Source organism: Camellia sinensis, chromosome 7 (genome assembly GCF_055761805.1).
Source record: "Camellia sinensis isolate YWXY chromosome 7, ASM5576180v1, whole genome shotgun sequence".
NCBI classification, from domain to species: Eukaryota; Viridiplantae; Streptophyta; class Magnoliopsida; order Ericales; family Theaceae; genus Camellia; species Camellia sinensis.
The window spans coordinates 97,612,513-97,684,601 of NC_138967.1; the positions used below are offsets into that span (position 1 = coordinate 97,612,513).

Sequence of the window (72,089 nt, forward strand, 5' to 3'; positions counted from 1 at the left end):
AAAATAAATGGCGTTCATCCCTAATCCATGAATCTAAAGATTCCGCAGCATTTGTGCATATTTCACCATACCTCTTGCCTTGAAAATAAGCGTTACACCAACACTCATTAGGCAAATCCTCAAGAAACTTCTCAACAGTACGACCACAACGACCCTTAAATTCTTCAAATAGCTCATTAAACAACTCAATAGTAGGAGCATATGCACATATACTAAAAAGAGTAAGCAAATACTCTTCAGATTCACGACTCTTCACTGACAAATAAGTCTTCAAGTTTGTCTTCAAATGCATTAGACAAAAAGAATGAGAAGAAAACGGAAAGACCTCAGCTAAAGCTTTCAGCAAACCTCCATGCCGATCAGTAACAAACGCAATATCCCTCCCCGGAGTCAAAATAACAAATAACTTTGACAAGAACCAATGCCAACTATCATAACTTTCACTATCAACAATGGCAAAACATAACGGATATAAACCTACAAACAAAATATATATACACGTTATCAATAATACTCAATAATCAACACTCTCCAGTAACAAAAATGATAGATTATCACTATTTTAATAACAATAACAAATAGACACAGAATATACCTTGGTTATCATCTTTTGCCGTAGCAGCTAATAAACAACTTTTGTGTCTTCCTTTCAAGAAAGTTCCATCAAGCATCAACACAGGCCGACAATACTTGAAACCATGAATACATGCCTCAAAAGCGAAAAACAAGCATTTGAAATATCTTCCTTTACTATCAACATCAAATTCCATATCAAAAACACTCCCCGGATTACAATCATTAGCGGCATCAACATACCAACGAAGATCGTCAAATGATGATGAATAGTCACCAAAAACAAGACCCCTTGCTTTTTCAACACCCATCCAAGCTCGCCGATAAGAAACTTCTGTTCCATAATAGTCCTTGAAATCACAAACCACCTCATTAACCGATGTCAAAGCCTTATTACGAATATCACTTGAAATTAGCCCACCAATCATACTTGAAGTCATCCTAGCATGTTTAACTGTACGAAAAAAAGATCCACAAGTATGAACATCATCAAATTGTTTAATAACAAAAGCTTTATTATAATTTTCCACTCTAGCATGCACACTCCATAAACATCCCAAATCAGCCCTTCTCTTACAATGAACAGTGACACGATCCTTATCATTCTTAACAAAATCAAAATCAAAACCGGAATGAATAGAATACTTTGACAACGCATCTCGAAATTCAACAACTCCTTGAGCAAACTTTTGTCCCACTCCTTTCATACAATTAACCCACCCATCGGAGAGCAAAGGTTTCCATTGATTTGAATAAAATGAAGGCAAAAAATTAGTTTCACAAACAACACTACTACTACCACTACTAGCTTCACCATCACAAATCATATAACCTTCACCCATAGAACAACACTTTACAAAAACATCAATACGATGAATATCACAAGAAAGTGCAAATCCAACCATAACCTCCAAATCCTCTTCACTTTGTAGACTACAACAAGAATGTCCAGGCATTGAATATGATATATTCAAAGAACTACCAACTAACTCACTCCACTTTGCACACAATTTATATACTAAATCATTGAAATTAAATCCATCAGTATACTTGATAACCAATGTCACACCTCTAAACTTGCACATAAGAAACAAACAATTCTTCATCACTATAAATCCTGCAACAAACAACAATTATATTTCAGCAAACAACTCAAACACCCTAAAACAAAATCAAATGCAGGGATAAAATCATCAACCAACTCAAGCACATCCAAAAACCAACACTAATAACTTTAACAGTTAATACCATCAAAGACCAAGAGCAGTGAATAAGGCTTACACTTATTAGACATCGTAACTCGATTTGAATCTTACCATTACATTATGCAACCTTTTCATCTCCTATTCCCATACTCACTAATAAATTTATCACTGTTGAAAAAGTTAATCCAACAACACCCCCAAAATACTCAGTGATAAAATTATCATTGTATAAAATAACAAACCAGCACCTGTGTTCAATCAAGACAATTTTGTAACCAAAAAAAAGAAAAATCTAAAATTCTTTACATATACATATCTCAAAGCTTTCAATATCATGATCAAAATACAAATTCAATCACAACAGAAACAACAAAGTAACAACAACATCACAACAAAATCAAAATCACCAACTCAAACTAAAAAGAACCAAAACATTGAAATTGAAATCAAAATCAAGCATATCAGTCGACCTAACTCCACAACATCGTAAATCAGAAAATGTAACTATACACTAAACGCGAAATCGCAAATAGGAAGATTCACCAAGCACGCAATCGCAAATCACAAATCGCGAAGATACACTAAGCGCGAAATCACAAATCACAAAGCTCCACAATAATACATTAGAAAATCGTGAAGTTCCACAGAAATCCAAATCACAAACCCATACTCACAACACAATATTTTGATGTAAATTCCAAACAGAAACGCGCCAAAACCGGGGAGGGGTAAAACGGTACCAAAATAAAAAAGCTCAAGACTTGTTGGTGCACAAGAGAAAAACTCAGGACTAAGACGGGAATAAGCATAAAAGGTAGGACCGGCCAGTAAAAAACCCAAACTAGATCTGCACATGAATTGAACAATTGAAGGTTTGTGTTGTGCGTTTGCTTGCGGTTTTAGTATTATTTACATTAGGGCTATCTACTTAAAACAAAGGCCCAATTAGGGTAGTTCTATTTTCACACACATTAAAAAAAAAAATTTCTTTCTTTTTTTACAATTTTACCATTAAACAAAATGAACAATATAGTTATCAATACCCATACCAAACCTTAAAACTAGATTTTCTCAGTAGACATCTTTTGAACATGAAAATTTTTAGTACATATCTTTTAAAAAAATAAACACATTATACCGAAAATATGTAAATAGAGAGTATGAAAAAAAAAATTAAAATCTCATTCGAAAAAATATAACCGAAAATATGTAAATAGTTCGAAACTATAGAACTGAAATATATAAATGATTTGAAAATACGAATTCAAAAACATAAATTTAATTCATAAGTATAATTACGAAAATTTTCTATGGTTCAATAGTTGTATGTTGAAAATTTATATTTATTCAGAAATACATAACCCAAATTTATTGTTTTATTTGGTTGTTGATTGCTGAATTTTTAAAATTTATTCGGACACTAGTACTAACAATTTTCCTTCTCTTCCTCAGTCAATACAAAATGAATAACAAAAATAGTAAAACAATGTCGAACTACTATCGGAAAGTGTCAAAAAATGCCATATGTGAAGGTACAATTTAAATTTACGTTTAGGGGTGTGGCGTGAGTTTATGTTTTGTGTGGTGTATGTACATAATGTGATGAGTTTTTGTGTTGATGTGTGCATACATTATGTCGTAGGGTATATTTGGAACATTTGGAGTGTAGAATGAGTAACACAAAAGGTAAACAAAGTTATAAGTATGTGTAGCGATGGCAATTTGAACCCGGCTCGACGGGAACTTGACCCCCCGACCCCGAATTGAGCGGTTTTTCCCCGAAAAATACACCCGACGGGCCGGGGATGGTATTTAAAAATAAATCCCCGATGATGTTCGGGTCGGAGACGGGGATACATTTTCCAACCCCGGCCCCGACCCCGACCCCAGCCCCCCCCCCCGCCCCGTTCAACCCCCCGATTTTGTTCATATATGTATAAATATATATGTGTGTGTGTGGTGTGTGTGTTTGGTACAAACATAACACAGGATATATATGTGTGTGGTGTGTGAGTTGGCACAACAAACAACACAGAGGCATCATCTGGTCTGGCCCCTCTCTCTCTTCTCTCTCTCTCACTCTCACTTTCTTAACACACAACCACAGAGCTCCCTCACCGCTGACTCGTCTCCCTCTCACGGTAGGTATCTCCGTCTCTCTCTCTCTCTCACGGATCTCCTTCTCTCTCTGTCTCTCACGGATTTCCTTCTTTCTCTCTCTCTCTTTTTTTTGCTTTTGTTCTTCAGATCTGGAAAATGGTGGAGATGAAGATGTTGATGAAGATCTGTTGGTGATGAAAATGATGAAAATGATGAAAATGTTTGTAACGCCCTCAAAATTAGCCCATTATATATCATTGACATGCATTATTTAAAGAAGACAATTTATTAATTCATTCATCAGAGTATTACTAAATAAAGCATTACATGTAACATCGAATAAAACGCCCTACAGGCTTACATCTTTCCAAGCCAACACTTGGATACAAAAATATGAGTTCTAACTCAATACAAGAAAAGCCCTAGGCTTGAATGTTTACATGTACTAATAATTAAAGACAATTAACTAAAGGTAGTCTTCTCCAATCCAGAAGCCAAACCCTCCCAAGCTAAGTCCTTGGAGGTAGTTTATCACCTGAACCTGAAAATGATGTTCCCATAAAGGGTGAGCCACAGCCCAGTAGAAATATACTAAACCACTTATAAGCAATGAATAAAGCAATAGCATTCAACAGATGGTTAACCAAGATAATCAATTACTTCATTTTACAGTCTCATGACACTATTGTCTAAGATACGTTTTACTTTCCAATTTTATCAACATGGCTCAGAACCTGGCCAAACTTACAACAGTGAATCACATATATAATATTCACATCCTTCCAATATCAACAAACAAATGAGACTCAAGCTCAAATCAAACACTTCATACTTCCAGATTGATACACATTTTAGTGCTGTATCAATAAAACACTTCTATATAAATAAGCACACATAAAAGTGATGCTAATGGAGTCCATCCCCTATCTCCTCCCAAACAAAATCCGGTTTAGAGGTCCATCCCCTATCTTCCCCTAAACCGTGGAGTACATCCCCTATCTCCTCCCACACACAAAACAATGTATGCAAATGCAATGCTCAATCAATACACGTATTTTCTGTATCAATGCCATAGTCAAAATTAATGACTTAACCAATGTGATTAGTTTCAGTTATTCCTAATCCACATGCAATGTCTACAACAATCACGACTATCCTCCACCGATAGCCCAAAACAGTTATTTCTAAACTGAAAATAACTATGTCAACAATTCAATAGACAAATGATACCAATTACCCAATTACGCCATTTAATCAATGAATTCCATGAATTTAACCCTCTTTTCCCAATTCCATGAATTACTTATACAAATTAATTCAATAATACAACTAGGGTTTTTCCCAAAATTTACCAAAGTATCCCCAATATGTTAAAATACCAAAACTTAGAACAAAACCTGTAAAATGGAGTAGGAAATCCCTACCTCGAAGAAAACAACACAATGGTGAAGACAAAGATGAGTGCCCAATTACCAAAGTGCTCCAATTCGCCAAATGTTCAGATTAAATGAAAGCCCTCGACTCCCTCTATCTTTTTAATGAAGGATCTAGGGTAGAAACACACCCTAAGTGGATCAAATCTAAGAAAGAAGGTGAGTAGGGAGAAGGAGAAGTCGGACCTAGGGTTTGAAATCAAAAGAAGATGAAAAAGACTGATCAAAACCCGCTGCTATGTATATAAATTGGACAGGCTCGCTCGAGCGAAGACTTGGTCGCTCGAGCGATCAGACACAAGAAACTACGCTCGAGCCAAGGAAGCCTTGCTCGAGCCAGCAACCCAAAAGCTCGCTTGAGCGAAAGAAAACTCGATCGAGCGAAGAACTCAAACCCTCAGGTCTGAACCTAGACACACGCTCGAGCGAAGGAACTATAGCTCGAGCGAAGGATGAACTAACTCGCTCGAGCGAAGAAAAGCTCGCTCGAGCCAAGAATGCAAAGCTACAGGTCCATACAGGATGCCAACTCTCGCTCGAGCGACCAAACCCCAGCTCGAGCGAAGAACCAAAACGACATCTCGCTCGAGCGACCAACTCCTCGCTCGAGCGAAACACCAAAAACCTGGACAGCAACACTTGGTTTCTAAACCCAATCAACCTGAAACAAACCTGCCCAACACATCCTATAATTCCAAAAGAGAACATAAAGGACAACAACAACAATTATACAATGACAGAATCTACGGAACCTAAGTCCAGATACAATAATCAAATGGGAAAAGACCGGGGTCGCTATAATGTTTTTTGATTTGTTAGATCTGTTGATGTTTTTGTTGTTGATGAATTTATTTTCTGGAGCTTTTTTTTTTTTTTTTTTTTTGGCCGGGGATTTTCGGGGTCAGGGAAACCCAATCCCCGTTAGGGAGCGTGGTTGGGGCGGTAGTGGGTTCCCCGTCGAGGATCGGGATTGGGGATTGGGGACGGGGAGGGTGATCCCCGGCCCCGCCCTGCCCCGCCCCATTGCCATTCTTAAGTATGTGCACTAAGAAATGATGTGCACAGAGAGTAAATGGTGTGTAGAAATAGAATTTCTTCACAATTATACTCTTGAAATTTGCTTCAAATATGAATTTTTCTTTACTCGGGAACCTTGTTGCCAACCATTGAATGTTGGGCGAACTGCATCTCCAAGTATAAAGATTTCCAACGCCTCCAATAGAGTCAACAACCCTTGTTGCCGATCTCGACATGTTGTAGAAATTACTCTCACCCTTTTAAATTTCTGATTGTATAATAGATGACATCCTTTATTTTTAAATTATTATTTAATTAATAATTTTTAATAATATCATAAATATATTTCAATTTTAATTTTATTACTACATAAAAAAATAATTAGAAAATTTATTTTTTCCATTAATTCTATTAATAAATAAAAAATTATGATAATAGAATATTTATAATTTTTAGAATCACAGATTGTATAATAGATGACATCTTTTATTTTTAAATCATTATTTAATTAATAGTTTTTAATAATATCATAAATATATTTCAATTATAATTTTATTATTGCATAAAAAAATAATTAGAAATTTTATTTTTTCCATTAATTCTGTTAAATAAAAAATTATGATAATAGAATATTTATAATTTTTAGAATCACATGAGACAATCTATATTTTAAGCAAATGTATTTATAATTTACCAAAAGGGTTTCCATCAAAGTCGTAAACCACAATTAATTATCGTTTCTTCTCAAATCACCATATTAGCTGTACTTGTCGAATGATAGGAATTGTATACTAATCAAAAAAATAAAAAATAAAAAAAAATGTGGACAAATCACATGGCCATGTGGTGTTTCAGACCCATATGATATGTTTTTGAAAAAATTACAATTGAGTAACATTTTTACAAAAGAATTAGAAATTTATGAAAAAATTTAAGACTTTAATTATTAATGCTCATAAAATTTACCATTGATCTAAAATTATTTTTAAAATCTTACATGAAATTTTAATTATTCCTAATTTTTTGCTAAGGCCACAGTACAAGGTTACAAAAAATTTCATTCTTTTTGTGATGTAAAATATGTGACCAAACGATAAAATTATAATTGATGTGAAAGAATAAAATTATAATTGTGACAAATGATTTTGGAATTGTTTTAAATTTAGTAGTCTTATAAACCTAAACCTCATCAAAAGTCCATGACCCATGGGCTGGCCCAAGTATAGACCGACCCATTGCCCAGCGCATGACCCAGTCCAATGGGCTTTTCAAGGCTTGATTCGTGGGCTCGGCTCATAAGTCCATGTCAATTGCCCATTTGAGTTTTGTTATCATTAAGAGTTTTGTTACTTTTCTTGATATTATTGTTTGGTTTCGTTTTTCTGAAAACAGTTTTTAAAAAATTTTACTTTCTTATTTTTCGTTTTTTTTTTTGTTTTTATTGATTTTTTTTAATATTTTAAGTAATTTTTTTAACTTTTAGATATACCTAACATAAATATACCTAAAAAGTAAAAAAATTGTGAAAAAAACCTTTTAAAAATTCACTAAATACCAAAAATACAAAAAAAAATACGAGAATTCAGTATAGTTTTTGTATTTTTATGTATTTATTAATTTTTTAAAATATTTTTTCACAATTTTTTTACTTTTTAGATGCATCTAAGTAAGGTGCATCTAGAAAAGTAAATAAAATACTTAAAATTTTAAAAATATTCACTAAAAACAAAAAAATACGAAAAACAAAAAATTCAATTTTCAAAAAACTTAATTCAGAAAACTCAAACCAAACACACTAAAGTTAAGAGTTTTGTTACGTTTCTTGATATTATTATTTTTTTCTAGAGTTAATTATCTAAAAGTCGTATTTACAAATGTTATGGTAGCTCAAATCCTATTTAATATTTTTTGAACCCATAAGTTCTATTTAGTAAAACTGATAATATTATTGATTTTTCTTAATTTTTAAAACTAAAAATATTATCAATTTTCTTAAGTAATGTTCCATGTAATTGTTTCACTAATTGATTAAAAAAAAAAAGAGAGAGAGCCTAAGATTAAACATTTTTGCCCTTCTACTTATTGGTTTGATTCAACTATCTAATAAATCTGAGAATATTATCAGTTTTTTTCAATTTTAAAACTGAAAACATTACAATTTTTTCATTTTTAAATTATTTTTTTTTTTAAGTTTTGCACATTGATGTTCCATCATCATGCTCTTTTATAAACACAAAAATTTCAGTTTTGTACAAAAAAAAATTCAATTTTTTCTTTTTTTTTAAAAAAAAAAACTTTTTTTTTGCACACATAAATTTTTTTTTTTTTTTTTAAATTTGAAAGTTGGTGTTTTAAAGTTTTGAAAATCAAAATAAATGTCAAATCATTATGTTCCTTTAGAGATAATCAAAAATGATGAACAAGCATTATTTGAAGGGCAATTTCAACTATTAAAAATTTAATGGGACTTGAAAATCTAAAAAATCTTAGTTAGGATTTAATGGAATATAAGTTCATAAATTAAGACTTGTGTGTAAATGTCCATTTTTTCTTATTAATTTCTAATGTATACATAGTTTGCTTGGGTTAAGATTACAAATGATTGATAAGTTTGTATGTACTAGCCTAGTTAAAATATATTTATCTTGTAGTGATGCAATCCATCTCGTTCTTATTTTCAATTTAGTAATACTATGAATGTCATTTTGTACTTCAATTAAATAAATAAAGTTCAATTTTAATTTTTTGATGATCAAATATGTAAATATAATTGTTAGGGTGCCTTTAAAAATATTATATTATAAATTTTGAATTCTTTTAATTACTTTTCAATTTAATAAAAAAAAACTCATATTAAGTCAAAATAGGCCAAGCCTGTCCCAAACCCATATTTGTAAGCCCATGAGTAGAGCTTGGGCTTTACAAATATAGAAGGGGTTGGCTTGAGCACAATCTGTTGACTAGTCAAAGCTTATGGGCCTAAGTTTGGACGGTCTAAGCCTAAAATTTTTCGATTGTGCTAGCCTGGCCTGGCCTGGCCCATTGCCGAGGCTTCTGTAAGCCGTTCAGGGAGCAAGTCACACTCATCTAATGTAATGACTAGTTTTTGGGCTATTTCAATCATTTGGATCTCCAAATTCATTTTTTCCATTTATGAAAATTTTAAAATTAGTCATAATTTTGTTTAGCAACAACAGAGTTATTGATTTGGCATGACTTTAAAATTATTCATCGTAACTATAGGTGTTAAAATATGACCTCACAATCAGATCGGTGCAAGAATAGAGAAACACAACACCTGTACACAAAAAGACAACAAGACCGGTTGCTTATTCACCTAATCAAAGGCATCGGCTAATCAAAGCGTAACTTAGATTCACGAGGTGCCTTCTTTATATAGTAATTAATTCTTAACCTTTTACGAATAACGCTTATCTTGAACTCTTCCAATTCAGATTAAGATCAACTCTTTCAAGAGTCCTCACTTATTCAAACAGAGTGTGTCATGATCTAAGACTCTTGTCCTCATCCGATTATCTTGGATACAGGTACGGTCCAACCACACCTCGGCAAACCAAAACCACCCATGTGGCACCTAAACTAATCACCTATGCCACGTGGACAACTTAAAATTATGTCCCCACAATAACTAAGGTTTTAAATAGTAGCGTCGAGAGACAAATCGGTATCGACCATGATGCAGTAATATCGAGTAATATATATCGAAATTCAAGTGTCACCACTGTAATTTTTTAAAAATCATCAGAAACAAATATATATATATATAAACTTTGTAACAGCCGAAGGACCATATGCATCAGTTGTGAATTGGTTCGTTAATTGCAACATATAAGAAACCAGTTGATGCAACTACCAAAATAAATCGATATTGATATCAAAAGAGTATGGTTTTTATTCCAACGGTGTACAAAGATAGATCAATATCCCAAGAAATAACTGTAAATAATTTCATAAAAGATATCCAAATAAAAAACAAAAAACAAAAGAGTTCAGCGAGGAAGAAAATGAACACCAACAATAGAGAGCTTCTACCTTTTTGCCAGTAATCTTGACTGAGTTGGAGAGGTCTTGATGAGGTGAATAAAAGATGGTCATTTTCTTCAATGATTTGGAATGTTTGATAACTCAACCTCATTCTCATCACCTGAGAACTCTATCTCTGCCACTTCCAGTCCATGAGCTGATTATGCATCAAAACCATGTACTTGTTTAGGCAACAAACTTCCACCCTGATTGTAGTATTGATACTTGGACAAAGAAAAATGTGATTAATGTCAAAATGATTGAAAAGATAGATAAAGATTCAACATAAAATCTGCACATGACCTATGCTCCTTAGAAATGGTGTTCTATGTCACTATCATCCTTTTTCTAGTTTTAATTTGATAATTTCGTCCTTAAAATTTTGAATTTGAGCCAAAATTAATCTAAGTTAATCCAATTTCAAATGGGCCATTAACTCTAAAATGAGGCATTTACACTCAAGTCCTAATTTATGAACTTATACTCCATTAAGTCCTAACTAAGATTTTTTGGACCTTCAAGTCCCATTAAATTTTTAATACTTGGAATTGCCCTTCAAATAATGATTGTTCATCATTTATGATTATCTATAAAGGAACATGATGATTTGACATTTATTTTGTTTTCAAAACTTTAAAACATCAACTTTCAAAAACTAAAAAAAAAAATTATGTGCAAAAAAAAAAAAAAAAAACTTTTTTTTTTGAAAAAATTGAAAAAACTAAATTATTTTTGTGCGCAAAACTAAAAATTTTGTGTCTATAAAGAAGCATGATGATGAAACATTGATGTGCAAAAATGAAAAAAAAAATATGAAAATGTTCTCAGTTTTAAAACTGAAAAAATTGTTAATATTCTCGATTTCATTGAATAGTTGAATCAAACCAATAAGTAGAAGGGTAAAAACAATCTCATGCTTTGTTTTTTTTTCATCGGTTAGTGAAACAATTATCTGGAACATTACTATACAAAATTGATAATGTTCTTAATTTTAAAAATTGGAAAAAACAGATAATATTCTCAGTTTTACTAAATAGGACTTATTGGTTAAAAAAATCTTAAATATGACCTAAGCTACCATGACATTTGTAAATAGGACTTTTAAATAATTAACTCTATGAAATGATAATTAAAGAAGATGAAGCATAACTTACAACGTTCTATAGATGAAATTAGTAACGCTGAAAAACTCTAAGAACTACATAGTGACACAGAACGCATCCTTTAGGATAATAGATATATTCCATTAATGATTTAGAGTCATTTGAAATTAAACCAATTTTACTCAAATTAAAAAAAAATTACAGATAAAATTAGCAAAATTAAATTTTTGATGACCTAAATGACACAAAATACAATATTATACCACCATAGTTATATTTTATACAAGATGCGAGTATATAACTTGTGATAAAATGCCATTTAGAGTCTCATATTATTGTTCAAAGACAAATGCTATTGAAAATAAAATGAAGTGAATTACTACAATGATCTACCCCCATAAGGGAACGAAATCACCAGCCCACTAACCCAACAATCAACGATGCATTTGGTAGTCCATTTTGAATTTTTTTTCTTTTGTATTTCATATATTTTTTTTGAGATCTATCCATTTGTAGACTATTTCACATGCTTATTTTCTCATCAAAATATATATATATATATATATATATATATATTGGCTCTCAATTTACACCTTTTTTACATAAATCATCAAACACAAGGCCAAAAAATCATGCTATTCAGTTCACGTAGTGAGACAAATTCTATTTTTATTGTACTGGACCATGGTTCACTACAAGGAAAAGCAGTTTTGGCGACTAAAAACCAAATTTTCGTCGCTGAAAGTAGCACAATTGGCGACTAAAATGGAATTAGTAGCCAAAAGTGAAGACTTTTGGTGACTAAAAGAGTTTAGTAGCCAAATGTATAGTTATTGGCGACTAAAAACAGATTTTGTCGCCGAATGTATGGGTTTTACCGACGAAAGGTTTTGTAGTAGCCAAAAGTGATGGTTTTTGGAGACTAAAATAATTTAGTAGCCAAAAGTATAGGTTTTGGCGACTAAAAAGCAGTTTGGTCGCCAATTCTACGTGTTTTGGCGACTAAAAATAGTTTGGTCGCTGAAAGTGAAGCTTTTTGGCTACTAAAAAACATTTAGTAGCTAAAAATAGGCAATTGGCGACTAAAATTCAATTTAGTAGCCAAAAGGGGACGTTTTTGGCGACTAAAAACAGGTTTAGTCGCCAAAAATGCTACTTTCAGCCGGAACTTATTTTTTTAGCGTCTAAAAAATATTTTAGTAGCCCAAAATTACATTATTGGCGACTAAATAATATATTTAGTCGCCAAAAGTGGCTTCAATTTTTTTTTAGTAAATAATTTATTTTTTACATAAATTATATTGCATAAAAATAATTATATTTATATATATATATAGTTTTATATTAATACGGGTCAATATAGTATATAAATAATATATATTGCATATATATTCATGTGATGTTGTAGTGGTATAGTGGAAGGAGTGTGTTGCTAAAGGTTTAGAAGGTAGAAGGTTGGTGGTTCGAATCTCAGAAAAAGCAAAAAAGTTAGCTTTTTTTTTTTCCCACCAAACAACCTTTGGCGACTAAACTATTGGTCGCCAAAAGTATTTGTTTTGGCGACTAAACAGTTTGGTCGGCGTTCCATCAACTATTGGCGACTAAAAGATTAGTCGCCAAATGTATAATTTTAAACAGTGGAATTGAGTATTGGCGACCAAAACTTTGGTCGCTAAAGACTTGTCTTTTTGCCGACTAAAACCTTTTTAGTCGCCAAAACCTTCTGTGATCGTTTATTCGCGAAAAAACCGGCGACTAAAAAATTTAGTCGGGGGAGGTAAAAAGGCGACTTTTGGCGACTAAAACTGGACCTTTGGCGACTAAAAATTTAGTCGCCAAAAGTGATTTTTCTTGTAGTGGTTGGATGCTACCAAATACATAGTGGCCTTACCGTGGGTTTTTTTCCCTTCACTTGCTTCAAAAATAATTCTATCTGTTGCTTTGTCATTATAAAAGACGAATCGAAAATTATGAAATTTATTAAAAATGAATTTATGTAGTTAAATAATAGCATTTTATAGTATTTTAATACAAAATATATATAACAAAGTAAATATGTTAAGAGGATCATCCTTGTCACTACATATTTGAACTTCCCAACAATTATGCAGCAGACATAGTATGTTTTAAGTTTCTTCTACAAATAAATTTGTGTTTCATAATATTGTATGTTTAAATTATTTGCTACTAGATAATATTTCAATACATGTATAATATTTTGGGCAATGCACCAGTAAATCCCAAATCCTCATCTTGTGATCCAGTTGGTCCTATTTTATATCTTATAAACTAATAGGTCCTAGTCTAATGTAAATGACCAAATTATGTGTGTGACCCCGCGTGTGGCAGCTTATAGTAAGGGTACATATGGGTTTTCACAATGGTGAATTTACTTATATACCCAAAAACATTAATGTAATGTTTTGTTGCTTTCCATCCAAACCCATTTGAATTGAAGAGTCGTAGATGGAAAGGATTGGAATTTCCGATGTTGATAGCGTAATGTTGGCAAGTTTTTGATTCATTGTTAAGTTGCAACAAGGATTCATTGTGGATTGGTATTGTAAAGCACCAATTTTTTTTGGCATCTTAAACCCTAGGAAATACGGATCCCCTTTTCTGGTAATACGTTTACGTCGGGGGGTTGGAGAGGCTGTACAGCTGTTGTGTTGTCGTACACCAGCCGGAAAAACCTCCATTCGTCGACGATGGTGATTGTGTTTGTTACAAATGGCGACAAGTACGTTGTTTCCGATTGATGTTTAATAGTAGTTTGGTGTTTGTGATATCTTATTAACAATATTATAGTCTGAAATTTGTGTCGCGTTGTTAGCCCGCATCAATGGTATGGTTGGGTTTTGTGAACTGCATGATTGCTACATGTTTTAATGTGGATGGTTGTTCATTTGTATGTGTGAACAACTGAGCATGTTTTTGTTGTTTCCGGTTGATGGTTTAGAGTAGTTTGATGTGTGTGATACATTATTAACAGCATGTTGTATTGAGATTTGTGTCACGTTGTTAGTCCTCTTGAATGGTGTTTGAAAGCTGTGGGTTTAGTGTAAAATGAGCTATGGGAGGTATGTTTAATTGTAATGTGCAAGTTGCAATGTGTTGGGGTGGTTGGTGGCATGCCATAATTGGTGGGCTGGAAGATTTTTGCTCTGTTGTTTTGTTGTTTGAAGATGTCATGTGTATGTAATTGGTTGTGGGAGGTGTTGTTTGGAAATTTTATGTTATTATAATGGTAGCGATGTGTGGGTTTGTAGGGGATAGTGTGTGGGTGGATAGTGGTTGGGATAATGGTCTAATAGTTTGGACGATTAAGCGTGGTGATTTCGATGTTGACGTGAAGGTATACGGTGTGGATATGGTCAAAGCAATGTAGGATGTGGTAATGTAAATAATTTGTTTCTAGTTATTGAACATACATATACATCATACAACACGTAATCAAATATTCTTTGTGAGGTGATTTTCATTTTTTATCATTCCCAAAGCAACAACGAATGGTGTAACGTCTGTTGGTGTAGGATGGTGGGTGTAGTTTATATGTTGGCATGTTGTAATAATGTTATTTATGATGGTTTGCATATGGTGTTGTTGTTATACATGATGTTATTGCCATTCATTATATGTTTGACACACAGGTAAGAGTTCGACGTGTGGTAGAGTAGAATGGGTGTTTTTAATTAAATTGGTTGTTGTAATGTTAGATATGATGTTTCGTATATATTTGTGTTGGTTTGAATTAAAAACTGACTTGTACGTGTGACTCCCATTTCAGGTAATGCTGGGAGGAGAAGTGGGATAAGCATCGCTAGAACACCATGGTCGCAACAGTCTGGCCAAACGTCAACCAGATTGGCCCCGAAGAGGCAATCATAACTAGCATTCAAGAAACAAAAAGTGAGTACTGGTAGTCGTAATAAGGCTGAAGTCGACCCGTCGAAGCTAATGTACCGGTCCAATATATCGGGGGTGATTAACATTGTGCGTGAGTTACAGTTTGGTGATGGGCATATTCGGCAATTACAAAAAACCCCCTTTGGGTGATGATTGACGCTATCCGTGTTCACAAGCTAGATCCAAAGTCATCTAAAAAGTGTGATGCCACAGTGTGCCGAATTATACAAACTTACAACCCAAAGGATGAAAAGTTTTAGATTGGTGGTGCGGAGCTGCCTTTGAGAAACAATGACATTCGTTTGATTTCTCGGGTCCAATGCGGTAAGGACAAATTGGATTTATCCTAATGTGTGAAAAGGCCTTCAGATTTCATGCAACGACATTGCCCAAACGTTGGTCGGTTATCTTCAAAGTGATTAAGGATGAGCTAGTAGAAGCAATCTGTGATCAGACGGAGCGTGGCGAAGAATATGTGACGAAACTGCTTTGCCTTTACATTTGTGCGAAGCTATTTTTTGCAACTAGTAGCGAGCATATACGGTGGGCATTTGTCCATGTGATTGACAAGCTGGAAACATTGAGACAGTACGACTGGACTGCGACAATCCAGAACATGCTGGCTAGTTCACTCACTAAGATGCACAACAGGCCGGAGCGGGTAACTGATTGTGCTGTGGCGTTGCTGGTATGTATTGCATTTTGTATACTAGTTTTCATCGTGGTGCACATACGATTGTGGTACGTTTTTCACAACTTTACTTGATGGGTTGTGTTTTACTGTGTTTTGCAGTTTCTTATATGTGAACATTTGAGCATTGTGACCTCAGAAAGGCCTAATGTGACCCCCAGATTTTGTCAATGGAACATTGGCACACTTGTTGTGAAGTTAAAAGGGTTAAACTTATGGGTTGAAGGTTGTATTTAGGTATGCGATGAAAAAAAAAAAAGAAGCAAAACACATTGTTTGGTTTTGACGTATGGTTTTGTAATGTGCAAGGTTTGGTGTTTTTTGTAGGTGAACTGCAGTAAACTTGTTGGGATGATTAAAGAGCGTCATTCTTTGAAATCTGAGGCAATTGACAGCAAGCCAACTGAGTCCGATACAAATGTGCTTTATGTGGATCCAGATACCGTGGGAGATGGACGAGGGACTAATGTTGATATGACTGATGTGTCTGTTATGGAGCCTAGCTTTAATTGTTGGCAATCTCGTTCATCAAATGGTGGTCATGTCAAGCCTGAAGGATTGACTAAGTCTGAGACTGATAATGACGAGACGTCGATGAGTAAGAGAAAAGTGGCCGGGAAGATGTTATGTCCGGTATTTTTCCCAGATGTTCTTGAACTGTCAAGCACACGGATGGTGATGTCATTCGTACCCAACCAGCGGGGATACAAGATGAGTTAGAAAAGTTAAAAATGAGAATTGGTGAATTAGAGGGGGAAATTGGAACGAATTCTGCATGGGTACGTGAATTAGAAGATCGTGTAGAGGCGATAGAGAAAATTCTTGGGGCGCAGGCTGTTAATATGCTCATAGGATTTGACAGTGTAATTGTTGGGAAAGATACTGAGATTGCACGACTCAATAAACTGGTCCATCAGTTGGAGGAGAAAGTAACCAATTTAGAAGACAGCCTTGATGAGCATGAGGTACACATGGTGACGCAGTCCATGGCGAATGATGTATGCAAGAAGCCACCACCTGCTACCATCCAGTCGGGGAAAATGCATGGATTGGGCACAGTGACGAGTGGCGAAGTTCTTTAGCAATTATCATACACTGCAGGATGAACCAAAAGTGTCCCCATTACAACACCGAAACTTGATGGAGACATTGATTGGGCTGAAGACGTGAGTGTTGGCTATGCTGATGGATATATGTGTTTGAGTGTTGTAGGCGTGCATGGTTCCAGGAAACAACAAATTGTCCAGTCAGATCCAGTTTTGTCTGCTGGAGTTGGTGTTAATGTTGGTGGCGTAGAAGGTGGTTGTCATGACAATAACATCGAGCCAAAATCTAGGCCAAAAATTACGTTGATGGTAAGACGCATGAAAAACAAGCCAAGATGCGAATACAGGCTGTCTGACTACGAGTATCCCCGCATAGTTGGGTGGGGCAAACTGAGAGACAAAGTCAGGATTTCTAAGTTAACAAAGCCCGATGTGATATACATTGTGGAGGACATTGAGGTGGATCGTAAAACCTAGAACGATTTTGGTATGAGTAGGAGACACGTTGTGTGGGCCATGTTAAAGGATGAAGACATCAAACTAGTAGAGAAAATGTACAACTTAGATGGAGATGGGTAAGTTATAGGTGTAGTAAATTGAATAATGTTTTCATTATGAAGTTGAATATGATGTAATATGATTTTCTTTTTTTTTTTTTGTAATTTGGATTATGGTTTACAGGTTAATAGTATGGGACGGAGGTGACAATGGGATACAAATCCACTTTACTGACATCAAAGACTTGGCGCAGCAGAACTCGGTCAATGGGAATGTACGCTTATCTCTACCTTTGTTAGTTGAATAGTTGTTTCATTTGGTACCATTATAGGTACATGGACATTGTTTAACAACATATCGTGTGTTGACATGATTTCACGCAATGCACTATTTCTAAAAATAGTAAAAAACTTTTTGAACAATTACAAAGAAATATTGATGGTTAACATGTGGTACAGGTAATCGATGGATATGCTACTATATTGACAGAAATGCATAGGACGGTGTCGGGAGGAAGAGAACATAGAGGAGCTAAATATGTGTACAGCAGTGTGTGTTCGGTACGTGACTCCATGCCACGACATTGTTCTTTAATCACACCATGATAATTGATATGTAGGTTAAACTGACGAGGGTGCGTTGATGTTGAACGTTTGTGCAGGATATGATGTGTAATACAAACGCGTTATCCCAAACTAAGTACTTGAACGTACACACAAAGGCTGCAAAAAACTGCAGATACACCATTTACCCGATATACCATGCCAAACATTGGACTGTCATGGTACACGATTCAGAAAGCGGGGATTGGAAACATTACAACTCAATGAGGCCCAGACGTGGGGTGCGAGATGAGCATTATAACGAGGCTCTAAAAGTGGTAAGTGGACGAATTTTTTTGTTCAGATTTTGACATGGTATTTTTGCACTGTTGAGTTTGTATATGAATACATGATGAATAACTGAATTAAAAATTTGTTCGATAAACAAAAACAATGGGTAGCAAACCATCATGGAAAATTTGTGAAGCCAAGAGTTGCCGCTAATGATGTTTAGTCGAACGATTTAAATGGCACTCTTGCATCTATTATGGATTACCCGCAACAAGATCCAGAGTCATAAGTGCTCTCTCTTTTTCGGTTACTATGAATTTGTACGGTGTCGGTTCATTAACAATATCTATGAATGCAGGTCAGACTGTGGGATTTTTGTATGCTTCATTATCAGCCAGTACGTTCGCGGGGCAGATGTCGACAACACAATGGATGGTCTTACTTGGACTGGTATATGCGCTGAGATGGTGGAAATGTTTTTGACTGACCTGAAAAGAGGACTTCGTGCGAGGAGTCTGCAAGATGTGTTCATCAAACATAGTACCAACAGGAACAACACCCCTTAAATGGCAGATTTGTTTTGAAGCAGGGAGTTTAAAAAATATTGTGCCATGTGTGAATGTGTAATGTAATATTCGCATATGTTTTTGGTTAATTATCGTATGATACTTGATTTGCATTCTGAATTGGATTAATGGTTTTTGACCAGGGATATTAGTTTTGTTAATGATTTAAACATTATTGTTTCTGCAATATGAGTCGTTACAAACATTTTGTTGCTCGTACGTTTTCAACTGTTGACGTACGTTTTCAACTGTTGACGTAATGCTATGTCAATGTCCTTCTGAAAGGTTTAATTACATGCGTTGCGAGCTGTCCAAACCATACTAGTGGAACAGGGATTGTAGTTTTACGGGTAATTTACAAACAGAAGTGTACGTACTAGGCATGGGCGTACCATATTATTTGTAACTCAATGATAACATATGATCGTGTTATGGTATTCGATTGGTTGAACATTGAACATGTGGGTCAAATTGATTATATGTGACACCCCTCAATTGAGAATGATGAATTACTCATTCCATTTATTGATGGAATGTTTACCCATTGAATTGGCATGTGAACAATGTAGGTATGTTTGGTGATTTGTAGGCAGCATAAAGGTGAATATGTTGAGTATTGATCTGTGAGTATATTTAATGTGAATAAAACACCATGGATTGAGCTACAAATAATTGATGCTGCATGTGAATAACATTGTTGACATAGAGACAACCTGGTTATCCCACATTATATCACCCTATTGGCTTGGAACTGTACATGTTTTTAACTTCACCTAATAAACCTGGAATTGTTAAGTTATTCATTGTGATTGGAATGCCTGTAAAACATATCACTTAAAGTAGTGGGTTTTGGGTTAATGTTTGGTACGATGTGGACACAGAGCACATAAAAAAAATGTAACACACCAGTTTACACTACAATAAACCAGCGTCAATGTTAGGCCACACCATGTTAGCCATCAGTTTAGAGTAGCACATTTATTAAAATTGTAAAGAAGTAAAATGGTTTGCCAATTTAAGACACTTAACAAAACATAAAGATAAACAAATGCGATTGTCCAAAAAAGCGTCCCGTTGTGAAAAATATTTAATCACACAGCATACCGATCTCCCTCCATTGGCTCTTTGCATGATTTCCTATTGTGATTGCCCAATTTTCCACAACGACCATAATGGATATGTTGAGCTATCTCACCTTTTGATGGAATCCTCTTTCGTTTGGCCTACCCGGAGGACACTTCACTGTCGGCATAGCAATTTCGATCCTTGACCCGACTTTTGTTGTATCCCGGACTCGGGTCTCGTGGTTAATATTGGTATTTATACCTCTTTCCTCTTTTCACCCTTTGAATTTGAGTATTGGAACATCTTGGGGGTATTTTGATCAGGTTGGTTGTTAGTTGGTCTTGATTGAAGTTGCCCAAGTTTTGGCTTCTTCGCTCGAGCGAAGCTTCTTGTGCTTGAGCGAGGACACCTTTTTGTGTCTAGTCACTTGAGCGAGAACTCCTACGCTCCAGCGATATTTGTGATCTCCCAATAATTCGTTCAGACTTGCAAATGTTCTGGGAGGGTATTGTTGTTCGCTAGAGCGAGAACTCTTACGCTCGAGCGACAGTCTATTGTGTTGTTGTTCGCTCAAGCGAGAACTCTTGCGCTCGAGCGACGGTCTTCTGTCTGCAAAAATTCTGGGGATTTGTATTCTACACTCGAGCGACACTTCTTGCGCTCGAGCGAGGTCCACTTATTATGTCTAGTCGCTCGAGCGACAACTCTTGCGCTCGAGCGAGCCTCACGTTCATCAGTTCACAGCAGAGCAGTTTTATATCACTTTTTGATTTCCTTTTTACTCAAAACCCTAATTCGGCACACTCTCTCTCTACAAATACACCTAGATTAAGTGATCTCTCAACCCTAGTTCCATTGTTAAAAAGATAGAACATCTTGTGGGCTTTTATTTGATCTTAACAAAGTTGAGTTTGGGAATTCTTGAAGTTTTTTCTTCTCTCCTTTGGGTTTCTACTCTTGAGGTAGGGATATTCTACAACTTAATACGGTTTTTAACCTAGATATTTGTTGTTGTGTATAAATGATGAGATTTGGGAGTGATTTTGGGTAAACTAGGGTTTGGGCCCAAATTAAAAAGAGGGGTTTTCCATGCTGGGTTACAAAATGAATGTGGGGTTTTGAATATGAAGCTCTCTTGTGATTAAATAGTGAAATTTAGCCTTTGAGTTAATATTTGGAAAAGATGGGAAGTTTTCCCTAATTTGTTTAGAATAATTTATTTTGTATAAATAATGGAATTGATATGAGAGATGTGAAATTGGGAGGATGCATGGATGAATGGTGTAGTTGGATTTGTTTAATCACTCACCTATGGAAATTTAATGAATTACCTGTTATAAATATTGTATATCTGTTTAGAAACATTTGTATTGGGTTATCGATGGAGGATAGCTATGATTGTTGTAGAAACTACATGAGGATTGGGTGAATTGAAACTAATCATTTAACTATGTCATTGAATACAACGGTATGTTGAGACATTGAATATGTGTGGTTGAATGTCATTGAATATGACGGTGTCTTTAAATACATTGTATATGTATAATGTTTTGGGAGGAGAAATGAGATGTACTCCATGTTTTGGGAGGAGATAGGGGATGGACTCCATTGAAAATTAAGTTGGCCGGAGTATCCAGGGTGAAAGTCCTGAAATCTTATGTACACATGGGTGCCGATCCCGCGGACGAAATTTTCGTAAAATGGCAAGATTGAAGTATTTATATGTTTGTTGTGGTGATTGAAAACCATTGAGTTATAGTCTCAGTTGGGTTAATTGGAGAATTATAAATTTGGCCTATGAGTTGAAATGAAATGAACTAATTTGAAATGAATAAATGAGAATGGATCTAGATGTGAACGTTGGTATCCGGTATCGTGTGGTCATGTGAATAAGATGTGTTTTGGTTATAAGAATTGAATATATATATATATATATACACTTGACACTCATATCTTAGTTAAACCTCATATATTGTGATAGATTGTTTCTACTGGGTTTTGGCTCGCCTTACCTGGGAAACCATTTTCATGTACGGGTGATATGCTTCCTCTAAGGACGTAGCTTGGGAAGGCCTAAGGGTTGGAGGGTCTATTTTTTTCATTTTGTGTTTAATTTTTTTTTTCAAGCCTTGGGCTTAGTACGTATGGAGCTTGTGACTCCCTTTTGTTGTAACCAAGTTAATGTCTTAGAAAGATGTAAGCCCATAGGGTATTTATTTTGTTATCATTAACTGACATTACATGCTATAGATTCAGGATGAACATTTATGAATGTATGAAGCATGTAATATCCTTTTGTAATATGAACTCTGAGGAATGAAAATACACCAATTCCATTATACCTGTTTCTCTTATGAGTTGAATTGTTTGTATTATTTTGGGGGCGTTATAACTTGGTATCAGAGCGTATCGTGTTTGAATACTTTGGGTACATGGGAAGTGGTTATTACCACAATGGGTTTGTCTCGCTTAGTTGAGACGTTAGTACGTATAGTATGCTTATGTGATAACACGTTTATGTGATTATATGAGTATGGGATTTAATTTCTAGGATGTTGATCGAGTCCACAGGTTTCTGGGAGTCCTGTGGGAAAGGCACTTGATCACTGCCATTTCTAGCCGGAACTCTAGCAACGCCGCAGGACAGTTATTATCCAAAAATGAAATTCGTACGTGTTTACATGACTACATGCTTATGTGGAGTGAATTACTGCTGTCCAACGTATTAGGATGCTAGTGAGTTAGCTTCGGCACATTTGTGAATGTGTTAATTTCTTTTGTCACCTTAATTAGGATGTCAGGACACGGACGTGATGGTGATTGGTGTGGTAGGCCTATGCAGCAGGAGAGGCCGATACTGGATGATGTTCCAGCACAGGAGGAAGGTGTTGGTCAGGCCAACGTGACCGAACTAGTTGGTCAGCAAGCCATGGGCGCCTTAGTCCGTGAAATGGATAGAGCATTGAGGGAATCCATAGACATTCTCAGAGCTGAGAATCAAGTCTAGGCCCAAGTAGCTGAGGCAGGGCCGTCTTTTCTGAAGAGAGAGTTTTTTCGGTCGAATCCAGAAGAGTTTCTAGGTGACCCTAAGGAGCCACTGAAGGCTAATGAGTGGCTAGAACAAATGGTGAAGACGTTTGAGATACTTGGCATCGAAGACGAGGGTTTGAGAGCGACCTTGGCGTCCTTCTAGCTAAAGGGATACGGGTCAGTGGTGGAAGTATGCGCGAGGGCGTGTTGGAGGGACTTGGGAGGCCTTTCTTGATGCCTTCCAGGACAAGTACTTACCTGCTATAGTAAGGGAGAAGTTGAGAGATCCGTTTTCTCAGCTCAAGCAGTTGAACACACTAGTGGTTAAGTTTGAGGCTACCTTTACTAGCTTGTCTAGGTTTGCACCGGAGTTAGTAGCGACCGAGGAGTGCCGGTGTTTGTAATTTGAAAAGTGGTTGAGGACCGGCTCAGGTTTAGAGTGGCCGGATCCATGATTAGGGATTATGGGCGCCTTGTGGAGGCTGCAGCCCATCTAGAGACTATCATGCATGCAGAGGAGGAGAGAATGTGAGGCTCTAGGAGGAGTCAAGATAACCAAGGGGGCAACAAAAGGCAGAGGGGTTCTAATCCCCAGTAGTCCCAAGGAGCGCATTCGAGGTCTACGTTTCCAGTGCCGAGTACGGGTTCTGGGAGAGGTGGCCAAGGAGACATCACTTATTTCAAATATGGTCAGTTGGGCCACAAGTCTCCAGCTTGCCCACAGAGAGGAGGAGGGTAGCGAGCAGCTTCATCTTCGGCTCGTTCTCAGGGTCAGAGTCAGAGAAGAGGCTAGCCACTCACTTGTTATCAGTGTGGGCAGGTGGGGCACTTGAAGAGATTCTATCCACAGTTGGATGGCACACCTGGTGCGTCTGGCTTGAGGCAGACACAGAGTCACTAGCCAACACAGTCAGCACAGGCCTTGAGGGCCAATTAGGAAGCCTCTTCGGCTCGGTCAGTGCAACAGTCTTATGCTCCAAGGGGTGAGCAGGTAGATTAGAGACCTACGGGGCGCGTGTATGCTGTTACCGCGCCAAATCTTGTACTTGCTCCTTCTGTAGTGAGAGGTACCTTCTTATTTTGCAATTCAGTTGCTAGTTTGTTGATTGATGCAAGTGCATCCCACTCTTTTATTTCTTCTACATTTGCATTAGTTTTGGGATTGGAGTTGGCGCAATTAGCATCTCCTATTTGTGTAGAGTCACCTATTGGTGGTAAGATTATTCTGAAACAGGGGTGTTGGGGTTGTGAAATAGAGGTCACCAGTCGTCGACTTCCTTTTGCATTTGTATTACTTAATATGACTAGTTTTGATGTTATCTTAGGTATGGACTGGTCATCGTCATACGGGGCTGTTATAGATTGCTACCGTCAGAGGGTTACTCTATGTAGCTCGAGCGGCGATTGCTTTTATTTCTTGGGAAACCAGGTGGATAGAGTTTATCACCGGTATATGATCTGCGTGGACGGAGTGAACTTAGTTGTATGCTCGCTAAATTTTTGAGTAGTGAGTGTGATGAGGCCCTAGTTGAGTTGCCAAGTGTAATGACCTGAAAATATATATATATATATATATATATATTTTAAATAGTCAGTGTATAATTTAATTGAGTAATATTTGGATTGGAGTGTTGTGTAAAGTTATGTGCGAAAATGATTCAATTTTGTAATAATTTTTTTAAAAAAAATATAATTTTCGATTTCAGAAATTAAAAAAAAAATATATTTTATTTATGGTGTTCTTATGAGAGTCTAGTATGTTGAATAAAAATTTCAGAATTTAACGGTAAGTATTTATTTTATGAAAATTTATGAATTGAACAGTGTTCAGTTTAATTTATAATGGAATTTTGTGTTGAGATTTGATATTAAAATCATGACTTGAGGTAAAATGTATTGGGTTTAGTTTTGTATATATTTGGGGCATGTTTAGTTCATTGGTGGAAATTTAATTCAAGAGCCATAATTTAGAATCAATTTAATTTGGGCTCATGTAACACATGTTTAATTGTTTGGTCCTTTTAGTTATGTGAATAGAAGGTACCACTTTGAGAGTTGTTATCATTTATTATATTGTATTATAATAAATGTTTGAAATGTGAATTTATGATGTGTTTTATCAATCGGAAAATATATTTTTGTGATGAAACAAATTATATTATTTTATGTTATAAAATATTAGAGTGTTGTTAAAATGATTTTAATTGATGTATATATATATATATATATATAGATGTTTGTATAAAAAAATAAATATATAAAGGAGGCAGCCACGTGGGGCTGCCCCCACCCCTTTCCTTTTAACTTTTTTTTTTCTCCTTATTGCTGCGTTCCTTTTCTTTCCCTAGAGAGTTGGTTCGTTGGTCCCCCTCTCTCTCTCTCTCTCTCTCTCCAATTTCCACCATTATTGCTCAAGCTTTAAGTTTAAAGTGGGAGTCCTTGGAGTGAAATTTTACACAATCTTTGTAAACAGAAGTTGGAGAGCTCGCTGCACTCTTCACACCGGTAGTCTCGGATTCTTGATCCGGCAAGCTTGCGTTTTCGGATTTGCTTTCTTTATATTTTGAGGTAGGAATTTTTTTGATTCTTTTCAATATATCACTATAGATGGATATGTGGTACTTTTTATTACATGAAAAACATGAGTTTATAAGTGATTTTTTTGAAATACATGTAGATGAGATTTAGGGTTTTGAATCAAATAGTTTAATCTTATATTTTGTTGTTGATTATGGAAGTTTTAAGCTAATAGAACATGTTTATGATGGTTGAAATAAGAAGCCCTAATTTTTTATGTAATGTTTATGAGAATGCAAAGAAAAGATGATATATTTTTTTTATATAAATATTGATTCATGTTGATTTTTATTTTTATTTATATTTATATTTATTTTTTTATTTTTTTGTGCGAATAAGAAATGTGAAATGGGAAGAGGAGGAAATTTAAATGGTTGATCTTGTGATGTCTTGATTGATATGATGAATGGATGCTATTAAAAGTTAGTTGTGAAGTTTAAAATGAAAAACCCTAATTTTTATTTGATGGTTATGTAGTATGAAAAAGGGTTAATGTTTATGAATGGTTGAGCTAGGTATTGTCATTGGTAAATTGAAAAATGTGATAGTTAAAAAGTAATTAATAGATGATTGTAATAATTATTGTGAACTAGAAATGGAAAGTAGAGAGAGAATGACGTAAGTGATTATCATGAAATTGGCCTATGTTGTAAATATGGGTGATCAAAAATAGTGGAATCAATTGTGGACGTTATGAGATGGTATAATTGTTAATCTAACTCTAGACAATATTGGTAATAATGAGGTATGGAAATGTTATGAGAAAATCACACTATCTTGTTTATAAGAAATTATACTATTACTATTAAATGCTTAGAGGTTTTGTCCTTGGCCATCGGTGGAGGATGGTATTACTTGTTGTGGAATTGATGTGAAATAGGTTGATATGAAACCTTATGTGTTGTTGATTAATTGCATAATTACGTAATTATACGTGAATGAATGGAAGGAAATTGAGATGCACGTGTTATGGAATATAGCTGTGCTATACAGAGGTAACACGATCCTTCCGGCTAGCAACTGGTAAAGCAGGCTGATGTGCTATATAAAGGTAATGCGTTCCTTCCGGTTAGCACCCAGTAAAGCAGGCTGTACTATATAGAGGTAATGCATTCCTTCCGGCTAGCAACCGGTAAAGCAAGCAGACGTGGGTCTTGGCGAGACCACGATGGTAATGTGGGGCTTAGCAAGACCACAAGTTGTTTATTTTATTATGAGATTTTATTGCTAATGTGTGTATGTTTGTAAAGATTATTGTTGACGAAAATATGTATTGAGAATATAGTTGAAGTTGTGTTATGAGGGGGAATTGATTCTATTGAGAATATAATTGTTATGTTTATTAGTGTTGTTGATGTAAATGAGTAGCACGGGAGTATAAAGGATTAATTGTGGATTTGATTTTGAAAATAAACAATGTGATGAAATCATTTGGATTATAAAAGATGAGTCGTAGAGTTGCCAAAATGGTTATTGTGTGATATTCGAGATGTGACTTCGGTTTTGGAAATCTTTTGAATTGAAAATAATGAGTTACGAAGGTCTGAAAAATGGATTTTTCTTGAAATGATAAAGAATGATTCTTTGAGAAAAGTATACGTATGTATGTATATTTTGGATATGCAAAACAACACTATCTATGTATATTTATTTAGCTGGAGCATTCATGATCATATATATCTATATTATACTATTGTTTAGAATCATTGGGATCTCTACTGGACATTAGTATTCATCCCACGTTGTTAACCATTTTTCTGGTGAGAAGTTTGGAATATTATTCAAGACCATGGAGTCTCCTTATCTATTGACCACAGGGTCTATTACTTGTAGGCGGAATGTCATCTTATTGTAGTAATGGTTGATCCCTTTTTATTTATTTGTTTTGTTTTATTTTCTTCTATGTAAGCCTAAGGGCACATGTTATAAATTATTGTAATTGAACCGTTCATCACCGTGCATATGAGAGAGAACATTTATTGCTTAGCTATTTATTCTTGCTTCCACTTTTATTATTATGGAAAGGGACTATAATCAGGGATTGGATAATGATATTCGAGTAATAAAATCTGGGATGTTACACCAAGAGTGGTTTGCGAGTACTCGGATGTTTTTCCGGAGGATCTTGCTAGTTTACCACCCCACCGCGAGATCGAGTTATCTATTGATCTAGTGTCTGGCACGACGCCGATTTCTATGGCACCGTACTAGTTTGCACCAGCTGAGTTGAGTGAGTTGAAGATTCAACTCTAGGAATTATTAGATAAGGGTTTCATTCACCCTAGTACTTCGCCTTGGGGAGCATCGGCTCTCTTTGCTAAAAAGAAAGATGGAGCGTTAGAACTTTGTATTGATGACTGAAAGTTAAACTGGGTTACGGTTAAGAACAAGTATCCAATGCCATGTATAGATGACCTATTTGATCAGTTGAATGGGTCTCATTGTTTCTGTAAGATAGATCTGAGATCGGGTTACCACCAGTTGAGGGTAAGGGAGGACGATATCCCGAAAACGGCATTTCGTACTCGATATGGCCACTATGAGTGTCTTGTGATGCCTTTTGGGCTAACCAATGCACCGGCTGTATTTATGGACTTGATGAACCAAATCTTCCGAGAGTTCTTAGACCGTTTTGTAGTCGTCTTTGTGGATGATATCTTCATTTATTCACCCTCAGAGGAGGAGCACGAAGAACACTTGCGAGTGGTGCTTGAGTTGCTTAGAGCCCACAAGCTATATGTTAAGTTTTGGAAATGTGAGTTCTGGCTAAAGGAAGTTAAATTCTTAGGCCATGTGGTATCCGAGGAAGGGGTGACTGTAGATTCATCTAAGATAGAGGCAGTGCAAGACTGGACATAGCCTAAGAATGCTTTTGAGATCCATAGTTTCTTGGGGTTGGCCGGGTATTACCGTCGGTTTGTGAAGGATTTCTCCAAATTAGCTTCACCTTTGACTAGATTGACGAAAAAAGGGGTCAAATTTGTGTGGAGTGAGATTTGTGAAAAGTCGTTCCAAAAGCTTAATGTTAAACTTACCACCGCTCCAGTCTTGATTATTTTGGAGAGGGGTTTGGGTTATTCAGTATACTGTGATGCTTCACGAGAAGGTTTGGGTTGTGTGTTGATGCAAGGAGGGAAGATCTTCAGTGGGAAGGTAAAAAGAGGCTTGACAGTGTATCCCGACCAGAGTATGAGATACCGTGACTGCTTGTTCGTGTCGAAGTCTAGCCGAGAGGAAGTACTCTAAGAGTTTCACCATTCACGCCTTGCGGTGCATCTGGGAGGCACAAAGATGTATCGTGATCTTAGTCGCCATTTTTGGTGAAGGGGTATGAAGAAGGATGTAGTCGTATTTGTATCGAAATGCCTTACTTGTCAACAAGTGAAGGTCGAGCATCAAAGGCCAGTGGGTTTGTTACAACCTTTGCCTATAGCTGAGTGGAAATGGGAGCATGTCACGATGGATTTTGTTATGGGCCTTCTGAGGACTCAACGAGGTAATGATGCCATTTGGGTGGTAGTTGACCGATTGACCAAGTTGGTGCATTTTATTCCTATGCGCGTAAGTGATTCAGTAGATCATCTTGTCGACCTGTATATTAGAGACATAGTGAGGTTGCACAGGGTCCCTATGACGATCGTTTTCGATAGAGATCCACGTTTTACAGCTTGGTTGTGGCAGAGTTTGCAGACTGACCTTTAGCACTGCTTACCATCCTCAGACTGATGGGCAGTCCGAGATTATTATTCAAATCCTTGAGGATATGCTTCGAGGCTGTGTCCTTGACTTTAAGGGGTCGTGGGAGGGACACTTACCCTTAATGGAGTTTGCCTACAATAACAACTTCCAATCGAGTATTGGTATGGCACCGTTTGAGGCCTTGTATGGCCAACCGTGTAGATCTCCAGTGTGTTGGGCCGAGATGGGTGATGCACCTTTGTTGGGCCCAGAGTTGGTTGGGGAAATGACGGAGAAAGTTGCACTTATCGAGAGGTTGGTTACAGCCCAAAGTTGTCAGAAAAGTTACGTCGACCGTAGGAGAAGACCTTTGTCTTTTGAGGTGAGTGATCACGTCTTTTTGAAGATATCACCTAGGCGGCGTCTTATGAGATTTGAAAAGAGTGGGAAGTTATCCCCTCAGTTTATTGGGCCTTTTGAGATCCTTGAGCGGATCGAGGGAGTAGCTTATCCTTTTGCATTGCCGCCACAACTTTCCAGAGTGCATGACGTGTTTTATATTAGTATGCTCCGAAAGTAGGAGCCGGATCCATCGCACGTATTAGATTGGACCAACTTAGAGGTGGACGAGGATGCCTCGTATGAGGAGAGACCGGTGAGAATCTTTGATAGACGGGACCAAGTCTTGCGAGGCAAGACAACCCCCTTGGTCAAAGTATTGTGGAAACATCACGGGATTGAGGAAGTAACTTGGGAGCGTGAGTTGGAAGTCCGTGAGAAATACCCAAACTTATTTGTTGATGTTTGAGCATATGTTGAAATTTTAGTTTTGTTCATGAACTGTAAAAATATTGTATATGTTTTGAATTATAAGAACATTGTATATGTTGAATGTGTTTCAGAAATGCAAGCTTAATATGAATATTGTATATGTTGTTTAAGTCTTGGAGATGTGAATTTATCATAAACATTGAATATGTTTTGGAAATATGAAATACACGTATTGAAATTTGTTAAAACTACAGGAGATACATATTGAAAATGTATGTTGAAAGGTATATTGCAAATTTGTTCATCATGTGTTGGGATTGAATGACTGGTAGGTGGGTCATGTTGTTGAGAATTGGTTTGTAATCATTTTGAAAATTTGCTAAACTTGACTTTGAAACTTGATTTATAATTTTGCGGACGAAATTCCTTATGGGGGGGAGGTTATAGCAATTCCGGTCTTTGACCCGACTTTTGTTGTATCCCAGACTCAGGTCTCATGGTTAATATTGGTATTTATACCTCTTTCCTCTTTTCACCCTTTGAATTTGAGTATTGGAACATCTTAGGCGTATTTGGATCAGGTTGGTTGTTAGTTGGTCTAGATTAAAGTTGCCCAGGTTTTGGCTTCTTCGCTCGAGCAAGGACACCTTTTTGTGTCTGGTCACTCAAGTGAGAACTCCTGCGCCCGAGTGAGATTTGTGATCTCCCAGTAATTTGTTTAGACCTGTAAATTTTCTGGGAGGGTATTGTTGTTTGCTCGAGCGATGGTCTGTTGTGTTGTTGTTCGCTCGAGCGAGAACTCTTGCCCTCGAGCGACGGTCTTATGTCTGCAAAAATTCTGGGGATTTGTATTCTATGCTCGAGCGACACTTCTTGCGCTCAAGCGAGGTCACTTATTGTGTCTGGTCAGTCGAGCGACAACTCCTTCGCTTGAGCGAGCCTCGCGTATATCAGTTTTATATCACTTTTTGATTTTTCCTTTACTCAAAACCCTAATTCGGCACTCTCTCTCTCTCTAAAATACTCTCTCTACAAATACACCTAGATTTTGAGATCTCTCAACCCTAGTTCCTTTGTTAAAAAGATAGAGCATCTTGTGGGCTTCCATTTGATCCGAACAAAGTTGAGTTTGGGCATTCTTCAAGTTCTTCCTTCTCTCCTTTGGGCTTCTACTCTTGAGGTACAGATATTCTACACCTTAATATGGTTTTTAACCTAGATATTTGTTGTTGTGTATAAATGATGAGAGTTGGGAGTGATTTTGGGTAAACTAGGGTTTGAGCCCAAATTAAAAAGAGGGGTTTTCCATGTTGGGTTACAAAATGAATGTGAGGCTTTGAATATGAAGCTCCCTTGTGATTAAATGGTGAAATTTAGCCTTTGAGTTGATATTTGGAAAAAGGAGAAAGTTTTCCCTAATTTGCTTGGAATAATTTATTTTGTATAAATAATGGAATTGATATGAGAGATGTGAAATTGGGAAGATGCATGGATAAATGGTGTAGTTGGATTTGTTTAATCACTCACCTATGGAAATTTAATGAATTACCTATTTTAAATATTGTATATCTGTTTAGAAATATCTGTATTAGGCTATCGATGAAGGATAGCTATGATTGTGTTAGAAACTGCATGAGGATTATGTGAATGGAAACTAATCATTTAACTATGTCATTGAATACAACGGTATGTTGAGACATTGAATATGTGTTGTTGAATGTCATTGAATATGACGGTGTCTTTAAATACATTGTATATGTATAATGTTTTGGGAGGAGAAATGGGATGTACTCTATGTTTTGGGAGGAGATAGGGGATGGACTCCATTGAAAATTAAGTTGCCCAAAGTGTCTAGAGTGAAAGTCCCGAAATCTTATGTATACATGGGTGCCGATTCCGTGGACAAAATTTTCGTAAAATGGCAAGATTGAACTATTTATATGTTTGTTGTGGTGATTGAAAACCTTTGAGTTATACTCTCAGTTAGATTAATTGAAGAATTATAAACTTGGCCTATGAGTTGAAATGAAATGAACTAATTTGAAATGAATAAATGAGAATGGATCTAGATGTGAACGTTGGTATCCGGTATCGTGTGGTCATGTGAATAAGATGTTCTTTGGTTATAAGAATTGAATATATATATATATATATATACTTGACACTCATATCTTAGTTAAATCTCATATATTGTGATAGGCTGTTTCTACTGGGTTTTGGCTCGCCTTACTTGGGAAACCATTTTCAGGTACGGGTGATATGCTTCCTCCAAGGACGTAGCTTGGGAAGGCCTAAGGGTTGGAGGGTCTATTTTTGTCATTTTGTGTTTAATTGTTTTTTTTTCAAGCCTTGGGCTTAATATGTATGGAACTTATGACTCCCTTTTGTTGTAACCAAGTTAATGTCTTGGAAAGATGTAAGCCCGTAGGGTATTTATTTTGTTGTCATTAACTGACATTACATGCTATAGATTCATAATGAACATTTATGAATGTATGAAGCATGTAATATCCTTTTGTAATATGAACTATGATGAATGAAAATACACCAATTCCATTATACCTGTTTCTCTTATGAGTTGAATTATTTATATTATTTTGGGGGCGTTACAGCGGAGCTATCATATATTCAGCTGGGATACCAATTGGCTTGTCCATTGTTGGGATAGGATATATCGTTCTGCTGTATGAAGACCGGTACATTTCAATGTGGAATGCACGATCTATGGAATCATATATGTTCCTCTCGCTATTACGGAATGCCACGACTGCATGCGAACACGGGAAACCATTTATCTGCCACTGAAAACAAGAACACTTTTGTGTAGCCATATCAACCAACACCGACGGGTGGGAGTGAACCTCGTACACATCGTCATTAGCCTAACTAACACACCATGGCCTGCTGTTGTTATACGCCGCCACCAACTTCTTCTCCGTTTTTGGGCATAATACGTCGGCCCATGTCGTGCTTTTAACTCTACGGCCTACCATCTACTCCATTATTTGAACTCGTATCATATCTACTAGGCGAGTAATAGGAAGATGGCGCGCCTTACTGACCCAATTGTTAAAGGACTCGGCAGCATTTGAACACATTTCACCGTACTGCTACCTCCTAGAGAATAACTGAAATCAATGGTTAAACATGCCAGGCACAATAACATAAATCCAAAAAAAACAACGGTGCACTATTGTAACCCATTAGCCGGAACTTGTATCACCTGAAATACGTGTTAGCCCAATGTTTGGGGTCCAAGTCTTTCATAAAACCTTCGATCACAGCCGGGCTGCACTTCTTCAAAACATCAATTTTCTCATTGAAACAATTAACAGTGGGCGCGTAGACACATTCCCGCAATTTGCACATCAACCCAATTTTGTGGGCCGCATTAACATATTTCATATGGTCTCATTGATTCATTTGGAGATGCAACAAACAATATGCATGATATGCCGACGGGAATATTTTGGCATAGACTGCAATAAGCCAAATATGAACATCAAAGTTTGCCCCCCACCAATAACTTGTTTCAAATTCTGAAGAAACCATTCCCAATTGGCTGCATTTTCAGAATCAACAACCGCAAATGCCACAGGAAATAATCCTACAGACAAAGCATGAATCACATGAAACCCCTACATTCAAATGTTGTTGGCAGGGAAATTACATATCAATAAAAAGTTGTGCAATGTCTAATGTCGTATAACAATAAACGGTTCTAGTGTGTGTAATGTCATATATGACAAATTTCAAAATACAGTGAATGACCATGTGAATATGTTTCCTAATACCAAAAATGGTGTCAATAACATGCCAACCTTATTAAAGAAAAAAAAATAGCGTGGGTAAATTTATTTTAGTAATTTGAATTTGAAACATATCGATACCATGAAATTACCTTGATTGTTGTCTTTAGCAATAGTGGCAAGCAAATTACCTTTGAACTTGCCTCTCAAAAACGTTCCATCCAAAAACAACAAAGGCCGACAATGCTTGAATCCATCTATACACGTACGGAATGAAATGAAATACCGAACAAACCTCCGGCTGGTATTCTATTCAAAGTCAAGGTTAATGTAACTGTTTGGATTTTTTTCCATAACAGAATCGTTGTACCACCTGAGTTGATCGAATGACATAGTTTGATCCCTATACACATCACCCCTTGCTTTCTCGACACCCAACCATGCCACCTGGTAACTAATCTCCAATCCATACTCGTTTCTCAAATCAAACACCACATCCGTAGGGCGCGTCAATGGTTGATCACGCACCCGATCTGCAACAACATTAGACACTAAATCAAAACCCGTACGCTGGTTCTTGTAAGTACATATAGCAACGCCACATGTGTGCACGCTATCAGACCTCTTAATGCATAACACACCACTTGATGGTAACATCCTCGCATGAACTGACCATGTACACCCTGTGGGCTCTGCAAACTTACACACGACTGTAATGCGAACATAATCATTTTTAACGTACTTGAATTGGAATCCACGTTCCACAGCATACTTGCATAGAATTTCATGGAATTCATTTGGTCTGCCATCAAAACATTGTCCTACGTGGGTAATCCCATGCGCCCATTGAGTCAACAAAAACGTCTTATACCTATTAAGACAGTATGTTAGTAACAAATCCCTCTGATCATCTCCACCAATATTCTGAATACCATCCTGGTCATTTCCACCATCCTTCATACAATTAATCACCCCACAATTACCACCCACTCTAACACTCTGTGTTTGAATGAGGACCTCAATGTGTTTTAGTCCGAATGATTTACCAAGGCACAACATGTTGTGAATGTCATCATCACCAACAACCTTAAACTTCTTATACCTGGGAACATCAAACAACAACCACACAGCCCCAGGTACCAACCCATCAAATTTCCCACAAATATCATCAACAATCTGTGCAAACGACAACGCGCCATACAACCGAACAACAATATTGTTTTGCCCGTAAGTACACACCAACAGTATTCCACCATCCATACCTGTGACACCGACATTTCCGAACCCATTACAATGGCAACATAATCCATAAAATACAAACCATTAACTTCCATTCCACATGGCATTTGTGATGTTAATCTAACACAACCCACCCATACATGCCACACATTAATTCAGCAAACAAGAACAAAAAATGAACTAGTAAAACATAACAACCCAAACATGGCCACCCAAAAATCAACACCATTGAGAACACACAAACATACAAATGTAAAAATACACCAAACAAATAAGAACCACTCACCTGTTACAATGGCAGAACCCACACTAGTACGAACCCACCAAATAGGCACCACAAATCGTAGTTGCACTACGTAATACACAACCGGAAAACCCAGTATAATGGCACGATGAAATGATCACTGTTACGGACAATGGTTACCACCCGAAGAAATCACCCACACCACACTGAATGCCCCCACAACCTTCTCTTAGAAACTAATTAGATCAATGTAAATCAATCAGAATCCCCACCAATACGTTAACATTTCCTTATCCACCCCAAAACAGAATAAATCATTTAGGAAACCAATCACACCAAGGGTATTAATGTAAACTTATATGGGATCAAATCACACTCAAAAAACCTGCCAAAAAAATGGGACTAAATGGTCTATAACAAAACTCTTAAGACTAAATGGTCCTCCATATAGGATTTATAGGTAATTTTTCCTAATATTTGTGCAATAAATCTGAAATTGTACTTAGAAACATATTGATACTAATAAATACCGTACCAATTGAAAAAATGATATTTTGTCTGGTACATGATTAACAACTTTGGTTTAAATAAATGGCATCTTCTTGAGGACGATGGACATGTATAGTCAAGCTTAGAGTTTTGCAAATAACGGAGTTCCAACATTAGAGGAATACAAAAAAAATTATTTAATTGCAGACACATATATTCAGGCTTAAGGTTCTTTTGGGAAGTGAGTTGACATTTTGGCCTTTTTAGCCTAGAGCTAAAAAGTTCATTTGGGTTTGGCTTTTTGGTTTTTTGAACTTTTGTGAGAGAAAAAATAAAATAATTGTGGTTTGGATGTAATATTTTGTCTTATTGACTTTTTAGCCTTTTTTTTGACTAAATTAGCTCCCAATTTCAAAAAAGTCTCATGCCAAACGAGGGCTCAATACAATGGGCATGAAATAGAATGATACCCAGAGAGAGAGAGAGAGAGAGAGAAAAGTCGTGGGCAGGTGCGAGATAATGGGAGGTAGACAGTGAGGAACGACTAGGGCTTGGTTGTTCACGCTCTTGTATTTTTATAATTGGCAAATTACATTTTGTCCTTTTTATGTTTCGTCACTTTCATAATTTGGTCTCTAAAGTTTATGTTTTCTCACTTTGACTCTCTATGTTTTAAATTTTTCTCAATTTATTTCTAAAACTAATTTCTATTCAAAATTAGCAAAACAAATGTCATAATAACTGCTACATAAGATAAAAAGTATATTATTATATTAAAGTTTAAGTTTATGTCAAATATGTGAATTATATATAATAAAATATTTTTATGTCACATGACTATTAATGTATCATTTTCTGTCTAATTTTAATATAAATTAATTTTGGAAATGAACTGAAAAAACTTAAAACATGAAGGACCAAATGAGAAGAAAAACAAACCTTAAGAGTCAAACTGAAAAATTAGTGGTTATATGTACGAGTTAAATTATATATATATATATATATATATTTTGTAAATAATGTTTAATAAATTTTAATTTATTTATTTATATGTCTATATATATAAATATAAAATTATTTTCAACACTTTTATTTAAATAAACATATGCAACATTTTTTTGTTAAATTATTTGTGTTTGCCTATAACTACTGATAAATGAACTTTTATATATATATATATATATATTTCTAAGTATATGGTATAGAAGACTAATCTTAGTTTTATCGTTTCATAAAATATATTTTAATAAATATATGTGACAATTTTAATTTAATTATTAATTTGGGACGTGATTAAGCAAAATGACCCCCCCCAAAAAAAAAAAAAACCAAGTATATATATATATATATGGGGAATGGGGTAGGTGCTGTTACCATGCTGTGACAGCCAAACGGTGCCGTTTTATTTGTTATAAAAAAAAAATGAACATACACCTTAAGTCCCCGTTTTGCTGTAGTGTATGTGTGGAACAACACTTTTATGTTTGGGTTGACTTTAGAAAAATTAGAAGCTATAAAAAAAATTTAAAACAATAGGTATGATTAGTTGAAAAAAATATGTAAAAAATAGTATAAAAATTGAATTTTATAATATTTTTATTTGTCTCAAAACTATTTTTTTGTAAAAATAGATTTAAGATAAATTGCACCAATAGTTCTTTTTTATAAAAAAAAAATACAAATATGAGCGACATGTATTACGTAATAACAAATTTATAAACTTTATCAATTTACTGAGTTAGTATCAACCAACTGAGTAATTATTCTTTATAAAAAATCCTAACGTCATTGTTAATTGGACCAAATTGACACAAAAATCAAAAAAATTAAAAGTCAAAATTGAACTAATTAAAAGTGTAAGAACCAATATGACACAAGAGACAAAATTTAGAAACTACCGATGTAATTTACTCTATATTTTAAAAGAAAAGTAATGTTGAAATATAAGCACTTAAAACAAATGATACTTCAATTATACAACCTGTAACAACTATATAATATAAAAAATACATATAGTTATCATCATATATATATAATTGTAACAACTGAATTAAATTAAAAATTAAGTTAAATTTAAACTGTGAACCAACCAAGCAATTCAATGTTAAATATTATTCTAAACCCAACTTCTTCACATACCAAATCATCCAAAATTCAATTTACTTTCAGAAACATGCTCAGAGACTTGTGTTTCAATTTTTTATTTTTTGTTTGTTTATAGCTGCCCCTTATTTTCCTAAAGCCAACCTATAAAAGTGTTGAAAGCCAACTTATAAAAGTGTTGTTCTACACTACAGCAAGACGGCAGCATGCTTGTGTTTTATTTTATTTTTTTTAAATAAATAAAACGGTACCGTTTGACTGTCACAGCATGGTGCTGTGACAGCGCCTACCCCAACTCCATATATATGGTATACACGCACGGACCAAATAAACCAAACCCTTCTCCTCCCTCCCCCTCCCCCTCCCCCTCCCCCTCCCCCCTTCAGATCCGTCGTCGCCATCTTGCATTGTCGTCGCCTCCCGCCTCCTCGCCTTCGCTGCCTCTAACCTTCTCTTTAAGGTTTCCAGATATCAGCCACATCACGCTCTTCCTACGCTACAAGACGGCAGGGATCGCCGGACTCTACTTTGAAGCCAAATTGTAGGACCTTAGTCTCGGCGAAACCCCCTACTTCCCCATACTATTCACCAAATCGAAAGCCCTTTTACGCCGCGAGCCTTGCCACGGCGGTGATCTTCACTTTCAGTGGATCGTCCGCTCCGCCAACCTCTTCCATCTCCTCACCCCCTTTCCTCAGATCTGTTAGGATTCAGATCTTAAGTGAAGATCACGCCGCGATACCAGACTTACCAAATTTTTTTTCTTGCGATAATTCCATCTTCATAATCCACAGACACTCATACACTCACAAACAGATGATTGTGTGTTGATGATCGTCTCTAAGGAAGATGGATCGTAGATCACCACGACTTTTATATCTGGGAGCATAATTTGAACACATAGGTTCAAACAGATCTGTGATTTTTTGTTGTTGATTCAAAAATTGAACAGATAAACTTGATATGCAGATTGATGGAGATGAATAGTAAGCTTGTTAGAGATGATTTAGGGTGGTGGTTGTTGATATGTGTTGTTGTCGGTGATTGATCGTTTGGTTTCGTTTTTTTAAAATAGTTTTCAGAAAAAAAAAAAAAAAAAAATTTGTTTTTTGTTTTTTTTGTTTTTACTTAATTTTTTTAATATTTTAAGTAATTTTTTTTTTAATTTTTAGACATACTCAACATAAATACACATAAAAAGTATAATTTTTGTAAAAAAAATCTTTTAAAAATTCAATAAAATAAAAAATATTTTTAAAAAATATGAAAATTTAGTATATTTTTCGTATTTTTATGTATTTGTTAATTTTTTTAAAATATTTTTTACAAATTTTTTATTTTTTAGATATATTTGAGTAAGGTGCATATAAAAGAAATAAAAAAAATGCTTAAAATTTTTTAAAAATTCAATAAAATCAAAAAAAATACGAAAAATAAAAAACTCAGTTTTTAAAAAATTTAATCCAGAAAACTCAAACCAAACACATACATCCGTTCATATTGTTATTATTTTTATAATTCTTCTTGTTGTTGAATTTGAATTGTGTTTGCACAGAGAGTGGAGAGAGAGAGAGAGAATTTGAACAGATAGATTTACAACAAATACATTGTGTTAACAAATAATTTCTATAGATATATTTTTTGAAAAAGTTAATTGAATAGATCATTCTCTTTTAACAAATAGAATATTTTCAACAGATCAGGTGGGTAAATTTTAATATATAGAAAAAGTTTAACAAAATAAATTCAACAGATAGAGAGAGAAAAAAAAAAGATAGGTGTAAAAATTCAACAGATCAGGTGGTAAATTTCAATAGATAGCAAAATTTTGAATAGATAAAGGGAGAAACTGAACAAATGGTTAAGAAATTTGAATAGATAGTCAAAAAATTTGTAGAGATAGATAGTCAACAAAAATTCAACAGATAAATTAAGAGATAAAATTGAAAAAAAATATTCTTCAAAACCAATAAAAAGATTTCTCACAAAACTATTTCACAAAGTGTAGACCTCTCACCAACAAAAAAAATCCATTAAACCTAATGGCTTTTACCCTTCTTGCCTTAAATTTTTCAATAATTATCTCATATTTATATTTGTACAAATACATAAAATCAATTTAAAAATTATGTTGCAACATAAACATGCACGAGAATAATTTTAGTTTTGTAAATTTTTTTGAAGAAAACTCACTTTTATAGTAAAGATAATGATTAAATTAGAGGGAGAAATAATAATTCAAATTTTTATTTTTATTTTATTTAAAGAAATTCAAAATCCAAATTGAGTGTGTCTACAATTTACATGTTTGTAATTTACCCTATTATTTTTAGAATTGAGTTATTTCCGATTCGAATTTGTAATTTTTTATTACGATTTGGGTGAAAAAACCTTTTTATTAATAAAATTCAAACTTAACCTTGTGAATTTTTGAAACTTTTCTCTATTTTATTAGTCCTACCTATTTTACATATTTTTATATATTTTTTTAACACATTTTAATGTATATTTTTGTAGGCATGTCAAGTCTAATAACAAGCATTTGGACAGCTATATATAAACAAATAGGGTTTAGCTTATCACAAGTCTACTATTTGGATTGAACACTTGTAGTCCGATCTCATGAGCCCATCACAAACTCTATTTCGATGAATCAATTCTTTTATTTTTATGACCTTGTTTGTCTTAAGAGATGGAAGTTTGGATTGAACTAATAATGAGGTGAGAATCACAATTATCATGTTTGTTTGTAAAATGAACCATCGGATTCATAGTCTATTAAGACTATGAAAGGTATCAAATAAGTGGACTAGTAGTGGCATATTGAAAAATAAATCCATTAGGATTATGAGATAATTGACTATTAGGTTTGGATTCTTTCAAGTTTACTATCTTTACTTGAGATTGTGTTTTGGCATGGTAGGCTTATTTTGAGGCCGATTTCGGTGATCTAAGTCATTTACTTTTTAGTTCTTATCGAGTAAAATATTCATATAAAAAAATTAAGATGATCGAATATAAATATTGATATGTTTGTATTACAAAAAAATTGATGGTCACTCTTGAAATTATAATTGTGATTAAAACATATAGCTATTGAGGTGATTAAAGATAAATGTGATTTAAACATATAGCTATCAATATTCGATCATCTTAATTTTTTGCATGAATATTCTACTCGACGAGTTCTAAAAAGTGAATGATTTGAATCACTGAGATTAACCCCAAAATGGACTGACCAAACCAAAATTCTTTTTCAAGTTGGATGACTGACTTGAGAAAATCCAATCCCTTAACTACTTTACTTATCGAATGACAAAACAAACACGAATTCTTATTAGTCCGGTCATCATCAAGTAAACGCAATTTTTTTTTAATCCCTTCACTCAATCCCACTACTCTAATAATCTCTTCACTAACAATTTCCATACAACAATCTCACCCAATCTAACTCTATAAACAAAGACCCTATAGGCTCCTATAGGTTGGTTATCCATAAAAAATAAATAAAAAATTACAATAAAATAAATAAATAAATAAAATATTATCATTTAGATAATCATAGCCACATAATTTCCATCAAACATATCATAAAAAAAATTAATGATATTTTTTCAAAATCATAATTACGTATTTTTTGAAAATAAATATAATGAATCTATATGAGTACAATTAAATCATTGTTGCATAATTTTTTTTAAATATAAATATAATAAAATCATTTAATTATGATTATTTAATTAATTTAATTTTTTTTATGAAACACATCAAATTTTTGGAGTAACCCCACAAAATCACATGATTACGATTATCTAATTAATTCATTTATTTTTATTTTTATGAAACACATCAAATTTTAGAGTAAGCCCATGGTGAGCCCACTTGTCCAATTAGCTCTGGTCCAGCCCATATATAGACCGAAGACAGGTCTTGCCCAAACAATTATCCTTTGGATCACTAATTGTTGTTCTTGTTTTAGTTCAAGTTCCACTATTTCCTTTATACTCCATTTAGATTGAGAGGTATCCTTCTACTTGTTTGCTTAGTTAATATTTAATTAGGTCTTACAAAATATTATTAGGAAATATTTCACTTTCTTTTCTGTTTCACTAATTCTAATTTTGAAGGGGAAGAGAAGTGTTTAAAATATTTGTATTCTCTCCACCTCATAACTTTCCATACACTTCTATTCTATCCCTAAAAAGTAAATTAAACATAAAAAAAAATTTATTGGCAAAAATAAATTTATTGATGTAAATCAAAGTTCAAGAAGTACAAATAGATTACATTAAACAAGAAAGCAAAGCAAAACTAACAACATTCTTGAAGAACATATCCAACTAGCTTGACACATAATGTTAAGTAACTCTACTCTTCCAAATCTTTCACTTCCTCTCCTAAATTATCAATCCATAACTGTGCCCTTATGAGTATATTATATGTAGCCTCTTTGTCCAGTAGTCTATAGATTTAGTAGAAAATTGTAGTTGTATAGATAAGAGCAGTCTAACTTGTAAACCATGTTTATTAAAAAACTATTCAATACTTCTGGAGCTATACTAACTCTGCCGGGGTTGTTAACAACTCTACCAGTCCCAAGCCCGGATAAAGAAGGAGAGTTGTGTGTTAGGTAGCCGACAACCAACACGTAAAAAAAGCTGCTCGGATCCCTTATGACAATGAATTCTACTTTGAATCGATTAAATGTTAGGTTGTTCTTCTCAAGTGACACGTTGCGCTTGCCTCCGGATGTTTCGAAAAGTGAGTAAGGGGCGTCACATTGACGCCTGGGTGCGGTAAAAAATGGGCAAAGGTTCCTATGTTTTTCTGGACGAGCTCGGGTAAAGAAGCTAGTCCAAGACTATAGGTTTAGGGTAGCCACTTGGAATATAGGAACTTTAACTAGTAAGACAATGGAATTGGTAGATGTTATGATTATGAGGAGAGTTAGTACAGCATGTGTACAAGAAACTAAGTGGACGGATGAGAAAGCTAGGGAAATTGAGGATATTGGTTTTAAACTATATTATAGTGGTAAGGATAGACGTAGGAATGGGGTAGGAATCATAGTTGCTAAGGGTCTTATGGAAAACGTAGTGGTGGTCATTAAGAAAGGGGATAGAATTATGTTAGTTAAACTAGTTATTTGAGGAAATAGAGTGAACGTTATTAGTGCATATGCCCCTGAAGTAGGATTAGATGATCAGACTAAGAGGGATTTTTGGGAGCGAATAGATGAGATCTTATAGGAGATACCCGTAGGAGAAAACCTAGTTATACGTGGAGATTTCAATGGCCATGTAGGCATAGATAAACTAGGCTATGAAAGGGTGCATGGTGGATACGGTTTTAGTGATAGAAATGAGGCTGGAGAGAGTATTTTAGATTTTGCATTGGCTTCTGACCTAGTGGTGGCCAATACTATGTATAAGAAGAGGGAGGAGCATTTGATAACCTTTAAGAGTAGGTCAGTTAAGAGACAAATAGATTACTTTTTAGTGAGAAAAGTGGACTGCCTAAAATACAGTGATTGTAAGGTGATTCTAGAGAGAGCCTGGCCTCTCAACATATGAATTTGGTACTAGATTTATGTTTTAAAGGGAAATACCAAGCTAGGAAGGATGGTGGGCATCGTAGGATGAAATGGTGAGACCTAAAAGGGGGTAAACTAGAAATATTTAAGAATAGAATGGATAAGGAAGGTACTTGGGACTTGGAAGATAATGCTAACACTATATGGAACTCGATGGCCAATTGTGTGAGGAGAATCTCAAGAGAAGTGCTTGAAGAGTTGAAAGGAACGGGACCCAACTCTAGGAAAATTTGGTGGTGAAGGAAAGAGGTTCAAGTGGTAGTTATGGCAAAAAAAGAGTTCTTTAAAATATGGCAGAAGGATATAACTGAGGAAAACCTTAAGAGCTATAGATTGGCTAATAAGGAGGTCAAGAAAATAGTGAGAGAGGTTAAGTTGAAAGCTTATGATGACCTATACACTAGACTAGATAGTAAGGAGGAAGAGAAAATATACAAACTTGTTAAGATACAAGAGAGGAAAACAAGAGATTTTAATTAAGTTAAGGGCATCAAGAGTGAGAATTCTAAGGTATTGGTGAAGGATGAAGAGATGAAGGAGAGATGGAAGAACTATTTTGAGAAACTATTAAATAAAAAACATGGAGGCACATCAATAAGGGAAGAAATAGCCAGTAATACGATAAACCAAGACTATAGGTTCTATCACAGGATTAAGAACTTTGAGGTGGAGATTGCACTTAAGAAAATGAAATCAAATAAGGCTTTAGGACCCGATGATATCCCTATTGAAGCTTGGAAGTGTTTGGGTAAAAAGGGGGTTGCTTGGTTGGCTAGATTGTTTAGCAAAGTTTTGTTGACTAGGAACATGCCAGATGAGTGAAGGAAGAGTATTTTAGTGCCATTCTATAAAAATAAATGAGATGTCCAGAATTTCAACAACTATAGAGGAATTAAGCTAATGTGTCATATAATGAAAGTATGGGAAAGGATGATGGAACGCCAATTGCGAGATATAACAGAGGTGTCAAAGAATCAATTTGGGTTTATGCCTGGCAGGTCAACAATGGAAGCGACCTATCTTTTAAGGAGAGTAATAGAAAAGTATAGAGAAAAGAAAAGAGACATTCATATGGTGTTTATCGACCTTGAGAAAGCATATGACAAAGTGCCTTGAGATATAATATGGTGGGTGTTAGAGAAGAAAGGGGTGACAAAAGGTTACATTGATGTGATTAGGGACATGTATGAAGAGGTAGTGACCACTATTAGCTCGCCTGCTGGAAAGACAAATGAATTTTCTATCACTGTAGGGTTACACCAAAGATCTACCTTAAGTCCTCATCTTTTTGCTCTAGTTATGGATGAGTTGACGAGAAATATTCAGGATGACGTGCCAAGGTACATGCTTTTTGCAGATGATATCGTGTTAGTGGATGAGACTAGAGAAGGAGTTAACACAAAGTTGGAGATTTGGAAAAAAACACTTGAATCTAAAAAATTCCGGATAAGTAAAACTAAGATAAAGTACATGGAATGTAAATTTAGTAACAGTAACAATGGAAGCAGAGGAGAAGTGAAGATTGAGAATTAAGAACTGCCTAAAAGTAAACATTTTCGTTTTTTAGGGTCATTTATCACAACGACGGAGGAGATTGATGTGGATGTGGCCCATATGATTAAGACGGGATGGCTTAAGTGGAGAAGTATGTCTGGGGTATTGTGCGATAAACGAATACCCACTAGACTAAAAGGTAAGTTCCATAGAACGACTATTAGACCAGCGATGTTGTATGAGATGAAGTGTTGGGCGACCAAAAAATAACATGTAGATAAAATGAGTGTTACTAAGATGAGGATGCTAAGATGGATGTGTGGCAAGACTAAACAAGACAGAATTAGGAATGAGTGTATTTGGGAATGGGTAGGAATAGCACCGATAGAAGATAAGTTAAGAGAGAATCGATTAAGATATTTGGTCATATTCAACGGAGACCAACAGAGGCAGTAGTGAAGAGATGCGATGCAATGACGGTAGATAGAAGTGTTAGGGTACCAGGTAAGCCTAGATTAACGTTGGCTAGCATTGTAAATAAAGATATGGAGATACTTAATTTGACTAACGAAATGACCTTTGATAGAGCCGCGTGGAGAATAATGATTTATGTAGCTGACCCCATTTGATAAGACTTAAGGCTTGGTTTGCTTTGGTTTACTTCTAGAGCTATACTCTATTCCATTTAAAAGTTGATATCTAATCTGTTATCTCCTAAACTCTAACATAAAAGTAGTAGATCCCATAGTTTGGAGCACCACCTATATTTGCACTAAAAGTATTGAATAATTTCTCCATGTTTGTTTAGACTGATTGAAATAGATGTTGTTTTAGAAAATTAACTATTTTAGTTGACCTTTTGACTTTTTAAAAAAATATATATTTAAAAAAGTACAAAGTAAAATTAATTTTTAGTAGTTACTTTTTGACTATTTTAGTATACTGCCAAACTTGCCCAACATTTTGAGGGCAGCTAATTTGGAGATTATCAATTCCTTTAAATTGTGTATTTCATCCTATGCTTGGATTTACCCAAGATTACAAGGATTAACAAAATTCTACCAATTTTGTATTTTAGTAAATTAATCCAAACTTCTCCTCAGTCTCCTATCTCACCCTTCCTATATGGAAGATAACACATGTCCATGTGGATTAGAAGTCCAGACTCTAATTATGTTTGATTAAATTATGTAATTTATTAAATTAATATCCAATCCCAAAGTTGTCCCAAACAAACAATGCCTAAATGGCAAGGTGCTTATGCAACTAGCACTACTAAAAACCGGAGCTTTTGCGACGGTCTTAAACATCGCAAAAGGTTTATATATCGTCGCAAAAGACTTTTTGCGACGGAATAGCGACGGGAAATGGGGGTGGTGAAAGGAGGCGTGACAAAAAGTATTTGCGACAGTTACAAGCCGTCTCTTTCTTGTAACGACAGTTAATCAATGATTTTTGCGACGGTTTAACCTGACACAAAAAAAGGAAAAAAAACTTCACTTTTAGTGACGATGTTGGTTACCGTCGCCAAAACATTTTTAGCGACAGTATTTGATGTCGCGAAAAGTATTATTAGCAACAGTCTAAAACGTCGCAAAAAAAGTAAAATTAAATTAATATCGTATTTGCGACAATTTAAACCATCGCAAAAAATATTATTAGCGACGGTCTAAAATGTTACAAAAAAGTAAAATTAAATTAATACCATATTTGCGACAGTTTAAACTGTTGCTAAAGATTTGAACAACGATATATATGCGACAAATTAACTCCTCGCTAATAAAAATATAAGGAAATGATAATTATATTAGCGACAATTTATTATTGTCGCAATAAAATTATTTTCATAAAATCAATATATATTTTATTAATTCATTCCCTGTACAAATTATTAATATTTTCTAAAATAAAATACATCCACATCCAAACACATCCACATTCACATTTACATTCACATCTACATCTACAAAATCATATGTATATATGTACCCCTTAACAATTGTCAACTAAATATTCTTTACAAAGGATACGTGAAAGTCAATGGGCAAGAAATCTGCCCAAAGAGAATTGTCAATTATAGCAATTTTGCAAGATCAAACACCTAAAACTGTTAAGTCCTTGGTGTAACTTCCATCTGAAAAAATGCATGATTCACAATAAGCTCGACAAGAGAGAAGTTTTCTATCTGGATCCATTATATCCAGAAGCCATTCTGCGTAGATGCTTTGACTGGCTGTGAACACCACAATTTCAAACATCTCAGCAACCCTCTCTAGGAACATCTGAAGGTAAGGCCTCTGTTTTACATAGACTCTGTGCTCTTTCATGTTGAAAAAGACTGGAAAACTAAAATCCGCATCTTCACAATGTTCCAACGTAGAGTGGACAAGTGTTTTAGCACAAATGAAAGCTAGTGTGACCAACCTTTGGAAGCATCAACTTATGTAAAAATTCTTTAAAATGATTCGTAGAAATACAAGTACACCCGAAGTTGAAAGTTTAGTATAGGTGTGGATCATAAATATTATACTGACATAACCGAGAAATAAACTAGATAAGAAAAAATGAAATAATGTCAAGATTAATAGTAAACAGATCAAAGGAGTTCAATTTTCTTACCATCCAAATCCAGTACTAGGGTAGTGGACTGCATTTTTTGTGTTTCATTTAGCAATGTAGTGGGGTGAAAATTTGGCACCACATCTGGTAGGTCAGGTAGATTTCTGATAAACATGTGTGGATCAAAACACTCTAATTGATCTGAATCTGAGTAGGGATTCACATCAGGTTCCTCATTGCAGGATCTCAACTGATGGATTGCAAGATACAAGCTTAAATCATCTGAATCTATAATGGTGTCCTCACATGTTCTGCCATCATGATCGCCACCTGCCTCCATGGTATCCTCAAGAAAAGGCAGTATCATGCATTCCTTAGCCACATCAAAAACCGTACTTGGCTCATCAAATTTGTAATCAAGCAAGCAACTAGCTTCTGTGATGTCATCATAAATTGAGTTGCCTTCAATGGGTAAGCCTGCAACAATCATGTCAGAAATGTAGAAATTTGAGACAATGCAAGTTTGATATTCACTAGAGCTTCTGCTGTTATCATCACTGTCATCAGCTCCCAAAATCGATGGATCAAGATCTTCATTACTCCCTGCATAGAGATAAGAGGAAGGTAAGGCTTATTTAGACAATGTCAATCCATTTTTGGCATGACCAATTCAAAACTAAACATGAATCTTCCGCTTTGCGCTGTCATATGCAGAAGATGGTTTATGTTTCCAAACCCAAGACATGTGCTTGAAATATTTTATAAAAACATAATCCAGTAAGAAAAATCTATGTTGTTTGATATTCTTTACAAACATGTGCAAAGATTTATACTCCCATTTCCAACAAAGAACTCTTCATGGATCAAGCAAAATTTCATCATTATTCATTCAAGTGACACATTAAATAAGTTGGGAATACAAGTGATAAAGAATTAAATTGGTGTGCAAGCAACAAACGAAATGAGTTTGAATGCAATGCAAGCATTGGGAGTCTAGTAATTGCTTTTTGGTGATCTTCCAAAACAAAATGTGTAGCTTCTTTGTTCTGCTCATCTTACAATTTTCGCACTGGTCGAGGATGTTGTAATTTTTTTAAATATGTGAACCCAATCTCTTTGAAGTGCCTTTTAGTGAATGAAATTTTGAATTATGGGGAGCTTTAGCTGATCAATATTGTATTCAAAACCAAAAGAAAGAAACAGATAATTTACTTCAGATACATACACACCATTTTTTGGAAACATGAAGCAGTAACTTCCAGCATTTTCATTTCCACCTTTTTTAGGAGGAATGAAGCAACACTCGAACAAAATTTCTCAAAAAACTTCATCTTCATGTCAAAAAGTACACATGCTCTAGCGACAAATCTCTAATTTAAGATAAAAAAACAATTCCCAAGATAGCATAAACAGAAAAATTCTAAACTGAACCTGCATCATTGTTGATCTTTGGTTCACCGTGAACTTCATTTGACTCCAAAGTTGGTGAAAAAAATTGTCTCCAAGTTTGATGCATAGGTCAGTGGTGTAGAATCCTGCAATCAACCATCATTTGTCACACATAACTATGATAACATTCTAGGAATACCTTTTTAGACTTTTGAAATATGGGGAACAGTTCGAGTAGCAAAAACAAGAAATAAACCACTAAGTATTTTTCAATCTAATTATCTGTTCTAATTTATCGGTAAACCAATTGGCAATCTACATAGGCCCATCTGGACACCAAAGTTCATATTCTGCAAAACTCTCCAACTTCAGTTGATAGAAGGAAATAATGACTCCAACGAAATCCATGAGAAAACTAAGAAAATAAGAGAATGGCTCTCAATATGCGAATCTTACTAAAGAAAGAAAAGAGATTGGTGACAGTATGGAAAGACATTAGGACATTGAAAGCCTCAGTAAGAAGTATGTTTAAAATCTCAATTTCAAAAGCTAAATTTTTTTAAAAAAAAGAAAAACAAAACACGCACACACACACACACACACACACACACACACACACACATATTTTACAATTGGCGCATTGTTACCATTGGAAGCAGTTCTTAGCATTCAATCAACTCCTATCATGCTAGCACTTCTCTCTAAAACCACTAAAATTCTTCGATATCATGTTTGACTTCTGGCATACATGGAGACCATTTTTTTTCTCTTAAACACCCCACGGTTGACTTGGTCTTCATTTTTAATGATGGCATTTGATCTGTTCTTGTTATATGTAGCACAATCTTCAATTGAGTACATCAGTGGGAAACAAAACCCCTCTAAACAATCAATACAGTAGCAAGATATTGTCATGAAAACAACTAGGATAAGAAATTAATAGTAGACACATCAATACATGTAGAGCAACTACTATAGAATATACTAAGAGACACATGAATCAGAAAGACAGGCAATGTAAATTGAATAATGATAGTATATAAGCATCGATGGGAAGGAAAAAAGTTTTAGAGCAACCACGATTCATTTAAAGAAAACTAAGATGTAGGTTAACAACCCACCACATATGGTATTTATATAAGTGAAATAACATAGAAGCAGATTGAGCATTGACAGTTTGACTCAGCTACAAACGCTATCATGGTAAACTGTGTAATTTACCTTACGACTACAAGGACCCACACTTCAATTCATTAAAGATTTTGTGGTTCTAAGAAAAAAAATCCTTTTTTTTCTTATAAATAAATATCATAGCACCCCTTGATTCAATACTCATATTTTGGTCAGCTCATACTAGTTAAAAAGTCGCACAATCTGGCTGTTATTCATAAAGCAAAAGGCCATATTCTTTGTTGAAATTGCTCAATCTAGTACTTTGCGACAATTTTGAATTCCGATGCCATACACTACTCATACCCTTATGAATGCAGCATCAACTAGTATTATATGGGTGACATATGTCCCGATCTGAAAGTATAATCAATGTAGACCTATTCAGTCATCCCTCTGAATTCAAATATTGCCCGTCTCATTAGGTTAAAAAATTCCCATTCTAAGAACAAAACGGTGGATACAAACAGTGGGCCAAATGGCTAGGTAAACAACGTTCCTTTTAGCCATTCTTTGATGTCAGCTATTTATTAATGGAACAGTAATATTCCCATTTTGAGAACAAAATGGCAGATCTTGACTAGTTTGACCCCCATGCGCTGCACTCGTGGGGGTCGTGAGACTTGAATACCAAAATCTTAACTCAAAAGTCCTAGGATACCCATCGCATTTCCCCATCTTTCTATCAAACTTATTGTTAGAATTGCATCACACAATCATGGAAAGCTTTAAAGCTAGTGAAAATGATCTTTACCTTGTTCTTTGTTAAAATTGAAATATTGCCTAATCATAGAAGGCTTTACCACTATTTTTTTTAACCAAACTGTAACTCCAAAATGAGAAACTTACTTCAATTTTAAAGCCCTTCTAGACCAACTAAAATCTATAAATAGAAAGGAATAACATTACCCAACTACTGGCCATGGGCAACCAAAAACAACCCCTGTCTAGCAAGTTTGAAAATATACCAAAATACTCTCAACTCTTTAAACATATTTCACACGTATAAACTGACAACCAGCAGTAAACTTGCTTAAAGAATAATTGACTCAAAAACAACTATGCAATTTCTGGAATGCCCCCCCCCCCCCCCGCCCCCCCCCAAAAAAAAAAAAAAATCAAGGGCTGGGGCTTGGAAGCAACTCTTCTATGCCTTTTCTACATCTTACAAGGGAATAGCCACTAATCACTTAAAAAGGACAATCATATAACTAGGGACTATAAATTTAACACCAAATAAATTAACAGACTCCATCTACAAACCATTCAAAGGATCACAAACAAACAAACCCACACCTACCTACATATAAATAGACATACACAGACATATATATATATATATATAGAGAGAGAGAGAGAGAAAGAGAAGCTACCAGACAAAAGTAACGTGGCCTAGAATAGGGCACACCAAATTGCAATGGGCTAAGAATGAACTCCTGCGTAACAAAATCATCTTTTGCCAATATCACAATCATTATTCTATGCGTATCAGATGTTTGCAACATATACACATGAAAAAAGGGAGAGAAAAAGAATGATGTTGTCTCAATAAAGTTTGGTTATTAATCAGAGAGAGAGAGAGAGAGAGAGAAAGAAGATAAAACAAGAGAGCAAGAAACAAAAAAGAAGTGTTAATAGTATATATGTAAAGGGAACTGAATTTATTTATTGAGATAAAAGTTTTCTATACAAACCTCAAACCCTACAACATTTTCCACAAATATCATGAGAGGAGGTTGTGAAGTTTTTGGTATAAGTTCAAGAATTTTGAGAAAAAAAGATGCCCGAGCATTAGCCGAGCCCTTTTGAAGACCTAACTAACAACAGTTTGAGAACACTTTTCCAATCAAAATGAAATTAATAAGCAGAGAAGAGAATAATTTTACCTTGCCGAGTGTAAGGCTGACAAGGAGGAGAAAGAAGCCATACATGAGCATGATAGCTGTCAAGATCAGCAGCACTCAGGGTTTGAATGTCACCCTAAACTCAGCAAAAAAGTAATATTGACCACAACACATTTTAGATAAGCTCTAATAAAGAACTGGTCAAATGCGATCATGGGTAATCAGTATTTCTTAGCAGCCAAGGGCTAAACAACAAATTAATGCTTAATGGTGGAAAACCCATAATCCTCCATGTAGTTGCCAAGATAAATGGGTATTTCATTTTTTTTCTTTTTTTTTTTAAATTAAGAGAAAAATAAATAAATAAATAAAAGGCTGGAACCTAGGCATATACTGACAAATGAATTAAGGTTCGGAGGGGTGCCATTTTCCCTACTTAGCCCAAGGGAGGGGTGTCCCTTCACAAATTTGTGAAAGAGTGAGGACGGATAAAATAAAAATAAATCAGTGCAAAGGACTTCCAAACAAGTCACCAATACTTTTAAATTTTAACATAGTAAAACATGAACGGCTTAGACAATAGCCAAAAGTAAAAAATAGATGATGATATGAGTTCCTTTGACAGATGATGACTTGGCTTAGACAATAGGCAAAAGTAAAAAATAGATGTTGATATGAGTTTCTTAATTAGACACGTACCCTGTACTCAGCTGCTACCATTTGACCTGTCGGCTACTCAAATGGCTTCTTCTTCATCAATCAACACTTTCTCATTCAACTCCCAACTAGACCTTCACAATCCCAAACCCCTAAAACACACTACTATGTTCAAAGCCCTCAGACCATATAACCCAACACACACACCCAAACTACTCTCTCTCTCTCTCTTCTCCAACCTCCAACCCATATCCCACCTTCACATATCTCTCAAACCTCATCATCATCTCCACAGTTTTTACTCTCAACTTCTCATTCTTCCAAAACCCACTTAAATTCTCTCACCCCTCAAAACATCTTCCATCTTTTGCATTGAAAATATTGCAGTTTTGCTTGTATATATAAATGAAAAGCACACACATTCATCAAAACAAATTGAAACAGACAGGTGAAGAGCACACACATTCATCAAACACATTCACAGCACTTTGAATCAACCAATCAACCCTTCACACCCTCTCTCATCTCTCTCTCAAGCTCTAATCTCTGCACCGCTTTCTAGGGTTCTAATCCCCACACTCATACTTGCATAGACAAAAATGGAGTATCGCTTTTCACAGATTCAACACGAGATTTAATTGTGAAATTGTTGCATAATGCGTTGGATTAAAACTGGTGTTTAGGGTTGGTTTATTTATTTTTATTTAGTTAAATCCAATGAAGAGGGTTTGATTCCGATGAAGGAAAAAGAAGAGAAAAAGAGGAGAGGACAGGCGAGGAGAGTAAAGGACAGCAGAGGAGAGATATACCTGGATGCCGGAAAGAGAATCGGTGGGAAGTTGCCACTGCTGCTACTACAAACAGTATGTAAGGGTAACACGCGAGAGAGAGAACGAGAGAGAGAGATTGTAAAGGTCTGTGCGAGCGAGTGTGAGGGGAAAGAAAAAGAGAGGAGATGAGGGTTACCTAGAACTCTTCCCACGCTGGTGTTGTTGGGGCTGCGAGAGGTGATATAGATGTACTAACCGAGATCGAGGGCGAGATCGAGAGAGAGTGGGCGGCGATGTTGGCTTGGTGAAGGTAGATCAATAAACTGATGCCGGCGGGAGTGAACTCGTAGATGAAAGATGGGGAGAGAGAGAGAGAGAGAGAGAGAGAGCTTGAAGATGGAAGATGGAAAGCGAGAGAGGGAAAAATGAAAGTATCAGGGTGCTAAGCATTTGAGAAATTTGGGACTTTTGCGTGTTTTGTGGTTATTAGCAACGGCACAATGATGCCCATCACAATATATATATATATATATATTCACGTCAGGAGGAAAGAATCGTCATAAAAAATGAGCCTTTTACGACAGTGATAGGTTTACTGTCGCAAAAACCATTGAACATATGCTTCCTTCTTTTTGAGATAGAAATTACCATCGCAATAAGTGACTATTAGTGACGGAATACTAACCGTCACAAAAAGCATCTTTTTGCGACGGCAACATATACCATCACAAAAAGTTCCGTGTCATATACCCCTTTTTCTAGTAATGTAGTGTATTCTTGTTGTCTTTTAACAAATATTTTTTAATTAGATTTCTTACAAATAAACAATAAAAAATTTCCCACCAGTGTTTAGGCATCTGACTTAAAAATCAAATGCCTTTTGGAAAAATAGAGCCACCTGATATATTGATGTTTGCACTATTTTGTTTGCAAACTTTTCTCAAGAACACAAAACATGAATTAAAGAAGAGTTCTGATCACATGAAATTCACAAACAGTGAATCTCACATTCTAAACAACTGATTTTAAAACTATGCACACCCTTTTGGCAAATCTATGACTTAATTGGCCATGTGCCTTGTCCTCACCAATATAATTTAATAAATCTGTCCTTATCACCAACAAACATACAAATTCTTAGACTTAGCCCATCAATGGATTTATCAACAAATTTTCTTATATATATATATTTTTTACTAGGTTGACTCTAAAATAGTTTGAAAAAAAAAAAGACACTATCATAGATAGGAGTGGGCATTGACCCATTGGCTTGCCCAACCCGCCCAACCCAACCCTACCCTATTTTTTTAGGACTTAAAAAGGCTAGTTTGGCCAGTAAGGCTAGGGTGAACCAATATTTTATGCCCATTTTATAAATGGGCCGAATGTATTCAAATGTGTAGCCCTGCTCAACCCAAAAATAATATATTTAATATTTTACTATATTATTATATATTTATATAATATATTAAACAATATATAAGTCATTCTACTTCAACCTCTATATCCAAAACAGCTTTACAAATCATTTATGAAATATTTTGTATCAAGTGAGACCACTTTGTGATACGCCAGTCTACTGAAGAAATGATACTACAAACTTCTAACACACCTCAAAAAATCAACTTCCAATATTTTGGGATTTGCATAACAACATAGAACAAGTAAAGCTTATTCATCACAAAATTATTAAGAATTTCAAGCTAGCATTGCATGACATCAAAACTGGCATGAGCAGTTCTGCAAATGCAAGGCAATTGTACCAAATCTTGGTTGTGTGTTGCATCTCAAGACCTCTTTTTCCTACCCAATGCAGGGACTCTGGCGTTCATTTTAGTATGGCGAGAGCATGGTAACAAGCCGCGCAGAATAGCTAAGATTGCAAAACCTAGGAAAGGTAAGTACATCATCATCAACATATTCGTGATTCTGGAAGACAATATCAGCTCCGCTAATACAGCAACCTGAAGCATGAATAAAATCAAGAAGAGATTCAAACACCAATTTCGGACTCTAATGTTTGTTAAATCTACTTTATTAATCATTATTACATTCATCCATGTCCTATAATTTGTAAAAAAAAAAAAAAAATTCAACCTTAAGCAAGATTTGATTATAACTGAATACATCGGGAATCAGAACAGGATCATAATCAGTAATCCTTAATAACCAGAACTGAGCTGCATTAGTGGCTTATCCATTTTTTAAATTTATGCAAAACCATAACCACAAAGCACTCATTGGTAGGAGTTTGGCCCTGCTAAAATGCAAGATTGTGATATCTTTGTTCCTTGTTCAAAGCCACCGTAAAATAATATAAGTCATATAGTATATACATTTGAGCTTAAAATTCAAAGAAATGGCTAGCCATAAATCTGACTTTGCCAATTATTACATGCAAGTCATTGGAATTTAATAGAGATAAATGCATTTTCACATCTTCATAATTGAAACAGTTAGGGAAATAGTGGTTTCTGCTTAAAAGTCTTGCCTATATTCCACTTGCATATATAATCACTAAAATTATAAACTAAATTTACTTTCATGATCAAGACATAAAGAAATCATTACAAAAATTAAAAAACATTAAATAAAATCTCAAGTTATCATATCAAATAAAAACTAAACCAACAACAAGAACATACAAGTAAAATATTACTCTTCTGGTACTTTTAGAAGCAAAATTATTTAATTCAACTTACATAATCTATAATGCCTCTTTAATTTAGATTAGATTGTGAATTTAGATTTATTGGACCATATCCTTATTTTTTAGCCTAGTAATAGTATAAGATTTGAAATTATTGTATTTCATTCTAGGATACCACCAAATTGATGTATTTAAGCCCTGCACCAATAAAATAGGGACAAATTTGGACCTAATAATCACCAGACCAGGTCAATTTAAATCATGTGTCATGTGTACTTGGTCCAATGTTTGGGTCATAATTTATAAAGAACAAAATAAGATCATAAAGTGAAAAAAACTAAACATATTTTAATCTCTCTTTCATTTTTTATAAAATCCAAACATAAAATCTTCTTTACCAATTCTATTTTGTGAAATTTGTGAATTAATTATTTATTTTTATTTTGTTTTTTGGAGTCAAATGCTATCCTTCATACTATGCCAAAACAATACGACTAAAATAAGAGAGTGAAATCCACCTCTTGAATTGCAATCCAATAAATTATACAAATTTTTCCCGAGAACCAAGCAAGAAATGAAAAGAAAAAGAAAAAAGGACAATACCATTCCAGTAAAAACAAAGACTCCATAGACTAGGCAAGTAGAATTGAACCAGGGCTTCCCTCCCACAAGAATAGCATAGAGATTTACATTGGCGAGTGGCCACTGGAAGAGAAGCTCAAGCCACATAAGCCCAACAAAGAAAGAAGGCTTTTCAATGAGCAAGTAATCACCGTACTCGCTTGTGAACCAGAGATTGAGGTCAACGAGGAAGTTTGGGAAGAACTTAGAAGGAAAGCACACTTGTGCATCGAAAACTGGAGCCGCTAAAATCACCACCAAGAAGAAGAATAACAGCATTGCATCTATTAGCTTAATCAAAACCCCTATATCTCTCTCTCTCTCTCTCTCTCTCTCTCTCTGGTTTTTCTTTTCTGCTTTTTGATGTGAAGATCAAGTTTATTGTTATGTTATACAGGAGGAAGAGGGGATCTTGGTCTTTGAAAGTTCAGCAGAGTTATTTTTGTTAGTAAAATAAAATACAATGTACTTATTTATTTATTTATTTTTTATTATTTTAAGATAGGCATAAAATGTACTTGTTTACTATTTATTTCTATAATGAAAAATAAATATTATGTAAATAAAGAGAAATTTTGGTGTACACACTTGGAAAAATTAGTCTAAAGTTCTTGTCTCATTTTTAGTAATGGAAGAGATCTACAATATTATTTTGTGTTGTCTAAGGTCCCTCAACCCAACACTCATATATCACAGAGACATTTGACATACCAAAGAGCTACTCGTTCCCCACGCCTCTCTCTCTCTCTACAACACTTTCTTTCTCTATCTCTCTCTCTACACAGACTATGTTGATCCTCTCTTTCTCGCCTCACAGATACGTCTTCTCCACCACAACTAGGGTTTCTTCGTCATCTTCAGTCTCCTCGTCTTCGAAGCTTAGCTTGATCTCTTGCTCATTGCTTCTTCGATCGAGCATTCACAATTTTTTGTGCTTCGTGCTTTGCTACTCTTCGAAGGCTAGAGGAATGGTGGAGATGGTGCAGGATAAGGAGTCTGCAGTGGCCGTCGCCGCCTCCAGCTCCGCAGCAAATCTCGACCGAAAATAATTGATGGGTATGTGAAGAATTGTTGTTAGAGTTGCACAGATTGTTGCAGGTGAGTTTATAGATTGTGTTCGAAGATAAATTCGTAATGGGTAAATAATAGAATGAGCTAAGAGGTTTGGAAGTGAATACAGAAGGTATGATTGGGCTTTTGAAGCTATAGACTCATCTTGACTACAGAAAAGTAGAATTGTCTTTATGAGTTCTTTTGGATTTAATTATAAGGATGATTCTCTGTTCTTTCATCTCATATTTCTCTTCAATTAATTGGGTTTCTTTCATCCCTCTATTTTTTCCCCATCCAAACTATAATCTTGATTTTTCTTCTTCTTAGCAGAGAAATTTTTTGGTTTGAACCTAGAGAAATTCTTGCGAAAACCAAAGAAATTCTCTGGAAATCTAAAGAAAATCTGTAGACTGGAATCTAGAGAGTTTCTTTGGCCTTCCTAGAATTTCTCTAGAGAGAAATTCTCTAGGAAGTCCAGAAAAATCAAAGAAAATTACATACTAAAAGGAATAATTTTCTCTAGCTAGTGATGATAAGGTATTGGAGCTTGAGATTGTGAAGAATTTTGAGAAAGAGGTGATTTTCTCTATGAAGGAATTATTTAGGAAGAAATTTCCAGAATTATTCTCTGGGAAGTCCAGAATTTCTCTGGAGAGTGGGAAGTCCAGAGAAAATTTCTTTGGGAAGAATTTCTCTAGGATGTCTAGAGAAATTCTTTGGATCAAATTTTCTCTGGATCGATGTTGAGGGACCTTAGATATTATGAAAATATTAGCTGTCCTTTATGCTATAAAATCTTAATGCCAGGGACCTTAAAAAAAATTCCCCACACACTTGAATCATATACACTCCCAAGCTATGTCATTTTTTTTAGTCATCATTAACTTTTTTTTAATTATTACTTATGAGATTTTTTATTATGCCTCATGTGTTTTTTAGTTATAACTTCTTTTTTTTTTTTTTAGTTATGACTCAGAAAGTATGAAATTATATCATTTTCTTCATTAGTTATAAGGTACATATGGTACATACCATTTGAAAGGTGTGTACCATAATCTTTCCCATATATAAGGGTCATTTATTTATAAATCTTTCTTCACTTATTTATATTTCACGTAATCTAAATTATTTTTTTTATATTCTAATAAATTATATAAGTGATATAGTTATCAAAATAGCTTTAATAATAACAGGGTGAAGCACGCATTAATGTTCACATTGATAGTGTGAATGTTCTGTGATGTGAACATTCACACTATCTAATATGAATGTTTATATCACCAAATTACTAAGAGTTTAAAAAAGTAAAGATAAAATTATTCATAAAATACCTTAAATATGAAAATTAAAATTTGATAGATCAAATATTTAAATAATAGGATTTATTAAAATACAATAATATATCATGGACTAATTAAAATAAGAAAGAAGATTTCCTAATAAATTTTCTTTTCTTTTATAATATCCCCAAAAATACTTAATAAAAATACTTAATCCATTAACTTACATGAGTCCCAAATCAGTTGGCACAATTTGGGAAGGTGAACGGATATGCAGTTTAGGATTGTTTTGAGAGGTTGGTTAAAAGTTAATTTTTTTTAATTTTTTATAAAAAATATATTAAAAAATAAAGGGGTGATGTGACCTAAAATAGGTTAAAAGTCAATTTTTGACTTTTAACCAAGTTTTCAAATTAGGCTTTAAATATTAGATAAATTATATTTAACTATAGTATCACTTAGAATTTGTTTGGCACGTGTTAAAATAGCACATGTTATTTTAATACATTATCCTATTTGAGTTACAATCATCTTATTTGAATCACATTACTTCTATACATATCACTTCAATCTCAATTCACATATTTTATTTTTTCATAAAAAAGTTAAAAAGTATATTAGTCTAACTTCCCAAACAACCCCTTAATATTACTTTACACCACTTAATTAAAAAATGCTAAATAAAAATATTATTTGTAAATCCGGATAAAAGTAAAATAAAGAGTCTTCTAAAATTTTAATAATATACTAGACTTAATAAACCGTTTTAAAACTCTTTTGTACTGCTATCAAATTGTAACAATGACAAATATTACTTAACACATGTTTCGCGTGGTCAAGGGTCTGGTAAAGAGCAAGGATCCTCTAGAGTGATTTTTTCCTAAAGTTTCCTAGAGTGCTACATTGTATGGTTGAGATTTACTGGCAAGTCGCATCAATTTTTCTGATGTGACTTGCCAATAAATCTCAACCACACAATGTAACACTCTAGGAAACTTTAGGAAAATTTCACTCTAGAGGATCCTTGGTGCTGGCGTTATACCAATAGAAAAGGGAATAAGAAAGTTGAACAGAAATGAGTGCAACTACATTACAAAATAATAATTAATAAATAAATAAATAAAACAAATAAATGATTTTATTTAGGATAATTTACAGTGACCCACCTAAAAATTCAATAAAATTGTTAAAACTTATCTTGAAATTTTAAAAATAACAAAAACCTTCAGTGTTATCAACCTAAACGGTTAACATAATATATATATATATTTATTTATTTATTTAATTTTAACCTTGATTTTTCCTTTTCTTATTCTAAGTAATATTACAAATTTAAACTTAATTATCTAGAAATTACTTAGAAATTCCTTTTCTTAAATTTATTCTATACGTGGATTCTACATCACACAAATTTAATCTCAATCACACAGTCTCTTTCGGAGATAAATTCGAGATAGTTAAGGTGGGATTCATAACATTTTTCTTCTGAAAATATTAACTCCACATCTCATCTTCCTCGCCTGGAACTTTTTCTTTTTGAGGAAATCGCCTAGAACTTTGACAAACAACACCTCTTCACTTTGTTCTAAATTCTTTTTTGGCAAATTACTCGCAAGTCTTCTTTGAAAGAGTTATACTCTATTTAATCCCAAAACCTTTTGAGTAGACCCAAAGGTCTCGCACCTTCTTCTTCTCTTTATGATATTTGACAATTGATAACCATGCCTTCCTTCTTCTTTTCTCTTTTTGATATACTATGACGATCCCACTATGTATAATAATTAGCATTTAATTAATTAAGGAGATTTGAATCTTAATTGTCCATTATTTCAATTTAATCTGGGATTTATGAAAATTATGGAGACTAATTCGTATATGATTCTATTTGGAATTAGAAATTGAAAGTCTAAATGGCTCAAGAGATTATAATCGGTGAATTGAACTATTTTAATTTTGAGTATCGGATCATATGGGAGTTTAATTAAATATTTGATTCAGTTTAGTAAAATTGAGATTTTATTAAGTGGGTCCGAATTGGAGTTGATTAAGTTGTGAGAATTGTGAATTAAGATTATTATGAATTAAATTTATTTACGAGGTGTTCAATTAAGTATGTACTTTATTGACAAAAGATTCGGAGTTTGATATAAAATTAAGGGCCTTAAAGATTTGGAAAAACAAAATTGATGAATGTAATAAGTTTAATTTGATATTTAGAGATTTTTGGGCATTTGATTAAAAATCTAATTCAAAATAGTAAATTCCAATATAATCAATTGGGCTCTAATGGAAGTCAAATTAGACAAATTAAATTATGTGAGATTTATGATTAGTTATGATTAATTTAATTATGTGCTAATTAAGATTTATTTAAGACCATAAATTGAATTATGGAAGAATGTAGAATTGAGGGTGTATGCAGGTGTGGGTGTGGGTGTGGGTGTGGGCGTATTGAGCAATTCTGTAGGTGTGTGTTGATAAGTGTGTATACGTGTCACGTTGATGGCAAAAAGGGAGGTGTGTGTGTGTGAGTGTATAACCAGGGTTCAAGTCATTATACTCAGCTTGAGTAGAAAAAAAGGGCCAAATTACATATACCCCTTGAGGTTTGGCTAAATTACAGATACCCCCCTAAGGTTTGAGAAATTATAGATACCCCCTGAATGTTATATTTGCATAACAAATTAGGGGGCAATTTGTTATGAAATATAAACCTCAGGGGGCAAATTGTTATGAAAATATAAACCTCAGGGGGCGGAATGTAATTTCTAAAACTTCAGAAGGGTATCTGTAATTTAGCTAAACCTCGAGGGAGGTATACGTAATTTGCCCAAAAAAAAAAAAAGGAAATCGAGAGAGGCTGAAAAAGAGGAGATGGAGAAGGAGCCAAGAGAGAGAGAGAGAGAGAGAGAGAGCCACTGTTTTGTGCTGGTGCTAGAAAATATATTCTTGCTAGAGCTAAGGAAGAATTCATGGAGGAAGTAAGGAACAAAGAAGAAAAGTATAGAGTAATAAAGAGAGGCTCGAGAATTTATCTTTGAAGAATAATAGGTAGTAATTTATACCTTAATTCTTGTAAATAATTCCCCTAACATCTAGAATCAAAATGAAATTGGGTTCAATTGCATATAAATTTAGAGGAATTAGCAAGAAAATGAATAAAAATTGAGTTAAGTTTAAGATTAAGGAAATAAGTTTGGAAATTAATTAGTTTGAGTTTGATTTTTGTTATTCTTCATAAATTTGAAACTCATCCTTACATGCATCTTGGAATTTCAAAGTTTTAGACTTTAATTCATGTTTAAAAGACTTATGAGTTTGAATTTGGGTTTGATATGAAGAAAATTAATAAAAATATAAAATTAGGTAATTTTGATGTCAATTTCATACATGCAAATGATTTTCCAAGGAGTTTACAACTTTGATTTCATGTTTTGAGGGAAAATGGAAAAGAGTTTGAAATCAATTTTATGTGATTAGAAAGAAATTGACAAGAAAATGAAGAATTGGTGCGAAGCTCAAGTTTATGAAAGTTAATTTAGAAATTAATTATTTTGGGTTTGATTTTGAAAGTCATAGTTAAATTAAGCTTCATAAATTACATGCAATTTTATTGTGCATTTGATTTTAAAGAAGAATTTTAGAAACTATGAGTTCATGAGTTTTGATTTTGAAATTAAGTAAGATTTAAATAAATTAATTAGTAATTATGTTTCATGATTTTGAGTTTGGATTTTAAAGTGTTGATGTATGAAAGTTTTTATATTGAATTTTATTTCAGAAAATTCATGAGTTTCATGGTTAATGTCATACTTATTTTTTAAAAAGGAAAAGAAGTTTGAAAATATTTTCATGTATGGAGTTTGATTCAAGTTTTGACAGCTTGATGAGATTTTGGGCAAATGATTTATAAATAAATAATTGTTTGTGTTTTGTAAAGTGTTTTCACTTTTGATCAAGATATGTATGGATTTAAAGATTGAAAAATGCATTTGGAAGTCATTTTTGAGAAATTCAGAATTCTGGAATTTAACAGGCCGCTCAAGCAGTATAATTACTGCTTGAGCGCACATTGAAGCCTTCGAGTACTTTTGTAGTCTTTTATAGACCGCTCGAACGACCAGAAGATCACTCGAGTGAACAGCTCTTATCAACGTAGTTTGGAAAAAGTTGCATTTATTTCATATTTTCAATCTCATCTCTTTCCAAGCATTCTTAGGCAAGAATTATGACTCAATAAAGATTAATAAGCTAACAATCAACATAAATAAGTTGGTTAAGGAATAATTCATTGATTTAATAATAATTGATTAAAAAGCCAAGTAAGAAATTGGTCTATTTGGGAAAAAAAGAAAAAAAAGAAGAAAAAAGGACTTAGTAATGAAAGAATAATGAAAGAACATGTGAAATGAGAACCCGGTTCATTTGAATAAGAAAGATTAAGCGTAGTAGAACTTCGGATTACTTAAACAGAAAAAGACAAGAGAAGTCAAGTTTCATTAATGAAGTGATGTTGTGTTTCAATGTATATATGTTATGTGTTTGTGTAGGTTACGTGTTAACGTCTGCTTGATCTATCTGATCGGTCTAATTTGTTTGATCTGCTTCTGGAGCTATCTATGAGTAGTAACTCTGTAAAGCTATGTTCAACTTTAAATATTTTCTGAATGATATAATATGATCTATTTTCTGAAATGCTATTGTATGATTAAATAAATGATTGTCCAACTTTCTGAAATGTATTCATGGCATCCTTAGCATCAGGTGATATCTGTTACATGACTACCAGGATTGGTTATGCAGAACTGTTTATCTGCTCTATATACGTCCCTTTATGGATCATCTGGTCCATTTATGGGTCAACTGTACCGTCTCATGTAATCATGAGTCATTTGTTAGTGCTATTGATGTACCATAGATGTACCGCGTATGATTATCTGTGGGAATTTGATATGAATATGAATCTGTTTTTGAACTGAACTCTGATTTTCGAATCTGTTATAGACATCATTCATAAAACCTTTACTCTATTGTTATTCACTAGGCTTCAGCTTACTGTGCTATTTATGTATGTAGGTGATCAAGCGCATGATCAAGCCTAGAGCGTTTGCCTGGACTCTGTCTTGTCAGCCAACTTATGTGCCTCCCATCGAAGTTCCAGATATGTCAAGTGGTCATGGCTATATTATTAAAATTTAAGTTTTTGTTTATTCTGTAATTAGGGCTAAGTTCCTTTCTGTCTTATCTGTATCATTGTGATAGCATAAGGGTGATGTATGATATATGCATATAAAGTTTAAAATTGTTCTATCTTATATATGTCTGCATAGCTCAATGGACATTGTATATTTGTTATTTGCTTCCGCTAGCCCCTAATAATTTGATTTCTGTTTAAGAAGCCTTCGACAATCTACGGATTACAGGCCGATTATGATGCTAAACCTATAGGGCAGGTTTGGGTTGTGACATATACAGTTATCGACGACTGGCGACTATCATCGATTGGGGTTCATTGACAACCATCAATCACCAACTCCTTACTTCGCTCTCACCGACGGTGTAGGAGATTAGTTTCTAACGAAGAAGATGAGTAGATCTACTCAAATCTAATGTAGATCTACATCAGTTTTAGCTAGATTTAAACCAAAAAAAATTGTCGGAGTACAATCCTCTCTCTATATTTGTCTCTCTCCTTTGATCTCTTGATTTTTCTATTTTTTTCTCTACTGCACACCTCTCTTTTCCTATTTTAATACAAAAAATTTTTAAGTTATAAACAAGTTGTTTTCGAGTTTTAGTTACAGGTGGTGAAAATTGTAAAATTTTCCTTTTTTTTTTTGGGTGCTAAAATGAATTTTGCTTTAAAATTGTAAAATTTTGCAGTTTCATAACATGCTATACTGTAAAAATTTATAGTTTCATAACTTCATTTTACTGTAAGATTTTGCAATTTCGTAACATAATTTTCAATTTGATTAATAAGAATAAATACTTAACATAATCATGCTTTGAAACTGTAACAACTTTACCGTTTCAAAACTTGCTTTTCAGTTTTATTAATATTGGAGATTCTTTGTTTAAACCCTATAAAAATTGAAAAATAACATATGTTTGTTTCTTATTGTTGTTGTTACATTTTTTTTCCCTTTTAGTTTATCAATATTTAGTACATTTTGTTATGTTTTTTTTTTCTAATTTCTCTATTTATTCTTCTTTTTTTCTCGATAATATTTTGGACATTCTGATGAGTTTCTGACGATGTTCTTGACGTTCAACAAATGTTTTGGACATTTCGGCAACTTTCAATGACATTCAAAACACTCTAGAAAATTTCCGACGATACTCCGACGACTTCTTAATAATATTGAACATTTTGCAGAGTCTCCGGTGACCATATGACGGAAGTCCAATGATGGTGGGATGCAGCAGCGTGTTTATATTTAAAAAAAAAAAAGAATTTTTAGTAACAATTAAAATTATGTAAAACTAATTGATGCAATTATTTTATTTTAAGATTATATGAATTTTGAACTTTGTATATGAAACGTACTGATAAATAGCCTTTCTTTTTCTTTTTTTTCCTCTCTCCAAGTTAGTAGCCCTATGACTTTTTCTCTTTCTCAACCACACCTCCAATCTCAAGAGTCCAAATCATCTGCTATGGGTTCCTGCAGTGGTCTCCAAAATGATGTCGTTTTGTTTAGTGGTTTTTTTTTTAATTCAAAATTTTCATTTCCCCCTCTTTTCTCTTCTATGTATCATCTTCTGTGCTTTGCATCAGTGAACCTTAGCACAGAGAGAGAGGTAGAGATGTGAGAGGCGACTGAAATTCAGAGTGAGGAACTGAGAGAGAGACGGAGAGACGAGCCTGAATGGAGAGAGAAACGAACTGAGAGACGAAAGAGATGGCAGAGCGATGTGATGGCGAAGGAGTAACACAGAGGGTGGCGGGCGATGGTGAGTCCGGCAACGAAGCGATGGCGAGAAGGCGAGATTACGGTGGCGACGAGGTCTATTTCATCATCATTGTCATTTCTTGCTGTTATATATATACATGTATATATATATATATATATATATATATATATATATGATTCTTGAGTTAGATTTGTTATTGATTTTTGAAATGGGTTTGATGAAATGGGTATTTTTGAAATGGGTTTGATGATACATTTGTTGTTGATTTTTGGCATGGGTCTGATGAAATGGGTATTTTTGAAATGGGTTTGATGATAAATGGAAGAAAGTATAAATTAAATTTGTTGTTCTATATATATATGATTCAGATTTTTGGGGACTCATATATAAATTAAATAGGGCCTCTTTGATAGTGAAACACATTTATTTTTATATATTATTTTTTGGGGATTCATATATGATTTTCTTCCATTATATATATATATATATATATGATTCAGATTTCTGTAATTCACCCCTAGTACCTACAATTCAATATAAACGTAGTTAAACCTTGAGAGAGAGAGATGTGTTAAAAATAACAAGAATAGATAAATTGATTTGCGATATTAATGCGTAGCATAACAAGGATGAAGCACATATAGTATTGTTGATATGAGAGAAATTGATTATTCCAACTAACACGGCTAAACCTTGTTATATGTATGATGTTGAAATTGATTATTAATGACCTTGTTATTTTTATAAAAAAAATAGTAAGAACAGGGATGGGTAAAACTTGTTATTTGTATAATACTGAATTGTAGGTAATGAAAGAAAAAAATATTGTTGATGAGTTGGCCAATTGTGGTTGGAAGCCGAAATTGGAAATGTCATTTGACTTTGAACAAGCTGTGTATGACTTTTACAATACCTATGGGGGAAAGGTGAGCTTCAGTATTAGGAAGGCCTATGCAAACAAGAACAAACATACGAAGGAGATAACTTCACGGATGTTTGTATGTTACAAAGAGGGAAGTCGGGGTATTGACAAACGAGATCCACTTGTCAAAAATCCGAGACAACAGGTAAGATGTGGTTGTGATGCCTGATTTAGTGTCAAGTTAGAAAGAATTTCAACAAAATATGTTGCTTGTGATTTTGTTGAACATCATAATCATGACCTTGTGCCTCAAGATTGCATTCATATGTTGCCATCCTAAAGAAAAATATCTACCACCCAAGCAATTGAAGTAGAATTGGCTTCAGAATCTGGAATTCCTCTTAGGTCTGCTTATGAGCTATTTGGTATGAATCTGGTGGAAGAACATCATTTGGCTTCTCGAAATTGGACCCAAAAAAAAAAAAAAAATTAAGATCGAAGAGACAAAAAGATTTAGAATATGGAGAAGCAGGTAGTGTGTTGCATTACTTTCGTAAGAAAACTGTGGAAAATCTATTCTTTTTTTATGCAGTCCAATTAGATTGTGAACAACAGATAAGTAATATTCTTTGGGCCGATTCTCAAATGATTATGGACTATGATCAATTTGGTGATGTAGTGACCTTTGACACTACTTAAAAATTAAATAACGAGCATAGCCCTTTGGATCATTTGTTGGATTTAATCATCATCGAGAAATAGTTATTTTCGGTGCAGTGTTGATGTATGATGAGACTGCCGAATCTTTTACATGGTTGTTTCAAATTTTCCTGGAGGCAATGTCAAACAAAGCTCCTAAAACTATTTTCATAGATCAAGATACTGCGATGGCTAAGGCCATTCCAATTTTCATGCCCAATACAAACCACCGACTTTGTACGTGGCATTTGATGCAAAATGCTGTCAAGCATGTAAGTTCTATTTTCGATGATGTAGGGGTCAAGGCTATGTTTTCAAAATTTATGCATGACATTGATGACAGAGAAGAATTTCGAATATAGTGGGACCAAAGGCTTGATAAGTATGATGCACGCGACATCATTAGTTGGAGTAGACTTTTCGCGTGAAGGAGAAACGGGAATGACCATATATTATGAATTCTTGGGCAGTTGGAATGAGTACTACTCAACTTAGTGGATCCTTCAATGCATTTTTGAAGGATTATCTGAATTGTGACCATAACTTGATGGAGTTCTTCATGCATTTTGAGAGGGTGCTCTATAAAAAGAGGTATAAAGAATTGGAAACCGAGTATAATTTGTCCCAAAAATTGTCGAGGGTTTCAATTCCAACTTTGAGGTTAAAGCAAGTGGCAGAGATTTAAACCAAAACAATTTTTGAGGAATTCGAAAATGAGTACGTGCAGTCCATTGAAGCATTAATTATAGGCACTATTAATGATGGTGAGAGTACCATATTTACAATAAGAACAGTGGTAAATGGGAAAAAAGACAAGAATGTGACAATGGATAAAGATGGTTCTTTGAGTTGTAGTTGCAGGAAGTTTGAAGTGAAGGACATATTGTGTCGACATTGTGTGAAGGTGCTTAGAGATATATTCAATGCAACGGGACTTCCTCCACAATATATACTCAAACAATGGACTAAAAAAGTAAGGGCTGAAAGTGTGAAAGATAGACGTGGGTATGAAGTGAAGGCTGATGTGAAACTATATCAAAGCGATCGATATCGGTCATTAGTGACTATGTTTAGAGCAATAGCGAGTAGAGCCACTAAAAGTGAAGAAACTTATCATTTGTCAGTTTCAAAAGGTGAAGAATTGAGTGTAATGGTTGAAGACAAATTAAGTGTCCACATTTGTAGTCAAGTGGAGGTAACTGATTTGAGAAATTCGTCAAGTAACACATGCCCACAGAGTGATGAAGTAGATTGTCTAATTCAAGCTAAGGGACTCAAGAAAAGAGAATCAACTAGTAAGGGAAGAAGGAGGATCAAAGGTGGGATGGAAAAATCTATTGCAAAAAAGAAAAGCGAAGAAAAGCATGCAATCTAGTCAGGTACTTACATGAAAAATTGCTTATGATTAAAATGTACTAGATTAATAAACTAAAACAATGATTTTTTTTTTTATATTATTATTAATGACCCACTTTCATTTATCTGTAATGGCACCTAGCAATTTTGTGCTATGGATTATGGTTTTTCATTGTATGTAGGGTGCTGCTGTTTATACTCCCCAATGTCAATCTCAGCCTCCTTTCGGCATGGGAAATAATTCTATTCAGGTAATATTCAATAGTAATGTGGTCTTTCTATGGTTAGTTTTATGAATTCCTTTCATCGAGTCTTCTCTCTAGTTGTATGAAATTATGAACTATCTGAATACTTTTAATTTTTTTTTTATCTTTAATTGGTTTGCCTTGCAATGTAGTCGGGTGATGGCTTTTAATTTGTCTGCGTTACCTGTATGTAGGGTGTTGCCGTTTGTACTTCCCAAGGTCACTCTCAACCTCGTTTCATCATGGGTAGTAATTCTATTCAGGTAATATTTATTTGTGTGCAACCTTTTAAGAAAATGTTAAATAATGTTTCTTTTTATTTCATAAATTTTTGTTTTTGTTTATATTGGTTGTATTTAGGATCATGGTCATGGTGCCTATATTTTTCAATCTCAACCTCAAGCTCAAGTTGTCATGGGTGGTACATGTGGTCCTCCTCTTATGTATGGTACATATGATGTGAGTTATCATTGGTTACATACTTTACATTAAGGGTACTATACATTGTAATAAAATTTTAATAAATTTAGCTCTATTGTAGGGAAATAACACGCCTCGGTCAATGCTTTTTGTCTATCCCACTCACACATCCTTTCAGGAGTTGCTTCAAGATACAAGTGTTCAACACTTTGCAGTCCAAGTCTCGCAAGCCTCACATAGTCCTGCTGACAGTCATGTAGATGGACATCCCTGAGAAGTTGATTTTATCTATGTTGGAGACCTTTTGTCCTAATATTTGTTTTAGAGAGATCTATTCCAATTAATATGCAATTTAATTATTGTAGGATAATGTTTGAAAATCATTTTGGAGATTTTTATTGTATCATAATATTTGTCCTAAGTATTAAGATTTTTATGTGGAGACCATATTGATAATGTTTGAAATTAGAGGTTGTAGGATATTGTAATTCTGGTTCTGGATTCAAATCTAGGATGTTCAGACATGCTTGTGCAGCTTTATAGTTGGGTGGCAATTTAATTTTTCACTTCCCTAATTTTATAGTTGGTTCTAGTGCTTATCCAAATCTTACCTACAATACTTGTCTTTCATTTGACTTAATTTGAATGTCTTGTTGCCTGCAATATCCATTTGTTGGTGGAGTACTATTGATAGATGTTTCAAGTATAAACTGACAAGTTTTATTCAGAAAATTTTGCTTTTCGAATGAATTTACTTTAATTTCCTTTTTTATAGACAAACTGATCAAGTAGACTTTCTCAATTTTAATAAGCCATTGAGTTCACATCTCTAATTTGAATTGATTTGCATCTCAAATAATACCTGTCTCAGGCATAACAAATCTCAATATCCTGCTTATAACAAATATCAATATCCTTTTGCATTATAAAAGATTGAATTAGAAAGCAACTTCAAAGCTGTACAACTTTCATTGACAGAAACAAAAAAGAAGCACATCACTATTGACATGGCATAGGTAATTTCATTAAGCTTTACATATCAAAACTCATAGTTTAAGGTTTACTAAATTCAAAACCCAAAAATAACACACACACACACACACAGAAAAAAAAAATGGTTACATTCACTTGAGTAGCACTATTAGCATGGTAAAACCAACCAACACTATGGTTGTGAACATTATCAATTTCATAGCTTCTTGGTTTGCCTTAACTCGTTCCAATCTATTCATAACTTCATTGTTTCTCTCAAAATCATAATCATACCCTCTTTCATCTTCATTCTTTGTATGAATTGCTTTACTTCTCCTTTGGATATTTGATGCATTCCCAGTAGGAGCCGCTCCTCACGCAAAGTACTCACACATCTTATCTGCACACTTGTAATATAGCCACCCTCAAAATTGTTACTTGGAAACATTAAGAGAAGTTAAGAAAGAACGAAATTGAAATCTCAACAACTCAACATGATAATCACAGCGCCAAAAGTAAAACAAACCATCTGACTACGCAATATCAGTTGAGTCTAGGATCCGGGACATCACAAATCCCAATTGCTCTTTTAATTTTTTTTACATGTACCCAAACACACTACAGGAAATTACATTTTTGGCGACCAAATTTGGTAACTAAAAAAAATTTAGTCACCAAAAGTTCTGAAATTGACGAGCAAAAATTATATTAGTCAGCAAAAGTACAAGATTTAGCTACTAATTTTTTTAGTCGGAGTATATTGATTATTGGCGACTAAAAAAAATTTAGTTACTAAAAATGCCACAATTGGTAACAAAATTTTTTTTCCAGTGGCTGCAGAGTTAGATTTGGCAACTAAAATTATTTAGTCGTCGAATGAAAAATAATAAATTACTTTTTATCTTTGGCGACTAAACGTTTGGTCACTAAAAATATATTTTCAGCGACTAAAATATATTTTAGTCTCTATAGAGTTAGTTTTGGCTATTAAAATTATTTAGTCGTCAAATGAAAACAAAAAATTACTTTTTATCTTTGGGGACCAAAATTTATTTTCAACAAAAAAATAGAGTTAGTTTTCGCTACTAAAATTATTTAGTTGCCGAATAAAACAAATTTACTTTTTATCTTTTGTGGTCATCAAAAATTTATAATTACAAGTTTGGGGTGGGGGGAATTTCGAATTTTGGAGGGGTTCTAAATTAATTAGTGACTAAATATTTTAAATTAATTGGCGACTAAATATTTAGCGAAAAAAAAATACCCATCCATTTGTTATTAGCTACACAGTCGGGAAAAAATTGGATTGCTAGGGCTTCAAAATCATCACCGTCAATACAATCTTTACCTCTAATTCCCTCTCTCGCCTGTCTGTCTCTCTCGTAGTGAGACTCTCTCTCTCACACACACACACACACACACACATTCCTCTGCCCTCCTTCCACACTATCTTTCTTGCTTTGTCTCCATAGCCGTCGGGTACAGGAGCATCACCGCCATCGCACCAATGTCGATCCACCATTGGAGCATTACCCCGGGTATGTCTCTCTCTTTCTCTCTCTCTCTCTGTTTTCTTC

The 72,089-nt window shown here is 34.4% G+C and overlaps 2 protein-coding genes, 1 long non-coding RNA gene and 1 pseudogene across 5 annotated transcripts in view; 1 reads left to right on the forward strand and 3 right to left on the reverse strand.

Annotated features, from left to right (window-relative positions):
• LOC114268661 (uncharacterized) overlaps positions 1 to 1,867 on the reverse strand; it is a 2,100-nt gene extending 233 nt beyond the window's left edge. The window contains exons 1-3 of the mRNA XM_082880923.1: positions 1,822 to 1,867; positions 596 to 1,690; positions 1 to 477 (exon numbers count right to left, since the gene is read on the reverse strand). The exon at positions 1 to 477 is cut by the window's left edge and continues 233 nt beyond it. Of these exons, the coding sequence (XP_082737049.1) occupies positions 1 to 477; positions 596 to 1,690; positions 1,822 to 1,867 (1,618 nt within the window). The remainder of the gene's footprint in view (positions 478 to 595; positions 1,691 to 1,821) is intronic.
• A 45,229-nt stretch (positions 1,868 to 47,096) lies between these two features.
• On the reverse strand, positions 47,097 to 52,729 carry LOC114268662 (uncharacterized; annotated as a pseudogene). The gene is made up of 4 exons (XR_014336772.1): positions 52,709 to 52,729; positions 52,095 to 52,145; positions 49,038 to 49,141; positions 47,097 to 48,209 (listed from the first exon to the last, which is right to left on the reverse strand). The product of XR_014336772.1 is annotated as an uncharacterized LOC114268662 (transcript).
• A 2,494-nt stretch (positions 52,730 to 55,223) lies between these two features.
• Positions 55,224 to 58,838, reverse strand: LOC145795973 (uncharacterized). Its single transcript, XM_082880924.1, has 3 exons — positions 58,793 to 58,838; positions 56,690 to 57,060; positions 55,224 to 55,400 (listed from the first exon to the last, which is right to left on the reverse strand). Exons 1-3 carry the CDS (start codon positions 58,836 to 58,838, stop codon positions 55,224 to 55,226), a joined length of 594 nt encoding a protein of 197 aa, XP_082737050.1.
• Positions 58,839 to 71,764: 12,926 nt separating this feature from the next.
• The window catches only part of LOC114264884 (uncharacterized), an 8,866-nt gene continuing 8,541 nt past the window's right edge, over positions 71,765 to 72,089 (forward strand). Inside the window, exon 1 of one of the 2 annotated variants that reach the window (XR_014335773.1) lies at positions 71,765 to 72,050. This is a non-coding gene — a long non-coding RNA (uncharacterized LOC114264884). The remainder of the gene's footprint in view (positions 72,051 to 72,089) is intronic. The other variant, XR_014335774.1, reaches the window with a different exon arrangement.

Excerpts from the sequence above, each read along its gene's own strand:
- LOC145795973 (XM_082880924.1), bottom strand. The coding sequence starts at position 58,838 with ATGACCCTTATATATGGGAAAGATTATGGTACACACCTTTCAAATG. Across the intron at positions 57,061-58,792 it reads TGGTACACACCTTTCAAATG|AAAAGAAAAACCAGAGAGAG; the intron begins GTATGTACCATA and ends ATCAAAAAGCAG. Across the intron at positions 55,401-56,689 it reads TCTTTGTTTTTACTGGAATG|GTTGCTGTATTAGCGGAGCT; the intron begins GTATTGTCCTTT and ends TTCATGCTTCAG.